Below are 72,089 nucleotides of genomic sequence, written 5' to 3' on the forward strand. Positions count from 1 at the left end.
TTTTGAATGGTAGACTTTTCAAACTTAGTTTTGAAATTTTAGTTTTGAAAACTCATGTTTGAAAAGTGTTTCAAAATTGAAACTTATTTTAAAAATTTAAACCTTGATCTTGAAACTTTGGTTTTGAAAACTCTTGTTTGTAATGTGTTTCAAAGTTGAAACTTCACTTGAAAATTTAAAAATTTTCAAGATATTATGTGTTAAAATTTAGTTATTTTACAAAAGTTAAGAAATAAAAGCTAAAATACTATGTGTTAAAATTTAACTCCCCCAAGTTAACTTAACATCATTTCTTCCAACTTTTACTTTGTTTGTATTCTATATTATTTGATTACTTGATTTATGTCTTGATTTGATGAATGCCAAAGGGGGAGGGATATGTGGTTAAGTTAGAGCAACAAAATGTCAAATTTAAGAACTAACTTAAACCTTAAAAAACCATGCTTGTTTTTACTTGCAAATTTTTTCACTAACTTAACCAAGTTATCATTTCATCAAAAAGGGGGAGATTGTTAGTGCGGTTAGCACTAACGGTCTAACTCAAGTTTTGATAAATAACAAATTAGGTTAAGTTAGGTTTGTTGTTGTCTAAATACTCTGATCGAGTGTGCAGGCAAAGTCTAGACAGGTCAACTGGCTGACCGGATGTCTGGCACGAAGCCCAGCTAGGTCAACGGGCCAACCGGATAACTAGCGAGAAGTCCAAGCAGGTCGACGGGCTGACCAGATGCTTGGCACGAAGTCCAGCTAGGTCGACGGGCTGACCGGATAGTTGGCGAGAAGTCCAGACGGGTCGAAGGGCTGACCGGACGTCTGGCAGGTGAGTAAAGGTAAGTCACTGGAAGGGAGTGACTGTGAGGACGCATTCCCGGGAAGGGAACTTAGGCGCCAATCTGACTTAGAACCATTTCGGAACTCTAAGTCGAGATCTTGACTAGATTCCGGTCTCGGAAAGACGGAATCTAAGTCATACTCTAAACTGTGCTAACACTTTATTTTAAAGGATATGCATTGTCTCAGACTAACCTTGTCTTGCAAGAAAAAGAGCTTCTGGAGAAAGGGGGTACTGGGGCCCGGAGGCAAAATTTATCCAAGACGCGGCGTCGACACGTGGAGCTCGCTGGTTGGGACTGCTTTGTCACACCAGGGCGCCCAGAAGGGATCCAGGCGCCCCGAGCATCCTAGAAAAGGAGGGTCAAAGGCGGAGCTCTACACACAACTCAGAACTCTCAGACTGCTCTCTTGTGCTCTTGCGACGCCGCGAGGCTACTCTGACAAAGCGCTATCTTTAGTTTATTTCCTTTCATTTTATCAGTATTTATTTTCTTATTAGCATTCCTGTAATTCATCATTATAACATTCTTCAAATTGCTAGTGGATTGCCTAACGAAAGCACCCTTGTGTGTGGGCCTTGGAGTAGGAGTCGCCAAAGGCTCCGAACCAAGTAAAATTGATTTGTGTTAGCTTTGTCTCATTTTTGTACTTTCCGCTGCGTACTCGTTCGAAATTTTAGATCGATATTCACCCCCCTATCGAAATTCACGATCTAATACTATGCCCCTGTAGCAAGACTTGAACCCATTAGGATGCTGCTGACCTATGCAGCACATAAGGGATTCAAGCTATTTCAAATGAGCGTAAAATCCACATTTTTAAATGGATTCATTAAAGAAGAAGTATATATAGGTCAACCCCCAGGATTTGAGGACTTAGAACAACCAAACCATGTCTTTAGACTAAAAAAGGCCCTATATGGACTAAAACAAGCACCTAGGGCTTGATATGAACGTCTGTCCAATTATCTAATATCAAAAGGGTTCAACCAAGGTCAAATAGATCCAACCCTTTTTGTAAAAAACCTTAGAAAAAGATATTTTTATAACCCAAATTTACGTAGACGATATTATTTTTAGATCAACCAACTCTAAATTTCTAAAAGAATTCACCAAACTAATGGAAAATGAATTTGAAATGAGTCTGGTAGGTGAACTTAATTTCTTCTTAGGTTTACAAATTAAGCAAATCAAAGATAGAATTTATATTTACCAAACTAAATATGCTAAGGAATTAATTAGAAAATTTGGAATGGAGAACTCAAAAATTATTAATACACCAATGGCTATTAATGCTAAAATTGACTCGAACTTAGAAGGTAAACCAGTAGACTTGAAGTACTATCGAAGTGCGATAGGAAGTCTACTGTACCTAACTATGAGCCGACCAGACATTATTTTTGCAGTAGGTATGTGTGCAAGATACCAATCTTGTGCAAAAGAGTCTCACTTAACCCTTGTCAAAAGAATCCTTAGGTATGTTAAGGGAACCCTAAATGTAAGACTATGGTACCCTAGATCTTGCACCCTTGACCTAACTGGCTATTCTGACTCAGACTATGCCGGGTGCAAGCTAGATAGAAAAAGCACAAGTGGTAGCTGTCAATTTCTAGGACAATGCCTAGTAAGTTGGTCAAGCAGAAAGCAACACTGTGTTGCTTTATCTACCATTAAAGCTGAATATATAGCCCTAGGTGAATGCGCATCTCAGTTGCTATGGATGATGCATACCCTTAAAGACTATCAACTAGAATATCAGAAAACAAAAATTTCAATTGATAATATAAGTTCAATAAATCTAACAAAAACTCAATTCATCACTCAAGGACTAAACATATAGAAGTAAAACACCATTTTGTAAGAGATCATGTAGCTAAGGGTGATATTATACTCAACTATGTTGAGTCAAAATCAAACCTAGCTGACATCTTCACAAAGCCCTTACCTGAACTTGAGTTTAGTTCACTTAGAAGACAAATAGGGATGTGCTCAGTAGAATAGGACTTATCTTTACTTGAAAATTTTGTCTTGAAATCATTTTGGCTTTAAAATCTTAGGAAAATTATTTTTCAAACTTCCAAATTTTGTTAGTTTTTCAAAAATCTAGTTTAGCATAGGATTTTACCCCCTAAAAATCATGTACCCCTAGTTTCAGCTAGAGCATCTCACAAGCACACTAGAACTAACTTGTATGTGTTTGAAAATACTTAGAACCGTGTGAGGTGCATAGGGTACTGCCTGGACTTAAGAATGCTTATGTCAGTGTATCGACATAAGTCTGGGCGTTAAATACCAAAAATATATTAATCAAGTTAAGTAATCCTGTCTTAGACAAATCTAACTATGTAAAATATCGAAAAATGGCGAATAATGATAAGGGAATTTTCTGAAATTTTTAGAAAATTTTTGGAAATTTTTCGGAGATCATATGGAGGAGTTTACGGGGATAAATATTGGGTCCGGGAAAGCCTGTTTAGGCTACCCATTTGAGTGAGGGAATGTTTATTTTCTTAATTCTTTTCATATTTCTATTCCTTTATTTCCTTTTTCTTTTTTTTCTTCCGTTTCCTCTTTTCCTCGCTGAACTCATGCCCGATCTTTGCCCTAACCGCGCCATGATGGTTTCTTTCTCCCACCTCGCGAACGAAACCCCTCGGCAAGGGTTTCGCTTCCTCTTCCTCGCCACTATCGATCTCCCTTCTCTTCATTTGTCGATCCCCTCTCCTCCTCATCCATTCCGAGCCGCGCGCTGCCGACGTCTTCTCCTCGCCGGCACTTGAGCGCCGCCTGAAATCTACTGGCGTCGCCCTTCCCCTCTTCGGATATGCGCGTCGACGCCGAATGGGCCACATGAACACAGAGCCGATCATCTTCTCTCAGGTCGCCGCTTCACTGCATCGTTGACCTTCCGTTGTGCCCTAGATCGTCAATCGACCAATTCCACCTAGCCGACGCTCGATGTTGTGCCCTAGTCCCGAATCACCGCCGTGCCCTAGCAGTGATCCTTAAGGTAGGCGATTTAACTAGCTGTGGAATTAAGGATCGTGTGTGATTGATTATTCTTGTTGTGATCTTCTTCTTGTTCTAGACTAGGAGGAAGTTCTCGGATCAGTTCTTACTATATTTCCATATCAGAACTTGGATCTTCTCCTCTTTTCTTGATCATCTCTTCCTTGCAGTGGATTTAGGTCACAGTTGAGGTAAGTTTGGGTTGTTGATTTTGGATCTTCTGTTCTTGGTCCGAACAGTGTAATTTTTTCCCAGCTATGAGTTGTTTCATTCTGTGATCTGGAATTTGTGTTTACTTGTTTCCTAACAGCAGAGCTTTGAACTCCAGCAGGAAGCATTCTTCTCTATGGGGTTTTCTTGGTCCAGCAATTTAATCCAGTAGTTGCTCACATTAGGTCCAGCAGCAACGATCCTTGTTGTTGAGCAACAACAACGGTGGTTGAGGTATAGTGTTGGAATTATGATCGTAAGGTGAATTAAGACTTGTTGTGAAGTTGCTTGTTCTAATTCCAGCAGCAAACAACCTTCCACCAGCAGTCACTTGGTTGTGAATTGAGGTAAGGAGTAGGTAATTGGTTTTGGTTGTAGATCATTATGAATTTGAATTATTTGATTAGTTGATATATGTGTTGAATTAGGACTAAATTGGGTAAGATGCTATGGTTGATTATGCTTATTTCAAGTCCTAATTCGAATAGATTAGTTTGAATCGATTAAGGAGTTAGATGATCCCATTAGAGTTTATAATTGGATCTGGATTTATGTTAGCTTCTCGAGGATTTGATTTAGCTAACTTATTTATATGTAATTAGCTAAATCTGTATATCATGTATTACAGGACTCTGATTCGAGACGAGCATCTCGACGTTGGATTTGACTGGATTGGACCTTCTATTTGAGGTGGGTACCTTGACTTATCTTTGATAATGTCATGTTGATATGTTTAGTAGGTTATAACCTTTAGTAATGATTATGTTCGCCTTTGCTTCGGTTGGTCACTACCCGTTACCTGTTACATGCTTGTTTTGTTTACTTATTATGCACTTCATATTAGTACCTACCTGATTATACATGCTTATAGGGGTAGTGACACAACCATGTGTTTATTATATTCAGGATCTAGGTTTTTTATACCTTATCTGATCTATGTACCTTTGATCTTCTTCTTGTTCTAGACTAGGAGGAAGTTCTCGGATCAGTTCTTACTATATTTCCATATCAGAACTTGGATCTTCTCCTCTGTTCTTGATCATCCCTTCCTTGCAGTGGATTTAGGTCACGGTTGAGGTAAGTTTGGGTTGTTGATTTTGGATCTTCTGTTCTTGGTCCGAACAGTGTAATTTTTTCCCAGCTATGAGTTGTTTCATTCTGTGATCTGGAATTTGTGTTTACTTGTTTCCTAACAGCAGAGCTTTGAACTCCAGCAGGAAGCATTCTTCTCTATGGGGTTTTCTTGGTCCAGCAATTTAATCCAGTAGTTGCTCACATTAGGTCCAGCAGCAACGATCCTTGTTGTTGAGCAACAACAACGGTGGTTGAGGTATAGTGTTGGAATTATGATCGTAAGGTGAATTAAGACTTGTTGTGAAGTTGCTTGTTCTAATTCCAGCAGCAAACAACCTTCCACCAGCAGTCACTTGGTTGTGAATTGAGGTAAGGAGTAGGTAATTGGTTTTGGTTGTAGATCATTATGAATTTGAATTATTTGATTAGTTGATATATGTGTTGAATTAGGACTAAATTGGGTAAGATGCTATGGTTGATTATGCTTATTTCAAGTCCTAATTCGAATAGATTAGTTTGAATCGATTAAGGAGTTAGATGATCCCATTAGAGTTTATAATTGGATCTGGATTTATGTTAGCTTCTCGAGGATTTGATTTAGCTAACTTATTTATATGTAATTAGCTAAATCTGTATATCATGTATTACAGGACTCTGATTCGAGACGAGCATCTCGACGTTGGATTTGACTGGATTGGACCTTCTATTTGAGGTGGGTACCTTGACTTATCTTTGATAATGTCATGTTGATATGTTTAGTAGGTTATAACCTTTAGTAATGATTATGTTCGCCTTTGCTTCGGTTGGTCACTACCCGTTACCTGTTACATGCTTGTTTTGTTTACTTATTATGCACTTCATATTAGTACCTACCTGATTATACATGCTTATAGGGGTAGTGACACAACCATGTGTTTATTATATTCAGGATCTAGGTTTTTATACCTTATCTGATCTGTGTACCTTTGATTTGGTTCATTGTCCTATGGTACACATTTTATATATATATGGATATTGCTATGCTGTTCAGGATTTTGCAATGCTTAGTGTCATGCATCATCTCGCATGATTGCATGCTGTGCGATAGTCTGCTCCATTATTGTCGAGCACATTGCCAGTTACATGGATATGCACACACCACCACTCATGGGTTAGTGGTATATCAGACAGGTGTGTGGCGGTTCTGTTGTTAGGCTCCGTTGGTCCGGTGACTTAGCGTGGTAGCCGGCAGACAGTTTTGCTCTGTTAGGCTCCGTTGGTTTAGAGACGCAGTGTGGTAGCCGACAGACAGTTTGCTCTGTTTTGCTCCGTTGGTCCGCTCATGGCTAGTGGACGCAGCGTGGTAGCCGGCAGGGATCCCTCCCCGTCATCGTGAACCGAGAGATGAGAGAATTGAGCTCCCCCCACCTATGTTTTTGGGTAGGAGGATAGGTGCACTCCGACAGCATCCCGTCCACCCGGTCACTCATCAGGAGTAGTGATGACAGAGTGCACGGTTGTCGCAGCCCTACCCACTCGGTCTCACCATCATGTGTGAGATGGTTGACTGGCGTCAGGGGTGACCATGTCATTGGCATCATATGCATTGATGCATTTACTGATTATATTTGTTGCACTTATATGCTGTATTTGGATGGATGCATATGTTTGACATGCATACAGGATTTATGATTCTCTCGGTCTGATGACCTGACTATTCTGATATGAGGCCCTGGTGAGTACAGTTCTCTTCAGCCCTTTTCTATTGTGCATTCCCAACTTTTGTCTAGGAGACTGTATTCCATTGTTATTACTATTTGTTATAGTTTACTATACATGTTAACTAGGTATCTGCTGAGTTGTTGAACTCACCCTCGTGGACACTATCTTTTTCATGTACCAGGTTGTTTATGGACTCGCTTGGAGTATCCTGCCTGTCGGTCCCCACATCACATCAGAAGACCTGTCTCCGTTTTTGTTTATTTTTATTTTGGTATATGAGATATGTGTATTTAGCTTTGTGTTCCAGTTTTGTTTCTGGAGTGTTGTTTTGTTGTGTGGTGTAATCCTAGCCGGCTAGCAGTCTTCGTTTTTAGTTTGTATGTGTTGTCCATTGTATTTCCGCTGTGTTTGATTTTGGTACAGCCGAGTGGGCTGTTAGATTTACATATAACTGCATGGTTGTATTTTTTATTATATCAACCGAGTAGGCTGCATATAAGCTGTGTGGTTGTGTGTATATTCCAGTCGCCTGTGGCTGAGGTATATTGTGTCTGTAGAAATGGTTCAGATTGTCAGCCATACAGGGGAGATGCTGCCGAAATTTCTTCGGACAAGGACTCCCCCGGGGCATGACAATTTATTTGGTTTCAGAGCGAGGTTGGTGATACTTGTTTGTATATCGTGTTACAGATTTCGAGATTTATCTGATACCAATTTATTGGTATCAGAGCACGGTTTACGAGTCATATATCCCGTGTTTCGGATTTCATGTTTTAGTTTTTTCGATGTGACTTTTCGGGTTTTGGGACCTGGCAGTGGCAGGACATCCCCAAGCTATAGGAGGTATGTTGATATACTGTTATCCTACCTTTTTGTTAGTATGCATTGTTGACTATGATAGTTATGACATGTATTAACACTTTTTATTTAGTACCTGTCTAGTTGTTTTAGCTCATATTACATGTGATGGGTTAGCCACTTATGATGATCGACCCTAATAGAAATCAAGGATTATAGTCTCTGATGATTTTTCATATCATACCACCAGTAGTTTTAGCTTTTGTTACTACTAGTTAGTTAGGAGATGAAGGCACATACCAGCCTCTATTATTATTAGCTGGGTAATGGATAGTATCTACATATTCATGTTGACTTAGCCAGTAGAATACCATTTTATCTTAGTTAATTTCATTAGTAGATAATTGATTTACTTTTGTTAGATCAGTCAGTATAAGTCTAATTTACACTTGTTGATTTGGGTAATCGTGGATTGATTTACCTTAGTTGCTTGTGGAGGATTAATGTATTTTTGATTAGTTAGTAGATGACCGATTTAGTTTTGTTGGTCCGATCAGTAGGGGATTGTCATATTCTATTTTTAGAGGTTCGAATCTTTGGATTATTTGTACTTAGTTAGGTATATAGAGCACATTTGAGTACATATTTTGTACTGACGTGGAAAAGACTGAATTAGTCGTATACCATTGTCGGTTTGGGTCAGTCTATAGAGGATAGATGTATCCTATTCCATGTGGACTTTAATTTTTGACTGTATGTACCTAGTTGGATAACATAGAAGGTAGCATAGGGAATGTCAGGTTGATTGTGTTAAATATGCTGATTATTCATATCTATATTATGTGTACATATGTTTGGTGTATTATGGGAGGTATCTTGTTGATTATATTTGTTTTGTGTGTACACTTGTGACTATTATGATTCGTTGAAAGTATTATGTTGATTATTCTCTTGGCATAGGTGTATATATGTTAAGGTAAGTATTGTTTGAGGTGTATTGTCGATTATACCTATGTTGATATATGCACACGGGTTCAAAATGTATTTTTGGAGGTATCACGCTGATTTATACCTGTGTTATGAGTATGTTTGGTGTGTACTAATTGGAGGATTATGTCGATCATACCTATGTTGTGTGGGCACATGTGCCACGTGTATTGTGGGTAGCATCATGATGATTCTACTTATGTGGAGTGTCTACATTATGTCATTTGTTGTATTGCTTTGTCAACTAATTCTCCTATTAGTGGGTGACCCACTACGATGTTGATAGAGTTGACGATGGATTTGATTTGCTTACTAGGTTGTTATACCCTTGGTTGCTCACAGTGATATGTGGTAGAGTGATTTTGTGCAATCACTAGTTGGATAGTTAGATGTCTTAGACACTTATGGGAGGTTTGTGGTGGAGCGTTGCTCCCACATATTTTAGATTGTCTATGGTGGAGCGTTGCTCCCACATATTTTTGGATGGTTGTGGTGGAGCGTTGCTCCCATATATTTTTTATTGTTGTGGTGGAGCATTGCTCCCACATATTATGGATTGTTCGTGGTGGAGCGTTGCTCCCATATATTTTGGATTATTGTGGTGGAGCGTTGCTCCCACATGTTATGGATTGTTTGTGGTGGAGCGTTGCTCCCACATATTTTGGATTGTTGTGTTGGAGTGTTGCTCCCATATAGGTTGCCTTGTTGGTGGTAGAGTGTTGCTCCCACATATGTAGTATTTCTTGTGACGGAGCGTTACTCTTATATTAGATGATCTATCTTTGGTGATTTGTAGTTAGTGATCAGATTTCAGACTTGTTATCGGGGATCTCAGGTTGAGAATGTTTGTTGTACAGACATTATGAGTTTTTGAGTAATGTCATTTAGTTTTATCAATGTTCCAGCGGTATTTATGGTTTTGATGAACCACATCTTTATGGAGTATCTAGATCAGTTCGTTGTCGTTTTCATCGACGACATATTGATCTACTCGCGTTCCGAGGAGGAACATGCACAGCATCTTCGCATAGTCTTGGAGACTCTTCGAAAACATCAGCTATACGCGAAGTTCAGCAAGTGTGCCTTCTGGCTATCTTTAGTTGGTTTTCTGGGACACGTGGTCTCTAGCCGAGGTATTTCGGTAGACCCTCGGAAGATCGAGGTTGTCACCAGTTGGAAGCAGCCGAAATCAGTGCAGGAGATCCGCAGTTCTTGGGGCTAGCAGGATATTACAGACGGTTCGTTGAGGGTTCTCCCGCATAGCTATGCCACTGACACGCCGGACCAGGAAAGACGTGAAGTTCACTTGGACTGAGGACTGCGAGACCAGCTTCCAGGAGCTGAAGCGGAGATTAGTGTCGACTCCGATTTTGGTTTTACCTTCCGGAGAGGACGGATTCGTACTTTACACCGATGCTTCTCTACAGGGTTTGGGGGTTGTTTTGATGCAGCACAGCAGGGTAGTCTCCAATGTTTCTCGGCAGTTGAAGGAGCATGAGAAGAACTACCCAGTACATGATCTAGAGCTAGCCGCCATCATCTTTGCTTTGAAGATTTGGCGACATCATCTGTACAGTATTACATTTGAGATTCTCACTGATCATAAGAGTCTCAAATACATTTTCACCCAGAAGGAACTTAATCTCCGACAGAGGAGATGGATGGAGTTCCTGAAGGATTATGATTGTACCATTAGCTACCACCCCGGAGAAAGCTAATGTGGTTGCTGATGCACTTAACAGGAAGTCCAGAGGGACTTTAGCATGCCACCGAGTTGTGGTTACGGATTTGATTCAGGGTTTCTCCGAGTTAGGCCTTAAGGAGCACGGACGGACAGAGCAGGGTATTCTAGTTACCATGGTTGCTCAATCGTCGATCAGGATGAGGATTCGGGAGGCCCAGGTCGGAGATTAACATTTACAGTCCATTGGTAGCCAGATAGCTTCCGGGAAACAGACCGAGTTCACACGAGATGAGGAGGGTATTGTATGCTTCCGAGGTAGATTATGCGTACCTCAGTCTCACCCGGTCTTGCAGGAGCTACTTCAGGAGGCTCATCGCTCTCGATTTGCGATCCACTCCGGTGGTACCCATATGTACCGAGATTTGAGGCGTTCTTATTGGTAGAACGACATGAAGAAAGACATCGCGGAATTCGTAGTTAGATGTCTTGTCTGTCAGCAGGTGAAGGCTGAGCACCAGAGACCTCTCGGATTTCTACAGAGGATTCCTATTCTTGAGTGGAAATGGGAACATATCACCATGGACTTTGTGGTGGGTTTGCTTAGGACACGACGAGGCTATGACGCGATTTGGGTAATCGTTGATCGATTAACCAAATCCGCGCATTTCTTAGCGATTCGGAGGACTGATTCCCTGGATCGATTGGCAGATCTGTATTGCCGGGAGATCATCAGATTACATGGTGTCCCTTTGACTATTATTTCGGATAGAGACCCCCAGTTCACGTCTCTTTTCTGGCATAGTCTGTAGCAGGCCTTGGACACCCAGTTTCATTTCAGTATAGCTTTCCATCCGCAGACAGATGGACAGTTAAAGTGGACCATTCAGACTCTAGAGGACTTGCTGAGGTCATGTGTATTGGATTTCGAAGGTAGTTGGGGGGACCATTTTCCATTGGTAGAGTTCGCCTATAACAACAGCTTTCATTCGGCTATCCAGATGGCACTGTTTGAAGAGTTGTATGGAAGGCCTTGCGGGACACCCACCCTCGGGGATGAGGTTGGGGGAGGCCTAGTTGTTGGGACCTCATAGAGCTCAGCAGGAGGCAGAGCTAGTCCGTATTATTAGACGGAGGATGTCATAGGCGCAGGACCGCCAGAAGAGTTATGCAGATCGGAGACGCATACCCTTGGAGTTCTCTACAAGCGACCATGTATTTCTGCGAGGTTCACCCACGAAAGGGGTGAAGAGATTTGGCCTCATAGGTAAGCTAGCTCCGCGATACATTGGCCCTTTCCAGATCCTAGAGAGGATTGGAGCAATAGCTTATCGGCTGGCACTACCACCGTCCCTAGCAGGCGTTCACGACATATTCCACGTATCTATGCTGAGGAGATACATACCCGACCCGACACATGTGCTGATAGATATCTCAGTTCCCGTTTAGCCTGACGTCACTTATGTGGAGGTTCCGGTATGGATTTTGGACCGGAAAGAGCGTTAGTTGCGGAACAAGACAATCCGACTAGTTAAAGTCGAATGGCAACATCACTTCAACGAGGAGGCTACCTGGGAGCTCGAGGATACGATCGTAGCTCGATATCGATGCCCCCACCTTTTCACTAGAGGTATGTGATTTAATTTACCGTTCAGCATTTATACTCTTTGCCTGTTGTTAGTATTTGCTGATGGTAGATAACGAAATTTGGGGATCAAATTTTTATTAGTGGGGGAGAATGTAAAATACCGAAAAATGGCGAATAATGATAAGGGAATTTTCCAGAATTTTTAGAAAATTTTTGGGAATTTTTCGGAGATCATATGGACGAGTTTACAGGGATAAATATTGGGCCCGGGAGAGCCTGTTTAGGCTACCCATTAGAGTGAGGGAATGTTTATTTTCTTAATTCTTTACATATTTCTATTTCTTTATTTCCTTTTTCTTTTCTTTCTTCCATTTCCTCTTTTCCCCGCCGAACTCATGCCCGATCTTTGCCCTAACCAGCGCCGTGACGATTTCTTTCTCCCACCTCGCGTACGAAACCCCTTGATAAGGGTTTTGCTTCCTCTTCCTCGCCACTGTCGATCTCCCTTCTCTTCATTTGCTGATCCCCTCTCCTCCTCATCCATTCCAAGCCGCGCGCTGCCGACGTCTTCTCCTCACCGGCACTTGAGCGCTGCCGGACATCTACTGGCGCTGCCCTTCCCCTCTTCGGAAATGCGCGTCGGCGCTGAATGGGCCACAGGAACACAGAGCCGATCGTCTTCTCTCAAGTCGTCGCTTCACTGCATCATCGACCTTCCGTTGTGCCCTAGATCGCCAATCGACCACTTCCCCCTAGCCGACGCTCGACATTGTGCCCTAGTCCCGAATCACCGCCGTGCCCTAGCAGTGATCCTTAAGGTAGGTGATTCAACTAGCTGTGGAATTAGGGATCGTGTGTGATTGATTGTCCTTGTTGTGATCTTCTTCTTTTTCTAAACTAGGAGGAAGTTCTCAGATCAGTTCTTACTGTATTTCCATATCAGAACTTGGATCTTCTCCTTTGTTCTTGATCATCCCTTCCTTGCAGTAGATTTAGGTCACGGTTGAGGTAAGTTTGGGTTGTTGGTTTTGGATCTTCTGTTCTTAGTCCGAACAGTGTAATTTGTTCCCAACTATGAGTTGTTTCGTTCTGTGATCTGGAATTTGTGTTTACTTGTTTCCTAACAACAGAGCTTTGAACTCCAGCAGGAAGCATTCTTCTCTGTGGGGTTTTCTTGGTCCAGCAATTTAATCCAGTAGCTGCTCACATTAGGTCCAGCAGCAACGATCCTTGTTGTTGAGCAATAGCAACGATGGTTGAGGTATAGTGTTGGAATTGTGATCGTGAGGTGAATTAAGACTTGTTGTGAAGTTGCTTGTTCTAATTCCAGCAACAAACAACCTTCCACCAGCAGCCACTTGGTTGTGAATTGAGGTAAGGAGTAGGTAATTGGTCTTGGTTGTAGATCATAATGAATTTGGATTATTTGATTAGTTGATATATGTGTTGAATTAGGACTAAATTGGGTAAGATGCTATGGTTGATTATGCTTATTTCAAGTCCTAATTTGAATGGATTAGTTAGAATCGATTGAGGAGTTAGATGATCCAATTAGAGTTTATAATTGGATCTAGATTTATGTTAGCTTCTCGAGAATTTGATTTAGCTAATTTATTTATATGTAATTAGCTAAATCTGTATATCATGTATTATAGGACTCTAATTCGAGACGAGCATCTCGACGTTGGATTTGACTAGAATAGACCTGCTATTTGAGGCGGGTACCTTGACTTATCTTTGATAATGTCATGTTGATATGTTTAGTTGGTTATAACCTTTAGTAATGATTATGTTCACCTTTACTTCGGTTGGTCACTACCCGATACCTGTTACATGCTTGTTTTGTTTACTTATTATGCGCTTCATGTTAGTACCTACCTGATTATACATACTTATACGGGTAGTGACACAACCATGTGTTTATTATATTCAGGATCTAGGGTTTTATACCTTATCTGATCTGTGTACCTTTGATTTGGTTCAGTGTCCTATGGTACACATTATATATATATATGGATATTGCTATGCTATTCAGGATTTTGCCATGCTTAGTGTCATGCATCATCTCGCATGATTGCATGCTGTGCGATAGTCTGCTCCATTATTGTCGAGCACATTGCCAGTTACATGGATATGCACACACCACCACTCATGGGTTAGTGGTATATCAGACAGGTGTGTGGCGGTTCTGCTGTTAGGCTCCGTTGGTCCGGTGACTTAGCGTGGTAGCCGGCAGACAGTTTTGCTCTGTTAGGCTCCGTTGGTTTAGAGACGCGGTGTGGTAGCCGACAGACAGTTTGCTCTGTTTGGCTCCGTTGGTCCGCTCATGGGTAGTGGACGCAGCGTGGTAGCCGGCAGGGATCCCTCCCCGTCATCGTGTACCGGGAGATGAGAGCATTGAGCTCCCCCACTTATGATTTGGGATAGGAAGATAGGTGTACTCCGACAGCATCCCGTCCACCCGGTCACTCATCAGGAGCAGTGATGCCAGAGTGCACGGTTGTCACAGCCCTACCCACTCGGTCTCACCATCATGTGTGAGATAGCTGACTGGCATCAGGGATGACCATGTCATTTACATCATATGCATTGATACATTTATTGATTGTGTTTGTTACACTTATATGCTGCATTTGGATGGATGCATATGTTTGACATGTATACAGGATTTATGATTCTCTCAGTCTGATGACCTGACTATTCTGATAGGAGACCCTGGTGAGTACAGTTCTCTTCAACCCTTTTCTATTGTGCATTCCCAGCTTTTGTCTAGGAAACTGTACTCCATAGTTATTACTATTTGTTATAGTTTACTATACATGTCAACTAGGTATCTGCTGAGTTGTTGAACTCACCCCCGTGGACACTATCTTTTTCAGGTACCAAGTTATTTATGGAGTCGCTTAGAGTATCATGCCTGTCGGTCCCCACATCACATCAGAAGACCTGTCTCCGTTTTTGTTTATTTTTATTTTGGTATATGAGATATGTGTATTTAGCTTTGTATTCCGGTTTTGTTTCTGGAGTGTTGTTTTGTTGTGTGGTGTAAGCCTAGCCGGCTAGTAGTCTTCATTTTTAGTTTGTATGTGTTGTCCATTGTATTTCCGCTGTGTTTGGTTTTGGTACAGCCGAGTGGACTATTAGATTTACATATAACTGTGTGGTTGTGTTTTTTATTGTATCAACTGAGTAGGCTGCATATAAACTGCGTGGTTGTGTGTATATTCCAGCCGCCTGTGGCTGAGGTATATTGTGTCTATTGAAATGGTTCAAATTGTCAGTCATACAGGGGAGATGCTGCCAAGTTTCTTCGGACATGGAGCTTTTTATTATAACGACCCGACCCCTTAGCCCCTTGGGCGGCCCAATTGGCGACCCATTTGGTGGCCCCTTGGCGGTCCCTTGGGCGGCCCAACTGGCGACCCCTTATGTCGTCAACCGACGACCCTTGGTCGTGTCGTTACTCACTAGGTCTTTCCACCCTTGGCCAATGGATTTTTGCATTCCTTAGAATTCGAACTCTAGACCTCCAAGCTAAGTACTTGAGTTTATGAATCCTGGTAGCCAAGTGAGCGGCGCTGACTTGGCTACCTGGATTCATAAGCTCTAGTACTTAGCATGGAGGTCTAGAGTTCGAATCCTGGGGAAGGCAAAAATCCATTGGCCAGGGGTGGGAAGACCTAGTGAGTAACGACACAACCGAGGGTCGTCGGTCGACTGTTGGAGTGTATACTAAAAGCCTTTCTTTTGTAAAAATTTATTTTTAAAATAAAAGAATCACATTGGTCAATATCTACATTTATTTGTTAAATGTAATTATTCAATTAATTTATATAGTAGAAAACATGGTGTGTGGTGTCACACACAGAAGATCATGTTGACGGTTCTTTATAAATTATAAACAGTTGCTCACGACTAAGATGGAAAGGAACAAATCATCGGAATAGTCGTAGTGTAACTAAGTATTAGTTTATCTTAATTAATAAATTACACTGGTACACTCTAAGTGTATTGAGTAGGACCATTTAAGTAAGTTCTTTTTGTACTGACTTAATAAAAGAACTAAACCTTAGTTATTATGGAAGTGTGTGCTCTTAATCCTAATATAATAACAAGCACATATATTTAATATTTATTTCTTTGACATATCAAAGGGTGAGGTTTAGCTCGATAAATCAATATGCCCGATAAGTTGGGAAATGATATTACTTATAGTGTGTGTTGTTGATTATAAAAGAAATCTGTGTCCTAGTTATCTAGGTTGAAAATGTCCCCAAGAGGAGCTCATAAGGATTGCCATGTTAAACCCTGCAGGTGGACTTAGTCTGACATGACAATGAAATTGAGTGGTACTACTTTTGGAGCTAGATATTAATTAAGTGAGTTGTCAGTAACCTACTTAATTAGTGGGCATTTGTTATCTTAAACATAGGGAGACTAACACACTCATGATAAGAAGAAGCCCATAATATAATTTGGGATTGGTGCGGTAGTGCGATAATAACTCTCTAGTGGAATGAGTTATTATCGATGAACTTGAGTTGTGTGTTCGGGACGAGCACGGGATACTCAAGCTCATCGGAAGGCCAAAACCAATTTCTCCTCTAGGTCCCTATCGTAGCCTCATTATAGCCTCAAGTCCATCCAAATATAAGCCCATCTTGGTGTCCAAGAAGGGGGCCGGTCTAATGCTTGGTGACCAAGCAAGGGCCAACCACATCCTCTTCCAAGGGGCTGACCCTATTGCTTGGTAATCAAGCTAGTAGGGGCCGGCCACAATAATTCAAACAAGGAGGGTTGTTTTGAATTTTTAAAATCTTCTCTTTGTAGAAAACTATAAGTTTTAAAAGAGAGATTTTAATTTTTAAAATTTTCCTTATTTGAATTAGGCCACATATTTTAATAGAGAGTTTTAAAAGTTTTAAAACTTCCCTTTTTTAACCATCCTCATGGTTTAAGAAAAAAAAGGAAGATAAGTTTTAAAATTTAAATTTTCTATCATCATGTTAAAAAAGGAAATTTTATAAGAGAAGTTTTAAATTTTAAAATATGGTTTTAATTTTTTAGAACTTTCCTTTTTTTAACTCCTACTTTAGGAAAGAGAGCTTGTAAAATTTTATAAGAGTTTTTCTTCTTGTAAAATTTTATAAAAAAAATAAATATTCCTTTCCTCTTATGGGGGTCGACCACCTTGCTTGGTAAAAATAAAATCATCAAATTTATTTTTGGTGATTGATTCAATCAAGAGGAACGAAAAGGAAAAATTAAAAGGGAAAAGGAAAAACTCTTGGAAGATTTTAATTTTTGTAAAAATTCTTCCCTTATTTGCCTTGGGCAAGTATTATAAAAGAATGGGTGAGGAGACTTCATGAAACACATTTCTTATTCTCTTGGAGGAGTCTCTCTTGGTGGTGGCCGGCCCTCTCTCTTCTCCTTTCCCCTTTGCTCTCTTCTCCTTGGTGGTGGTGGTGGCCGGATTTTAGAGGAGGAGGAGGAAGGAAGTTTTTGGGTGGTGTTCATCTTGGAGGATCGTCACCCACACGACGTCCAAGGCGAGACGAGGAATACGGCAGAAGATCTCGAGGTCATTAGTTTACAAAGAAAAGGTATAATTAGCAATTGTTTTCTGCATCATGCTAGTTATTTCTTTTTGTAAGAATTCCAAACACAAGAGGCATTAGATCTAGTTTTTCGAATTAGTTTTTCAAGTTTGTGTTTTCTTCTTTTTCGAATTTGTGATTCGATTGTTCCTTTTGGTTAACTTAGAGTTATTTAAGGAAATTAAATATTAGCTTTCCTTAAAAGGCTTTGTCTAGGCGGTGGTGGTTGCTCCCATATCCAAGAATGTCATGTGCCTCGCCATGCAGTCCTGGAAGCCAATTTTGGAAATTAATATTTAATGGAATTAATAACATAGGTAGATTTGAATCAATAGTGTTAGGTTCCGCTTACGATTCAAATCTAAACCATTAAGAACAGATAAGTTAAATTTGGAATCAATGATGTTAAGTTCCGTCTGCGATTCCTAATTTAACTTCTAAAGAACACAATAGGTTATTTAAGGAAAGGTTCGACACTTGTACAAAAAAATTTGTACAGTGGAACCGGTATGTTTTCCTAGGACTAACCAACATCGATGACATAAGGGGTCGCCAGTTGGGCCACCCAAGGGACCGCCAAGGGGCCACCAAATGGGCCGCCAGTTGGGCCGCCCAAGGGGCCAAGGGGTCGGATCATTACAAACTGGATCACCAACTTAACTTGACTAACCAAGTGAAAATTATTACCCTCTAGGTAAATAGTGAATAGCTAATGGTTAGACATGTGGCTAAGGAATTGAAATTACTCATGCTTGGACTTTTGGACCCCAGGGATTTATTTTGGCATTAATTAAGGGGGAGTGAGTGGAGTTAAGCCAAGTTTTTGATTAAACACTTAAACTCTTTAAAAAGTTAAAGCAAATCTAATTATCCTTATCCAGAAAAATAAGTCTTAAGCTTTAAACTGTTTATTATCTTAACTAAACTTTTATCAATATCTCTTTTTTTTTAAAAAAAAAAAACCAAGTTGTCTCTCAAATTTAACTAAGTATTTCAAAAAAAAAGGGGCTCGTTCAGAATTTAGCTAAGTAATTTTTCAAAAAGGGTTTTCCGAATTTAACTAAGTTTTCCTTTAAAAACTCTTTCAAAACTTAAAATTTTCAAAACTATTCAAAATCAGCTAAGTTACTCTGCAAAGTCAAAAATAGTTTTTTCTTAATCCCTCTTCAGCAATTTCACTTATCTAAAAAGTTATTCAAGAAAATCAAGTTCTAAGAAAAAAAAAACTAAGTATTTATCAAAGTTTATTTTCTAAACCTTTCTTCTACCTTGTTAAAGTTGTTACTTCGCAAAACAAACTAAGCCTTATACTCAACTTATCCTTTACTCCTTCGCTTATTTTTTGATATATGGCAAAGGGGGAGAGTATAGAAAATTCAAAGAAAGTCAAAAAGTCAAAGAAAATTCAAGATTTGAAATTTTTCTTCAAGTGGAGCCTTTATTAAGGGGGAGTTTTGTAAGCTTCTGTTAAAAGGGGAGCTTTTTACAAAATTCATGAATTTATGCTTAATAACATTTCTTTATGGTATCCTTCTTTTGCTTAACTTTGAATTTCGATTGTCATAATCAAAAAGGGGGAGATTGTTGGTGCAGGAAGCATCCGACGATCGAACCCGAGTTTTGATAATGGCAAAAGATTCAAAGTTAAGTTGTTTTGTTATCTGATATGTTGATTGAGATTGCAGGAAAGTCCTAAGGTCACTTAGGCAAAAGCCTTAGCTGCGGTTAAGTAAAGGAAAAACCCTACGGGGCGGTAACCCTAGGTCCTAGGGGATGGTAACCCAAGGCAGAAAGTCTTGGCGGGTCGGAGCTTCGGGCAAAAACCCTAGGGGGCGGTAACCCTAGGTGGAAATCCAGGTGTCGCGAACCAGGTGGAAGTCTGGACGAGTCGTGGAGCAGGCGTCCAGCATGAAGATCGAAAGATACAAGAGCCGAGCAAAAGTCCAGTCGGTTTGGAGGACCGAACTGGCAAAAGGTAACTTCTCTTGAGCAGTGTAGGTGAGGACGTGTTCCCCAGAAGAGGGAATAGTAGGCGTCGGTTCAACCTACGGTTTCCGAATGCAAATCCGAAGTCAGAACCGGACAGTCCAAATACTGTCAAACCTATTTTTCGTATATTATCTGTTGTGTTCTAACTCTGTTTTGTAGGTGACTAAAATTTTTATGCAGGGTTAAATCTGACCTGGATTGGTCAACCGAACCTTGGGATCGGTCGATCGAAACCCCAAAGCCAGCAGATCAGATTTCCAAAATTTGGACCAGGCTCGAGCAGAGGATCGGTCGACCGAACCTTATGATCGGTCGACCGAACCAAGGATCATTGACGACTGGATCAGGCCAGATTGATCGTGTCAGAGAAGCGGATCGGTCGACCGAACGGCGAGATCAGCCGACCGAACCCCGGATGAGACTTGACCAGATCGAAGCGGAACGAGCAGATCGGGCGGATCGGATAGGAGGAGATTGCCTGATCGGTCGACCGAACGCAGGGATCGGTCAACCGATCCGCCTCGGGTCAAGCCTGATCCCGAGACTTGGGGATCTGGATCAACATGACAGAGACTATAAAAAGGAGCCTCGGGAAGCAGCTAGACATCAATCTCGAACAGAACAATTGGTGCTTCTGAACGCTCTCTGAACGCTTCCAACACGCGCTGCTACTCCGACAACTGACGACCTCATAATTCTTGTGTATTGTCGGTACCATTTCTTTATTCAGCACTTGTAATCCTTGATTGTAAAAGTTTTTCGAACTGATAGTGATTGTCCACCGAAAGCGATCTTCGATCGCGGGCCTTGGAGTAGAAGTCGCCCTAGGCTCCGAACCAAGTAAACTCTTGGTGTCTCTCTGTGTTTGTGCTTATTCTGTTTATCATTTCCGTTGCTTTAACTCGAACATTTTCCGATTCCGAAATGAGTGAAAGCCACGAGCGCTATTCATCCCCCCTTTATTAAGGGGGAGTTTTGTAAGCTTCTGTTAAAAGGGGAGCTTTTTACAAAATTCATGAATTTATGCTTAATAACATTTCTTTATGGTATCATTCTTTTGCTTAACTTTGAATTTCAATTGTCATAATCAAAAAGGGGGAGATTGTTGGTGTAGGAAGCATCCGACGATCGAACCCGAGTTTTGATAATGGCAAAAGATTCAAAGTTAAGTTGTTTTGTTATCTGATATGTTGATTGAGATTGCAGGAAAGTCCTAAGGTCACTTAGGCAAAAGCCTTAGCTGCGGTTAGGTAAAGGAAAAACCCTACGGGGCGGTAACCCTAGGTCCTAGGGGATGGTAACCCTAGGTAGAAAGTCTTGGCGGGTCGGAGCTTCGGGCAAAAACCTTAGGGGGCGGTAACCCTAGGTGGAAATACAGGTGTCGCGAACCAGGTGGAAGTCTGGACGAGTCATGGAGCGGGCGTCCAGCATGAAGATCGAAAGATACAAGCGCCGAGCAAAAGTCCAGTCGGTTTTGAGGACCGAACTGGCAAAAGGTAACTTCTCTTGAGCAGTGTAAATGAGGACGCGTTCCCCAGAAGAGGGAATAGTAGGCGTCGGTTCAACCTAGGGTTTCCGAATGCAAATCCGAAGTCAGAACCGGACAGTCCAAATACTGTCAAACCTATTTTTCGTATATTATCTGTTGTGTTCTAACTCTGTTTTGTAGGTGACTAAAATTTTTATGCAGGGTTAAATCTGACCTGGATTGGTCAACCGAACCTTGGGATCGGTCGACCGAAACCCCAAAGCCAGCAGATCAGATTTCCAAAATTTGGACCAGGCTCGAGCAGAGGATCGGTCGACCGAACCTTATGATCGGTCGACCGAACCAAGGATCATTGACGACTGGATCATGCCAGATTGATCGTGTCAGAGAAGCGGATCGGTCGACCGAACGGCGAGATCAGTCGACCGAACCCCGGATGAGACTTGACCAGATCGAAGCGGAACGAGAAGATCGGGCGAATCGGATAGGAGGAGATTGCCTGATCGGTCGACCGAACGCAGGGATCGGTCAACCGATCCGCCTCGAGTCAAGCCTGATCCCGAGACTTGGGGATCTGGATCAACATGACAGAGCCTATAAAAAGGAGCCTCGGGAAGCAGCTAGACATCAATCTCGAACAGAACAATCGGTGCTTCCGAACGCTCTCCGAACGCTCTCCGAACGCTTCCAACACGCGCTGCTACTCCGACAACTGACGACCTCGTAATTCTTGTGTATTGTCGGTACCATTTCTTTATTCAGCACTTGTAATCCTTGATTGTAAAAGTTTTTCGAACTGATAGTGATTGTCCACCGAAAGCGATCTTCGATCGCGGGCCTTGGAGTAGGAGTCGCCCTAGGCTCCGAACCAAGTAAACTCTTGGTGTCTCTCTGTGTTTGTGCTTATTCTGTTTATCATTTCCGTTGCTTTAACTCGAACATTTTCCGATTCCGAAACGAGTGAAAGCCACGAGCGCTATTCATCCCCCCTTTATTAAGGGGGAGTTTTGTAAGCTTCTGTTAAAAGGGGAGCTTTTTACAAAATTCATGAATTTATGCTTAATAACATTTCTTTATGGTATCTTTATTTTGCTTAACTTTGAATTTCGATTGTCATAATCAAAAAGAGGGAGATTGTTGGTGCAGGAAGCATCCGACGATCGAACCCGAGTTTTGATCATGGCAAAAGATTCAAAGTTAAGTTGTTTTGTTATCTGATATGTTGATTGAGATTGCAAGAAAGTCCTAAGGTCACTTAGGCAAAAGCCTTAGCTGCGCTTAGGTAAAGGAAAAACCCTACGGGGCGGTAACCCTAGGTCCTAGGGGATGGTAACCCTAGGCAGAAAGTCTTGGCGGGTCGGAGCTTCGGGCAAAAACCCTGGGGGCAGTTACCCTAGGTGGAAATCCAGGTGTCACGAACCAGGTGGAAGTCTGGACGAGTCGTGGAGCGGGCGTCCAGCATGAAGATCGGAAGATTCAAGCGCCGAGCAAAAGTCCAGTCGGTTTGGAGGACCGAACTGGCAAAAGGTAACTTCTCTTGAGCAGTGTAGGTGAGGACGCGTTCCCCAGAAGAGGGAATAGTAGGCGTCGGTTCAACCTAGGGTTTCCGAATGCAAATCCGAAGTCAGAACCGGACAGTCCAAATACTGTCAAACCTATTTTTCGTATATTATCTGTTGTGTTCTAACTCTGTTTTGTAGGTGACTAAAATTTTTATGCAGGGTTAAATCTGACCTGGATTGGTCAACCGAACCTTGGGATCGGTCGACCGAAACCCCAAAGCCAGCAGATCAGATTTCCAAAATTTGGACCAGGCTCGAGCAGAGGATCGGTCGACCGAACCTTATGATCGGTCGACCGAACCAAGGATCATTGACGACTGGATCAGGACAGATTGATCGTGTCAAAGAAGCGGATCGGTCGACCGAACGGCGAGATCAGTCGACCGAACCCCGGATGAGACTTGACCAGATCGAAGCGGAACGAGCAGATCGGGCGGATCGGATAGGAGGAGATTGCCTGATCGGTCGACCGAACGCAAGGATCGGTCAACCGATCCGCCTCGGGTCAAGCCTGATCCCGAGACTTGGGGATTTGGATCAACATGACAGAGCCTATAAAAAGGAGCCTCGGGAAGCAGCCAGATATCAATCTCGAACAGAACAACCGGTGGTTCTGAACGCTCTCCGAACGCTTCCAACACGCGCTTCTACTTCGACAACTGACGACCTCGTAATTCTTGTGTATTGTCGGTACCATTTCTTTATTCAGCACTTGCAATCCTTGATTGTAAAAGTTTTTCGAACTGATAGTGATTGTCCACCGAAAGCGATATTCGATCACGGGCCTTGGAGTAGGAGTCGCCCTAGGCTCCGAACCAAGTAAACCCTTGGTGTCTCTCTGTGTTTGTGCTTATTCTGGTTATCATTTCCGTTGCTTTAACTTGAACATTTTCTGATTCCGAAACGAGTGAAAGCCACGACCGCTATTCACCCTCCCCCCACCCCTCTAGCACTTTCGATCCAACAAATCATGCCCCAGAACCTATATTCCACAATCTAAATTGAGAGATGCCGACTTTTGAAATCTTCACAACTTTGAGATAATTTGACAGACACATTAAAAGATTTAGATTTGTCATAATTATAATTTGCTAATACTATCAAAGGGTTATTAGCATTCTCCTCGTTCACCATGTGAATATCTTCAAATTTTAGACATTGTAAGGTGATCAACGAATTTTAACCATCGTCGAATTTTAGTTAAAACTCACTGATAACTTTAAGCACTTTAAAGACAATCCAAATCAAGTTTATTGTACTTATTATATCATCCAAAGTATAATTATGCCCTCACATGAGGATTTTATAACATAGATAGAGAGCTATAGTTTTTTAAAATTGGCGCATCTTTAAAATGTTACTCACGATGGTGGCGCATCTTTAAAATGTTGTTTAAAATTGGCGCATCTTTAAAATGTTTCTCACGAGCTCATTAGAAAGTTTGACATATAATGGATAAAAAATTAATTAGTAATTGACTCATGAATTATGACAGTTGATTGTTAATAAAGGAGAGGTATTATAGAAAACAACTATCTTGAAAGTTAAATACACATTATTTTGGACAGTTCAGTAAATTGTCAATAAACAACGTGAGGTCATATCAAGATTCATTTACGAGAACAACAATTAGTCGCTATAGTCCACTACAAATATAAATTGATAGTCTGAATTTAGTTACTATTTTTATTAATTATTTGTTTGATAATTGTGTTGAAAACTATAAGTAATGTGAGTCGTTCAATAATGTATGGTTTGACAAAAAAATCTCCACTTTCAACGTACTTTTATTAGCTACCATGCTTGTATAAATAAGATGAAGCAAAACTTTTTCTACATCCATTCATCATCCTTCAATCTTTAGCTGCCATCCTTTTGGTGGTAGCATTTTAGGATGGATCAATATTGATTTCTCATTTAACTAGTTACTAATTTCATTTATTTTTCTCATTTTTTTTCTTCGTCTACTACCTTATTAATTATTTGTACCTAAATATTGAATCATGACTCCACTTAGATCCCTCCCTATGTTTATTATAATAAAAAGATTGATAATCATGATTCTCCTCTTTTATCACCAAAATTCACAAGCGGTCATGCATGAAAGAGAAATGATGGAGACGGAACAATTGCAACAAAATGTCGAACAATTCAAGGGTCAAGCACGGCTCCCAAAATTTGCGATCCCTCATAACTATAATCTATCTATCAATGTTGACTTATCCAACTTTACTTTCTTGGGTGTGATAGAGATCACAATAGATATTGTTTCCCCTACGAAATACCTTGTACTTAATGTTGTTGACCTTGTAGTTGAGCAAAGCTCTATTTGGTTCAGTGGTGATCTTCTTGGAGGTAGGGGAGAGGTAAGGAAACATATATAGTGTTTCATGCTTAATTCAAAGTATCTTCCTTTACAATTTTATTAAATTGCAATGGACATATATGATAGGAGCTAAAGCATCCCTCGAGTATTGTGGAGGTCAAAGATGACGAGATCCTAATTCTAGGGTTCGATGGCATTCTTCCAATTGGGAAAGGCATTCTAAGCATTAAATATAGCGGTATCATAAATGATGAATCGAGGGGGTTTTATAGAAGGTACAAATTCTATTATTTCAATTTAGGAAATTAATTTTATTTCATTATTATATTACATGAAGCAAAGCAATTGTTTTATGTATTCTGTAGCACCTATGAGCAATATGGAGAAACACAAATTATGGCTTTGACCCAATTCGAGCCAACATATGCTAGACGTTGTTTTCCATGTTGGGATGAACCAGCATTCAAGGTCCTTCTTAACCTAAATTATTAGTTTTCATACTATTATTTTTATAATTTGTTGAATTATTTAGTAATCTTTAAAAAATATGTTTGATAAATTACTCAATTCATGTGTTGGTGGAACCTCTATGAAAAATGTATAGATTACTAAAGTTAAGAGTCATTAAAAAAATACCCATGAAATAGTAGCCTAAATGAGGCAAATATAAAATGGCAACATTAACAAGTTGCTACAATTAAGAAGAAATGCTTAATGACCGTAAGTCCCAAAACCAAAAGACCAAAATAAATAAATTAAAGGAGAACACTTTGTTCTCACTTCTATGTAATTATGTATAGAATTTAATATAATTTATTTTTTATTAAATAATGAAACTAACTAGATTTACAACTTGTGCATCCAAAGTTTCATTCTTCACTACCTTTTTTTTTTAACAACTTCTCCTTCTAGAGTTTCATTCTTCACTAATTAGAAAAAAAATTACTCTAAAAGAAATGACTCAATATTAGATATTAGATTTATTTATAACTCTAAATTTAGTGAATAACAAAAAAATAATCTTAGCTATTGTTGATTTACCACACTATCAAAAAATTTATCTATGCATTTGTGGTAGCAAATTTCATTTTTCTCTCATGAATTATTTTCATATAATGCAGCATAATATTCTATAAAATTTCATTTTTTTTATTTTTCAAGTAGCCCACTTCCCTTTTATCTTGTTTTTGGGCTCAAGCCATAAACTATTGAGCCAACTTGAGGTGCGCAACTTTATATTACAATATCTTATAAGATGTTGATGGAATTTTTAAGAAACATACAATATACAATATAGTCTAGCTATGATTTTTTTTTTTTTTTTTTTTTTTGGATTGAAAGCTTCTAAGAACTTTTCTAGATATATGACTTATATTAATTGTTTTCTTTAAACTAAATATAGGCTACATTCACAATAAAGTTGGAAGTTCCATCCAAGTTGGTTGCACTATCAAACATGCCTGTGATAAGTGAAAATGATAATGGTATTATCAAGACAGTTTATTTTCAAGAGTCTCCAATTATGTCCACCTACTTGGTTGCTTTTGTTGTCGGTTCATTGGACTACATAGAGACATATTCATCTGATGGTATATAATTTTTCTTATCCTTTTCAATTCTTTTATAATATTTTTTCTTCTACTTTGACAATTATGTGCCTTGTTACTTATTTAGGACTAAAAATCCGTGTTTATACACGGATTGGTAAAAGCAATCAGGGAAAATTTGCTTTAGATCTTACTACGAAGACATTGGATTTTTTGAAAGGGTATAATACTTACCACTTGATTTTTATCACATAATTGCCTTCTAGCTTCTTCAAATTAAAATACAAACTATTGAAGAGCTATATTTCATGTTTTAATTGCTAACTATTTTTTAGAATTGTTTCATTCAATCATAATGTTAGATTTTGTTTAGAATCTCTATAGATTCCTCTCTTAGGTCTTTAGATTGAATTATTTTATTAAGACTCAAAGTTTTTAAAACTGACAAAGAGCTATTTTTTTCTCTTAATATCTAGATATTTCTCTATTCCTTATGGCCTTCCCAAGTTGGATTTGGCGGCTGTTCCTAACTTTCAAGAGCAAGGGATGGAGAACTATGGATTGCTAATATTCAGTGAGGACTATTTATTCTACGATGAATTGAGCTCATCTGTCAAAGTTAAACAACAGGTTATCAATCTAGCTATAATGTTCTTATGCTATATTTAGAATTTTTATATATGCTTATTTCATGCCCAAAGGTAATCCAACTAGAAAGATTTCTTTTGTCAAATTTTAATTATAATTGTCTAATATGTTTCATTGTGTGTTCTTTTAGCAAACAAATTTAACTAATATTTTATTTACCTTATATGGATTTTTTTTAAAAAAAATCTAAGACAATAAATTTCTTTTAGGTGGCGGAAATAGTAGCACATGAGTTAGCCCATCAATGGTTTGGGAATCGGGTGACAATGGAATGGTGGACAGATCTATGGCTAAATGAAGGGTTTGCCGATTGGGTACTCTTCATCATTCCTCAATATTTGATGTGCATTTTACATTATTTACTTAAATATAAAATTGATGAATCTTCGTTATCTCATCTTAAAATAGATGAGTTATTTAGTAATAGATGATGTGTTTCCTGAATGGGAAAAGTGGAGTCAACTTCTTGACGATACTACTGCAACTCTAGAATTAGATGCATTATCTGATTCTCATCCTATTGAGGTATAATTCTCTTTATTTATTTTTCTTCGCAAATTATCATTATCTTTTAGCACTTATCAAATAACATCTTTCCAATATTAATGTGCATTCACAATGTTCTTAGGAATTATTTATAGTTTCTAATTCAATATTATGATAACTAAATCATTTGGTGGACACTTGGCTTTATTGGATGCATATCTATTAAAATATTGGATTATAGTGATAAACATAAGAACCAAGATGAGTTTATAGATTTATCATGTTAGTTTTAATTACTACCAAATAGTATTTAAAATCTTGTCACAATGGAAAGACGTAATAAAGTTTAAAAATATTTGGAAGTATACCATTTAGAAACACAATTTATAATTTTTTTTTTTTGTATTTATTCATCTTCATAGATTCTTTTGTCATGAAAAAGCCCCAACAATTAATAGGAAAGTGAGGAAAGTGTATCCTCTAGTAAAACTCAAATTCACCTAGTAAAAGTGATAAATGTATGCACCCTTAGCTTAATTGTTTTCAATTTGTATCATGCAAGGTTCTTTTCTAAAGGAGTTAATTGTGTTGAAAATATATATTAATATTCTTCTCTTTTTTCAATATTGTATATGACGGTTTATGTTTCACTTCATTGTTCAGGTACTGAATATCACATCTGGCATTGAAGCATTGGAAATGTTTGATTCAATAACCTACCAGAAGGGAGCCTTGGTTATTCGAATGCTTCAAAGTTACATTGGAGATGAATCTCTTCAGGTTAGAATTGCATATAATATTTACAATGCTAGCTCTATATTTAGTTATCATTTGATTATGACTTCTTTAAGTTGGTCTTCTACTAACTTTCTAAAATTTGTATCTAACATGATATAGGCATGGATTGGTTGCTTTTGTTTTAAGATATCACACCTCTTTGATACTTAATTTCTAATAACCAATTCCTACCACCTAAAGACCTAGCTTCTATGATATTGCTGTCTTAATTGAAGATCGTACAAAAAAAATAATGAAGGTTTCTTAATTTCCAAACTAAACTAAAAAAAACAAGATATGAAGAATTTACATTGCTTAGTTATTAATTAACTCATTTTGTTATGGCACAATATAATTTCATTTGGTTAAGAAATAAATTCTAATTTATTTTGGATTTTCTTTTTTATCTAGCTTCTTTTCTATTGCAAGAATTTCCAAGTGGTAAAGTATTTAAATATACCTAATCTATTTTTTAATACCATTTTCAGAAATCAATAGCTGCATATATTAAAAGATATTCATACCTCAATGCAAAAACGGAAGACCTTTGGAATGTTATTCAAGAGGAAATTAATGAACCTATTGGCGATATGATGTCTACTTGGACAAAGCAAGAAGGATATCCTGTCATAAATGTGATGCTTACAGGAAATGTCTTAGAAATTAATCAGGTTTGTTTTCTTCTAGCCTCATTTATATTGTGATGTATTTTTTTTTTTAAAATTTGATAATTTAGTAATGATTTCATATAAAATTTGTCATCAATGTGCAAGCTAATTATAAAGTCCTTGTGCTAATTTAGTTGTAAGTACTATAAGAGTTAATGAGCTTTACTTGAGATTCATGATTCAAAAGTAATGGATTCTGTCTATGATTTATACTTCAATAATGATGTATATGTAACAAGAATAACAACTAGATTTAAAGGAGTATGTAGTATCAAGATAATAAATGAAGAATCTAGTGTTAAGTATGGTGATTTTTTTATTCTTTGCCATAATTTCATATTTGTAGAAGATTAAAAGTTTTGCATGTTAATTTTATAACTCTTTTCTACATATAGCAACATGTTCTAGTTAATTTATTTGTTATTTTTTGTTTATAAATTTTGTGTTGTATCTTAACTAAAGTTTCATCGTACCATATTTTATAGCTAAGCTAAGAATTATACATGACTTATTTATTTTGAGTATGATAATTATTTCTATAGTTTAGAGTATTTTGAATTAAAGTGTTGACTTGGATGATAACCCCCAACTTCAGTACTACTATATTAAACCTTGTATTTGTTTAGTTAATTGATTATCTATCTCTTTTGCCTTGTAGTTAGTCAAAGTCAATTTCTTGATAATAGAATGTTATGTATTACATTGGACTAATAATGACTAGATGCATTAGCTTTAAATTAAATATGAAGTATTTGAGTATATATGGAATTTGTTTGAATTTCAGTTAAAATTTAACCCTTAAATTTATAAGTATATTTACTTTGATTCTTAGTATGAAATTTAAAAGTTACACACAATATGTATTTTTTTAATTGCAGTCTCGATTTTTACTGGATGGATCTTTCGATGACAGTCAATGGATAATTCCTATTACATTATCCTATGGTTCATATGACACCACTAAAACTTTTTTATTAAACTCAAAGTCTGCAAAGTTGAATTTGATTGATCAAGACAACCAAGGGAATTCTCAAAATGCTTGGATCAAATTGAATATCAAGCAAGGAGGATTGTACAAAGTGCATTATGATAATGAACTTGTAACCAGGCTAAGAAATGCAATAGAGGCGAATCAATTAAACCAAATGGATAGATATGGTACGTTAGTAGCACCATTATGAGCTTTTATAATATCCTTGATGTCTAAAGGGCTATACTTATCTCTAATGTAGGAGTTTTGGAGGATTATTTTTTGTTTTGCAAAGCTAGTAGGGAAACATTATCATCTTTCTTGTTATTATTAAATGCTTATCGAGAAGAGGCTAATCAACTCATTCTAAACCATATTATCACAGTAAGTTCATTTCCCAACTCTTTTATATTACATTTATATTATCTTGGTCATGATCCTCTTCCATTGCTTTGACAGATTGGTCTAACTATCGTAGACTTAATAGCTGATGCTAAACCTGAACTTTCAAATGATGTTAAATTACTCTTTATTAATCTTCTCCAATCGCATGCAGAGTAAGTCCATCGAATTTAAAATTATGTTCTTTTATAGCTTTTCCTTTCTTTTTAGTGGCATACGTATTTTAAATTATTTTATATTTACATAATTTAGTTATTTATCAATAAAGTACATTATGAAACAATAAGAGATGATACAAAAAAAAGGTGACATCAACTATATTTATTAATTGGTAATAGATATTGATTTTAATATTTCTGAATTCTCTTTGCTTTTAGTTTTTGAAATTTAGACAATAAATAGTTTCATCTACATATTTTTGTTAAGACTAATATGATGCGCATAGTTTGGCTTTTAATTTTTTAAATTATTAAAATTGATATGCAAACTACTTTTTTATTGGATATTAAATTCTTAATTTTGTTACTCATGAGTACTATTATAAGAAATTGTGATTTGCTACTGCCTTCATCTAATATGGTTATGGATCAAATTTAAGTGTGGGTTTATTTTTTATGGCTTCGATACCACTACAGTTGAAGTTGTTTAAGTTTGATTTGTCATATACTCTTTGTCACAATTCCATTTTTATTTATTTTTTAAAATCAACTGATTTTGAGATGCAAATTTCAAGCATAGGATAATATAGAACTATGATGGACTTATTTTATGTGGTTAAGAAATGCTATATTTACAAAGATTTTTTTTAAAAAAAAACAATTGAATTTCTTTCTCGTATATATTATTAATTTCTCTTTCTTAACTAACCATGTTCAACTTCTCAGCAAGTTGGGTTGGGATGCTAGAAAAAATGAAAGTCAATCGGATACCCTTTTAAGAAAGCAAATACAAAATACCTTTGTACTTCTTGGACATGAGAAAACTATAAATTATGCAATTGAGCATCTACAACCTTTCACGAGTAATACAAGTACAATTGCACTATCCCCAGATATTAAAAAGGTAAATTAAGATATTTTTAGCATTAGTCATTACATCCCTTTTTCTATTCATTCATTTTGAATGAATTTGTATAGGTTGTATATCTTTCTATAATGCAAACGGTCACCACCACCAATAGATCGGGTTATGAATTTCTCTTAAAGCTCTATAGAGAAGCAGATGATGCTAGTGAAAAAACACTCATTTTATGTATGTGAACTATCTAACTTTATCATACTCTAATTAGTTACCCCATAATTGTAACTAATAAGCTTTTGATTGGTCTTTAGCATGTTTTACAAGATGTCTGGATCCAAATATACTCCTTGAATCGCTTAACTTTTTATTATCGTCTGAGGTAACTTCTTTCATTATTACTGTTCCTTTTATGTTGTTCTTCCTCATGCTTAAACTTACTATTTTCAAATTTACTTTCAAGGTTCAACCTCTAGATGCATTAAAAAGTGGCTTGTATAACGTTAAGCAAGCAGGTAGGGATATTGCATGGAGATGGTTAAAGGTATGTTTTAAAGAAACCAAAATAGCCATTGTAGTTTTGCTTGAAATTATTTTTATGTTCAATGTCTACATATTATCTAGTTTAATTTATTTTAGTTATATGATTCATATAAAATACATATAGTACAAATCAAAAGGATCATTTAAAAATTTCTTAAAGTTTTATCTTTTGTGCACACTATTATTTCATTCTTTATAATGACTATTATTTAAATTATAGAGATTGACATTTATTTTATACTTGGAATAATTTAGTTTTATTGATATAGAATCTTCAATAGTCATTTTATAAACTATAAGCACTTTTTTTTAAAAAAAAATTCAACTTCATTTTTAGCACTATTAATATTTGAATTTTAATGCAATTAACTTATTCTAATTTATTATTTTTGATTAATAAGATAAAAATTGAACGTTATTAAAATAACATATGTTGATGCCTTATCACATATCATAATTTCCAAAAATCTCCTTAAAAAATGTTGTATGAAATTCTATTAAATCTATTGATACTTTGCCTACAACAGTAGGTTATGAGCTAAAATATAAAATTGACACAAAAGTGATATATCTAGATATAAGAATATTGCAAATTATAATTTTAAAATATGTTATCATTTTATAAAGATTTTTTAAATATTTTTATGTAATACCAAAAGCAAAATTTTTGATATGTTTAACTAAATTTATGACCTTGTACATATCAACATTAAGTAAGCATAGTAAACATTGTCAATAGAATTAAATAATTTACAAGTATTTAATAACAAATAATTACTTTTAAAAATTGTTATTTTAGTATTGTAGGTTTCATTCTCAATTAGCAAATATAATATCTTCATAAATTATTGGAGCTCATATAATTTCCATTTTCATAATGTTTTTATTTCTTTATGAAATAACTCAGTATATTACTTGACTAAGCTATAGTTACTAATTATCTTTTTACAGGAAAATTGGGATGATAAAATACAAAAGAAATGGTCAGAAGTGTTCTTACCTTATGTGGTCTCATATATTGTGAAATTGGTTTGTGACCTAATCATTTATTTTTTTTATTTAAAATGATATCGTGTATAATTTTGCTAATATTGTTTTTTTATTATTTTACTTTTAGTTTGGGACGAGTGAGAAAGAAACAGAAATATTAGACTTTTTTGCTAGCAGAAGCAATCCTGCAATTTCTAAAGCCTTGCGGCAAAGTTTTAACGAAGTCATGGTAAAAGAAAGATGGGCTCAAAGTGTGAAAAATGAGTCTACACTAGGCGACACATTGAAGGCTATAGTGGGGAAGGGATTTTAGCATGATCAGCTATTGTATTTCATGTAAGGATTTCCAATTCATCTCTAATGTATTCTTTGAAAAAGAAATTTTACTATATATAAAGATGTTATATTGTTTGGGTTCAATATGGGAATATGTTAGAAATTATAAATGGAAAAATAATTAAAAAGGTTTAAATGTCTTTTGGATGATTAAAGAGACATCTAATGAAGTAGTATGCCTTTTAAGAAAGGATGTGATCTACATCACCCATTTTGAAATGGATGGATAAGATCTAATTGAACCAAGAGGTTTTTATATCCTTTCATATGTATAAATAAAGTCCCTCACATACTCATTTATTCATTCACTCACTTCCTTCCAAGCAAAGCAAGCACTGCATTCTTGCATTGAAGAGTTCAAGAAGCTTCCTCGGTTTGGAGGTCTTGCGATTTGCAGTGCTACTATCGCAAGATAAAAATCGTTGTATCTTGGGAGACGATTGTCGTATTCCGTGAGCACCGTGTGCGGAGTAAATTCATCTTAAAGAGATAGAGTCTAACTCTAGCCTCGACTTAGCCGAAAACGGTGATATACCATCGTTCCGTCTAAAGGACCCAACATTTTTAAGACGAATTTTCTTCGTGTAAACTTATGGCTGGAATCAACGACGTTCCAACCGTCATTCCAATCAGAGAGAAGCCGGAAAATTTCAACGAAGTCGACTTCAAAAGATGGCAGCAGAAGATGATGTTCTACCTGACAACATTAAACCTCGTATGGTTTTTGCATGAAGACCCGCCAGCCACTACGGAAGGTAATTTCGATAGTAAAGCTGCAAGCGATGCGTGGTCGCACGGAGATTTCTTGTGTTGTAACTATGTTCTCAACGCATTGGATAACGCATTGTATAACGTGTATTGTTCAATAGAGATGGCAAAGTCTCTATGGGAGTCACTTGAAAGGAAATACAAAACCGAAAGTGTCGGGTTGAAGAAATTCATCGTCGATCGGTTTCTGGATTTCAAAATGCTGGATTCCAAGAGCGTAACATCTCAAGTCTAAGACATGCAACTGATAATGCATGATCTGGATGTTGAAGGCATGAAGCTGAATGAGTCGTTCAAAGTAGCTGCGGTAATCGAGAAACTCCCTCCGTCGTGGAAGAATTTCAAAAATTACCTAAAGCACAAGCAAAAGGAGATGAGACTTGAAGACCTAATCCTGAGGTTATGAATAGAGGAAGATAATCGAAAGATGTCCGACTCCAGAGGAACGAAGTGGGCAGTCGACGAGGTGTCCAACCTGGCTGAGCCAAAAGCTAAAAAGCTGAAGCAATCCAAAAAGAATGCTCAAGGCAAGAAATTTAAGGACACATGCTACAACTATGGAAAGCCAGGACACATGTCCAAGGATTGCAGACGCCCGAAGAAACCAACCAAGAGTCAGAAGGATGCTGCAAACCAAGTCGTAACTTCTGACGACATGGAATTGGATCTCACTGCGGTCATATTTGAAGCCTACACGGTGGTGGATAACCCGAAGCAGTGGTGGATCGATACTGGAGCAACCCGTCATATCTGTTCTAATAAGACGATGTTCTCCAAGTATACTCCGATAAGTGGAAGAAAGCTCTATATGGGCAATTCCATGACATCCTCGATTGTCGGACTCATGAAAGTTGTTCTGAAAATGACGTCTAGGAAAGAGCTAACGCTCATTAATGTGCTCCATGTTCCTGACATCAGGAAAAACCTAGTTTCTGGATCAGCACTTGTTAAGGCCGGTTTCAGACTAGTGTTCTAGTCAAACAACTTTGTACTTACAAAAAATGGTGTATTCGTAGGTAAAGGGTACTTAGAACAGAGTCTGTTCAAAATGGTTGTAATGACTGTACACCGCGAATTTGATGGTAATAAAATAAAAGCTTCCAGCTATGTTGTTGAGTGTTTTAATTTGTAGCATGATCGACTTGGGCATGTCAATAATAATACTCTGAAACGTCTCGTCAAGTTAAATTTATTATCAAACGTCAATGTTGACGAAACACACAAATGTGAAGTGTGCGTGGAAGCAAAAATAACGAGACTACCTTTTCATTCGGTGGAAAGGTCAACAACTCTTCTAGAGTTAATACATAGTGATCTATGTAACTTAAAATTTGTGCATACTAGAGGAGGTAAAAAGTATTTTATTACTTTTATCGATGACTGCACGAGGTTCTGTTATGTCTTTCTTTTAAGAAGTAAAGATGAAGCCTTAGAAGTTTTCAGAACCTATAAAACAGAAGTTAAAAATCAACTTGATAAACAAATTAAAATAATTCGTAGCGATAGAGGAGGAGAATATGGTGCACCGTTTGATGAGTTTTGTTCAAAATCTAGCATTATCCATCAAACAACGTCGCCTTACTCGCCTCAATCAAATGGTGTTGCCAAACATAAAAATCGGACACTAAAAAAAATGATGAATGCTTTGTTGATAAATTCAGGCTTACCCCAGAACTTGTGGGGGGAAGCTATACTATCAGCAAACCACATTCTCAACAAAATCCCTTACAAGAAAAACGATAAAACACCATATGAACTATGGAAAGGTCGCGAGCCATCGTACAAATACCTAAAGGTATCGGGGTGCTTAGCAAAGGTCGAACTACCTAAGCCAAAGCAAGTAAATATCGGACCTAAAACATTCGATGCGATATTTGTCGGATATGCCCATAACAGTAGTGCATATTGATTCATAGTTCACAAGTCATACATTTCTGATATTCATGTGGGAACAACCATAGAATCTTGGAATGCGATATTCTTTGAAAACATATTCCCAAATAAGAAGGGAAATGTTCAAAGTGATAACAATAGAAGTTCTAATGAAAATGACGTTTCTGAACTTAGTTGTCGTAAAAGGACTATTGACAATCAAAGCGAAGAGCCACATCGGAGCAAACGAGCTAGAGTTGAGAAATCGTTTGGGCCAGACTTCATGACTTTTATGTCAGAAATGGACCCAAGAACATTAAGCGAAGCTCTCTCTAGTCTTAACGCCCCAATGTGGAAAGAAGTCGTCAATAGTGAAATCGAGTCCATCATGAATAACCATACTTGAGAACTAGTAGACCTTCCTTCTGGTACCAAGCCATTAGGTTGTAAGTGGATACTAAAATGCAAATATAAAGCTGATGGATCAATTGACAAGTATAAGGCCAGACTTGTAGCCAAAGGGTACAAGCAAAGGGAAGGCCTTGACTACTTTGATACCTACTCACCGGTGACAAGGATTACATCCATACGAGTTCTCATAGCCATCACAGCACTGTATGACCTTAAAATACACCAAATGGATGTTAAGACTGCGTTCTTAAATGGTGAGTTGGAAGAAGAAATCTATATGGAGCAACTCGAGGGGTTTGTAGCTCCAGGAAAAGAGGAAAAGGTGTGTTGACTTGTTAAGTCGTTGTACGGACTTAAACAAGAACCTAAATAATGGCACGAAAAATTTGACAAAATAATGTTGTCAAACGAATTAAAAATAAATGAATGTAACAAATACATTTATGTCAAAAACACCCCTGAAGGTCATGTAATGATCTGTCTATACGTAGACGACATGCTTATAATGGGCAGTAATCATGAGGTAATCATGAGTACAAAGAAAATATTGACCAAGAATTTCGATATGGAAGATATGGGGCTAGCAGATGTTATATTGGGAATTAAAATTCTCAGGACATCTGATGGGATAGTTTTGACACAATCCCATTATGTAGAGTCAGTATTGAAAAGGTTCAATGCGAACGATCTCTCTATAATAAACACACCTATGGATCTAATTCAACACTTAGCGAAAAACCATGGTGAGCCCATATCACAATTAGAATATTCTCAGATAATAGGCAGCTTGATGTATCTCACAAAGTGCACATGTTCGGATATTGCCTGTACGGTCAACAAGCTGAGTCATTTTACGAGTAATCCAAACGACACCCATTGGAAAGCATTGATGCGAGTTCTTAGATATTTGAAATATACTATGAACTATGGATTACATTACGAAAAACAGACAATATCCCACTGTCTTAGAGGGATATTGTGATGCTAATTGGATATCAGATACAAAATATTCCAAATCCACTAGTGGGTATGTATTATCGGTGGAAGAGCGGTATCTTGGAAATCCACAAAGCAGACATGCATAGCTCGGTCAACTATGGAATCCGAGTTTATAGCATTAGACAAAGCAGCTGAAGAAGCTGAATGATATTTACTACTTGGATCATCACTTGTCAGCTGATTTAGTAGAAAATAACACTGTGTTACTTTATCTACTACTGAAGCAGAATATATAACAATAGGTGAGTATGTAGTACAATTATTATGGATGCACATATTAAAAGATTTTAACTTAGAATATAAAAAATGTAAAAATCTTTATTGATAATATTAGCTCAATTAACTTAACCAAAAATCCAGTGCATCATTTACGAACAAAATACATTGAAATCAAACATCATTTTTTAAGATACCATGTAGCCAGAGGAGACATTGAACTCAACTATATTGAGTCCAAGTCAAATCTGGCTGATATTTTTACTAAACCACACCCAGAATCCAAATTTAGGAATATAAGGTGATAATTAGGAATGTGTATAATAGACTAGGACTTATCAATTTTCTTTATTTCAAATACCTTTTAAATAAATTTCAAATTCTAGGCTACTTCCTTAATTATATTTTCTTAAAATCCTATTTTTCCTAGTGTTATTTGTTTTGGACTTAGCCTAGGTATTCCCCTTAGTCAGCATGTACCTATAGTTTTTAGGTAGCCAACATCTCATAAGAACATTAGGTCTACCTTGCTTGTGTATTCAAAAATATAGAATGGTGTAAAATGTATAGGGTCAAATCTGGACTTCATATGCTTATATCTATGCATCAATATAAATTTGGAAGAAAAATACCACAACATATTGATCAAGTTAAGCAATCCTTCTTAATAAATAATTAGTTGGATTATTTTTGCTTAACTGGACAACCTAGTGAACGCTACTATCTTCTGATAGTTAGTGAGTAACTCAAGGTTAGACATTTAAGGATATTTTTTTAATAATTATTTTTAAAGTAATATTAGGTTAAGAGAGAGGATCTAGTTTGAAAAATTGAAAACCTTTTTGAAAGATATTTTCAAAAATCTTTTGAAAGATACTTTTAAAAATATTTTGAAAATCCTTTCAAAATTAGTTTTTACAATTATGAAAACTTGTTTGGAAATTTTGCAAAACCCTTAAAAAAATTTTGAAAAATGTTTTGCAAAATATCTTGAACTTACTTTGAAAATTATTTGGAAAATGTTTTGAACATTACTTTAAATGTCTTGAAAATTATTTGAAAAATGGTTTAAAAAATACCTTGAAAAACTTCTTAAAAATATCTTTTAAAAATTGTTTTGAAAATTAATTTCAAAATTATTCTAAAAATTACTTTGAAAATTCTTGTGAAATTATTTTGAAAATCTTCTTGAAAATATCTTTTGAAAGTTGTTTTAAAAATTACTTTACATTTTCCTTACTCAAAATTACTGACTTTAAAGATGAATTTTTTTTTTTGAAAATTACTTTGCAAAATATTTAAAAAATTCTTTGAAAATTGTCTGAAAAATAATTTTTTATTTTTTTTTAAAAAATAAACTATTATCCAATTACTTTGAAAGTATTAGAAATTGACTTTGAAAATTCTTGACATTTACTTTAAAACATTATATGTGACAATTATCTTTGAAATTTTTTAACCCCTCCCAGAAATAGACTTGAAATCTATATACTTAATTTATTTGCATGTCTTATATTTTTGGTATAACTTATTTGCATGCCCAATTTTAATGAATGTCAAAGGGGAGGGTAAGAGTTTAAGATAAGAAAAAACATCATAACCTAAAAACAATGTTAAGAGAACAACATAATAACATATATGCTACTATTATTTTTGTTCTTGTAAATTTTTCTAACTTTAACCAGGTTGTCATTGTATCAAAAAGGGAGAGATTGTTGGTATAGTGATGTGCATAGATTATATACACTTTTATGCATATTTTGGCGCATATCTACTTGTATTTCATTAGCATAATCTATGTTTATTGCACCTTATTTCATTATAATATCATACTTTCATCATATTCTATTCGAAGATATGCTCTTTGCATATTTTGATTGACAGGATGCATATTGGAGCGAAAATAGAGTAAAAATGCACACGGGAGCAACTCTGGAAGAAAATAAGCTCAGGTCATGTGACCGACACGGTCGTGTCCCCACCAGAGGCAAATCAAGTCACGGTCGTGTGACCCACACGACCGTGTGAATCTCCCAGTGCCAACATTCCAGAGGAGAAGAAGGCCATGGTCGTGTGAACCACACAATCGTGTAATATTTCCAGAAAGTAAGCAGTGGTGTGCCGTGTGAGCCACACGGTCGTGCATCATTTCCAGAGGTCAAAAAGAGCATAACTGTGTGAGCCACACGACCATGTAGCCTATCTAGAACTAAAGAATAATATGGTCGTGTGAGCCACACGACTGTATCACCTTGGCCGAAAATAAGATGTATGAGGTCGTGTGGATCCACACAACCGTGTCACGGTTCGTGTGGTGCCCATGTCTTGCTCTATAGAAGGGGTTTTTCTCCCCTTTTCACTTATCTTTGGCTTGGGGCTCACCCCCATTCCTTGGGGAAGGGTTCTCCCTTTTGAGGAGGCCCTAGATCTCCTTCATCACCATCGATCCGTTCTCCTCCGGAGCAAGGGAGCACTTCCAAAGACACTACGCTACAAAGATAAGCATTCTTTTCTCTCTATCTCCATGTATTGAGTCATGGTTTGCTTTACTTATCGTCTTTGGTTGTAATTCCCTTGTAGATCTCTAGATCTAGGATGTAGGAAGTAGTTGTAATGTGTTGTGATGTATGAACTATGTATTTGGACATTTTCTTATGCAATGAAGTGCTTATATCATTATCTATGTGTGTTATGCCATATATGCGTTTGACGAAATGTGTGTGAGGTAAATCCATGTATATGTACGGTTAGATCACCATGTAGAGGAAGAGCCTTGGAATGTAAGATCATGGGACCTTGTGACAGAAGGTATCCCTTACTTTCTATGGTAGTTCCTTGAAACAGGGATCGACTCTCTACTAGGAAAACTAATTAGAGTTTAAAGAATTCTCCCAAATTAATGTTAGGAAGTGACTTGTGTAATCTAGGAATGTGGACCATGGGCCCTTGTGTGAGAAGGATGTTCCCTATAATTGGACTTCATAAATTACCTCTTCTACTTAATTGCATTAATCTACCATTAGGAAGTGATATATGTAATCTAGGAACATGGACCGTGGGCCCTGGTGACAAAAGGATGTTCCCTATAATCGGAGTTCTTAAATTACCTCTTCTACTTAATGGCGGTAGAACTTGGATAAACTCTTCGGTGCGATCTTCGTGGGATAGTACCAGACTTTAGTTAGAACTCCTACACGAGTGTAAGCATGGAGTTAGGTAGATGAACAATACATAGGGACATTAACTAGCATCGCAACGAAATCCAAATCCTATTATCTATTCCCCTTCATTCACTTACGCTCTTTTCTCTCTCTCATTTCTCTTTTCTTTCTCTCTAGCGCTTGTGAACCATTTTAGATTGTCTAGATAATTCGCCGTATGAAGTTGACTAGTGGTTAATCAACAGTCCCTGTGGGATCAATAATCTTTTGTTTTACTGATGACGTAACCGTGCACTTGTGATGACGTAATAAGTTTTTGGTGCAGTTGCCGGGGACTATTTTCGATTAACATTAGTTGATTAGCATATGAGTTATTTTAGATATTTTTCTTTTCCTTTTTGCATTTTCTTTCTAGTTTTTATTATGCATTTTATTTCTTATCTTTAATTCTATATTTTTGTTTTTTTCTTATAATTTTTTTATATATCTTGAGCACTAACATGTCAAGCAGACCCTTAAGAGAATTTTTCACACCCATGAATACAAGAGTAAGATCTCCCATCGATAATGTAACAACTCGAATTTCCTCATTTTAAGTCCTAAAAGTAATTTAAAAATATTTAGAAATGTTTTAGAAATATTCTAGAGATTTTTAGAAATTTTTAGAGTAGTTTTATGCAATTTTGGAGGTCGTTTGGTATTTTTACTTGTTGGTCCCTTTGGAGGCCGGCAAGAGGGGAGGGGTGAATTGCCCTACAAAATAAAACTCGAACCTTTCTCGGATTTCAACTATATCATAAACACTTGTAATAAAAAGTAGAGACTAAGTAAAGAAATCATACACCAGAGATTTACTTGGTTTGCAATCAGAGGATTGCTAATCCAAGGAAAGTAAGCGCACTATGATCTCCTCTGGGCGAAGAAGCCTCTTTACAACGTTGACAGCACAAATGAAAAGAACACAACTGAAAGCACAGAAAGAATTGATTACAAGTGAGTTGTTTGATCTGTGCAAACCAGTGCTATATTTATAGCACTGGTCGGGGTGCCCCGAAGGGGTTCCGGGCGGCCTGGGGGGATAAAACTTTATCCCCCAACGTTCAGATCGAGTTTGACTCGATCTGGTCAAAAACTTAGGTCCGGGCGCCCCGGACCCCAAAAGTCAACTCTGGTTGACTTTTTCCGTCCGGTCGCTCAACTTCGGTTCAGCTCATCTCGGTCTGGGTTTTCTGTTCCGGCTCCACTAGCTTGGGTGATCTCGGCCATCCGGAATAGGGCTCACCCGAACCCATGTTCGACCTTCTCCTCGAGCAGCCTTCCTTCCCGGTTTCTCGTCCCTCGAACGCCGCGCACGTTCTTCTCGTCTATCGGTGTACTCTTCCGCGGTCACCTCGTCCCTCGGACACACCGAGCCCGTTGGCTCTCTCTCGTGCCGTCCTTCTCGCTAGCCGCGTCTTCCGCTCGACTTCCTGTATTCCTAAGCTCCTGCACACTTAGACATAAGGGTAAAACAAACGCAGGACTTAACTTAGCTTGTTTGATCACATCAAAACACCTTGGGGTTCCAACAATCTCCCCCTTTTTGATGTGAGCAGCCCAAGTTAAGTTAGGGTAAACATATGCAATAAAAACAATTTATATTCAAATAAGTCCAAGTATTTTTCAAATGAAAAATTATATTACCTCCCATTACCTCCCCCTAGACTTAACATACTTCTCCCCCTTTGATCACATAAAAATTGGGGTTATAAATAAGTCTAAGGTAAATTCAAACAAAACTTTGAGTGTAAAAAAAAATATCTAAGTAAAGACACTCTTCAGAATTTTTCTTTCGAGAAAAATTTAAGTAAAATATTTTTCAGATAAAAACAGTCATAAGTGTTAAAAAAAATTTTAAGTTTGAAACTTAACATTCCCAAAAAAAATTCTAAGTTAATATTCATAAGAAACAATTCTAAGTCAATTTTAAGAAAAATTATAAGGCAATATTATCATAAAAAAAATTCTAAGTTAACTTTTATATAAAAAAAATCTAAGTCAATTTTCATAAAAATTTCTAAGTCAAGTTAAAAATTTTTAAATGTTTTCTAACACAAATTGAATAACTCTTTTAAAGCATTAAGTAACTTAAATTAATGCTTTTTCAGTTAGTCAATTAAACTTTTCATTTCGATACTTGGCTTCCAGGTCGTGGCGAGGCACTGGGTCTTCTTGGTTATTGGAGCAACAACCACTTCCTTAGACAAAGCCTCATAAAGAAATTAGTTGTTTAATTTTCTTGCTGAAAATGCTAAGTCTAATTTTAATTTTAAATTAAATAGGTTTTTAGAACCCAATAGAGGTTCCTACCTACAGGATTAACCAAGTATTTCCTAGGTATATAGATTTTTGATATATTTCTAATTTGACTTTGATGAAATCTATAATACCAATTTAAACCTCTATAATTCCTAAAAGTAGAAATATTTGAACCATTAGATTTTTTCAATCTTTCTATTTCTTCTTTTAGTTTTTCATTTTCAATTTTCAATTTTTCAAAATCCTCTATAAGACATGATTTTGCCAAAATTCTCTTTGTTTCTAAAATTTTATTTTCTAATTTGGCATTTTTATTTTCTAATTTATACATGGATTTAGTCATAGCTTTGATACCAAAGTAAAGTTCATCAGGGGGTAAGAGGCATACCTCACTTACCATATCAGACTTGAAGCCTGAATCTCCCCCTGCCTCGCTACTTCCATCTGAGGTCGCTCCCCCTTCATCGATGCTGGGTTCTGATGTACTTTGTCCTTCGTAGCTTGCCATCAGTGTTATCCCGGCATATTCTTGAGCTTCTGATTCGGATGAAGAAGTGTCGTCCCAAGTTGCTTTTAGGTTGTGTTTCTTGGGTGTCTTCATTTTGACCTTCTTGAGTTCTGGGCAGTCTTCCCTTAGGTGTCCCTCCTTCTGACACTGGTAGCACCGTACCTTTCTTCTACCTTTTTGATTCTTTTTATTCTGCATTTTAAATTTATTAGATCTAAAAAACTTTTTAAAGTTTCTTACCATGTACGCTTCTTGATCGTCTTCGGAGTCTGACTCGGGTTCATCCTTGTTGGTTGCGTTCAGCGCCATAGTCTGGGTTGTGTCCTTTGATATCTCTGTATATCTAGTTTCGTGTAATTCAAGGGTAGAAAACAACTCTTCTAAAGTACTTACCTCCAGGTCTTTTGAGATGTAGTAAGCATCGACGATTGATGTCCACTCCGGAGTTCTTGGAAATGCGTTGAGCGCGTAGCGTATAGTGTCCCGGTTTGTTACCGTTTCACCAAGGTTTTCGAGACCAGTAACTAGTTCTTTTACCTTTGCATGTAGAACGACTACTTTCTCACCTTTCTCCAGACGGATGTTCATCAGTTTGTTGCGGAGGATGTCCCTTCTAGCGAGCTTCGCTTCGGACGTGCCTTCGTGGAGTTCCAAGAACTTCTCCCAAAGTTCTTTAGCAGATAAATAGTTTCCGATGCAGTTGACCTCTTGAGGCGGTAACACGCTCAGCAGGTGATGTTCTGCACGGCTGTTTGCTACCGACTCATTCTGCTCCTTCTTTGTCCAATCGCTCTCTTCTTTTTCTTTTCCATCTTTATCTATTGGAGCTACAAAACCATATTTCATAATAAACTGAATTTCAAAATATGTTTTTAGGAATACCTCCATACGACGCTTCCAGTCTGCGAAGTTCCCCTCAAATTTTGGTGGAACAATGCTTGGTCCGGCCATCTTTGTTGCTTCAATCGGCGGTTAGTCCTCCTGAAACGCCTTGCTCTGATACCACTTGTTGGTCCCTTTGGAGGTCGGCAAGAGGGGAGGGGTGAATTGCCCTACAAAATAAAACTCAAACCTTTCTCGGATTTCAACTATATCATAAACACTTGTAATAAAAAGTAGAGACTAAGTAAAGAAATCATACACCAGAGATTTACTTGGTTTGCAATCAGAGGATTGCTAATCCAAGGAAAGTAAGTGCACTATGATCTCCTCTAGGCGGAGAAGCCTCTTTACAACGTTGACAGCACAAATGAAAAGAACACAACTGAAAGCACAGAAAGAATTGATTACAAGTGAGTTGTTTAATCTGTGCAAACCAGTGCTATATTTATAGCACTGGTCGGGGCGCCCCGAAGGGGTTCCGAGCGCCCTGGGGGGATAAAACTTTATCCCCCAACGTTCAGATCGAGTTTGACTCGATTTGGTCAAAAACTTCGGTCCGGGCGCCCCGGAGGGTTCCGGGTGCCCCGGACCCCAAAAGTCAACTCTGGTTGACTTTTTCTGTCCGGTCGCTCCGCTTCGGTTCAGCTTGTCTCTGTCCGGGTTTTCTGTTCCGGCTCCACTAGCTTGGGTGATCTCGGCTATCCGGAATAGGGCTCACCCGAACCCATGTTCCGGCCTTCTCCTCGAGCAGCCTTCCTTCCCGGTTTCTCGTCCCTCGAACGCCGCGCACGTTCTTCTCGTCCATCGGTGTACTCTTCCGCGGTCACCTCGTCTCTCGGACGCTCCGAGCCCGTCGACTCTCTCCCGTGCCGTCCTTCTCGTTAGCCGCGTCTTCCGCTCGACTTCCTGTGTTCCTAAGCTCCTGCACACTTAGACACAAGGGTAAAACAAACGCAGGACATAACTTAGCTTGTTTGATCACATCAAAACACCTTGGGGTTCCAACATTACTAAATGAAGGAAGTTTCGACAAAAAATGTTTAAGCCGAGATTCGAACCCGAGACCTCCGGCCGAACCCAACTTTAAGTGAATCCGGCTAACCAAGTGTGCCAGCGTTCATTACTAATCAAATAGAGGATGAATTACATTTAAGTAGTAGTTGGCTAATAGAACCCTAGTTATAAGAAAAGAATTAGGTTTTCTTTTTACCGAAAAAAAAACTTTCTCTCCTCCCTCCTCACGTGGCGTCGGCGCGACTTTGCTGTTTGGGCGAAAACGAAGACAACAAGCCTAGGGCTTTGTCTCCGGTGACCGGTGAGCACTTTTCTGGCGAGATCTTCACACCTTCGTGATCCCCTCGTCGAGAAGAACAAGTAGGTACAAAGAGATCGCTGAGGAAACAACTTCTCCACAAACCCTAGAAGCTTCCCGTCGGCTGTGAGTCCAAGGAATCGAGGTAAGTCGCTTACTCACCTGCGGTAAGAGTGGTTCCGGATTCGATTGATGTTTCCTTGTGTCTTTTGATTTTTGAAGCATGTGGTGAACTTGCTGCCATGTTACTATCGTGAGTTAAGGTTTCATATCTGGGTTTTCTTCCTTATCTAGTATGCTGTAACATGTTTAAGATTTTGTTTACTGCCGTGAGTTAAGGTTTCATATCTAGGTTTTGTTCCTTATCTAGTATGCTGTAACATGTTTAAGATTTTGTTTACTGCCGTGAGTTAAGGTTTCATATCTGGGTTTTCTTCCTTATCTAGTATGCTGTAACATGTTTAAGATTTTGTTTACTGTCGTGAGTTAAGGTTTCATATCTGGGTTTTCTTCTTTATCTAGTATGCTGTTAAGAATGTCGTATGAAGCTCACTGCCAAGGACCTCAAAGGAATGAAATAAATTGTATAAACTAGGCATGTAGTTTAGATTGTCCAGCCCATATGTTGTGCATTGAGACTCTAGACTTTCTAGCGTTAATGAAAACGAACAACCCTGTTTTCCTTGAGTGTGCAGAGGAGTTTTGCTTCCTTAATAGGCAAGAACAACCCTTTATAATAAGCTTGCACAACCTTGAATTTGAGCCTACAGATTTAGTTCCCTTATTCTGAGTTATGTAGGCACTTCCTGAACATGTTGTTTAGCTTCGGTTTTGAGTTTCTGTTCGAGTTTTGAAGCATGCTTGAAAAATTCTATTGCTTAATGTTGTGAACATGTTTGCAAGGATTTTAGTTTCAGCAGGTTTTTAGTTTGAACAGCTAGTGTGCTTTGTTTCCTTGCTTTCGGATTTTCTTCCTGTACAGCATTAGGATGGTTTGGAATTAATGAGTATAAATAGCTTTAGGTCAGCATTTCAGTTTAGTTCTTTTGCAAAGATTATTAAGCATGGACAACCGGCCTTCTCTTTTAGCTTTGCAGTTTTATTTCCCTTGCAAATCAGTGAGCTTGAAAGGTCTATTTTAAAGTATGCAAATCTTAGATTTCTTTGTTATTGGACAGCATGTACAGTTAGATGCAATTCCTTATTTTCACAGCAAGTCTTAACGAATTGAACTCGTTCTATGTAACTATAGAATTTATATGTACATATAGTGTTCTATTAAATCCTTTTAGGGATTTATGAGAAGTTATAAGTAAGAAAAGACCAAGGTCTTGATAGGATCCCTAAATTTTAAGTATTGGGATCAGTAGCACACCAAGTGCTCAAAGAAATGCCAAAGCATTATATTATAAGAACATAAAAAGATAATAAGTATTTTATTTTAAAGAAAGGCTAGTACCCGACTTCCAAGGTTGTCGTTAAACAAATCCAGGTGACCAATTCCAAGGTCTTGGCCCTGGTAAGACCAAGGTCTTTACCCTCGTAGGACTGATGACTAGCTACCACAGTCCCTATTAGGGAGCGCGTATTGGTACTAAGTCTGGGCCCCAAGAGAAGTTGATTATTATTTTAAAGTAATAAAGTATAAGTTTTGAAACAAATGAAATAAGCTCCATTTATGCTTAGAGTCAGCAAGTTTAGCTTCTTTTAATTTGAAACATGCAATATTAGTTTTATTTGTTTCATGATTAGTTATTTAGCATGATTAGCTTTATCTTCCAGCATGCAGTTTTATCCTTGTATAGCATGATTAGCTATTAGAATTACATAAGTAGATTCCTTAGCTTTTCTTTGCTTTTAGATTAACATGAGCATCTATGTTTATGCTTTATTTTCTTTCAGAGCATACAGTTTCTAGTTTCTTCTTGTATACATGCATATCCGTGTTTTTTGTGAGTTAGATAGCGCTTACTAAGCAAATTTTGCTTATAGATTGCATTTCCTCTTACTGCAGATAAAGGAAAGAAAAAGATTTAGCAAGGAAGGCGACAAGGTGGTGCGGATGGTGTGTGATGCCAGGACTGTGGGAGAGATCTGGGGAATGGAGTCGTACTTTATGATTTATGTCATTTGAGATTGTTAAAGAGTTGTTTCTTTTTTTTCTTATGTTGCTAATTGAGTCTATTCCGCATTGTTAGTTTGGTTGTTTCCACTGTTGGAGCTTTATTCATTTATTATTGCTAGAATAGTTTTTTTTTAAGTTGTTGTGTCTTATTACTGCGTGGTTGTGAAGTATATATACCAGCCGCATGTGGCTGATGGTTTATTTTGCATGTATTGATGATTATGGTCACCGGTACAGGAGAGACTCTGCAAAAATTTTTTGGTAAGGACTCCTCGTGGTTTCGATCATACCGGTTAAGTAGAGTCAGTAGTTAAGTAACGGTCACCCTTAGAGAGTAGTAGTAGTAGTAGTAGTAAGAAGGGTGGTCGTTACAGATAAAAATCATGAATCCGAAGATGATCAATTTGAGTTCTTTTGTGGAGTGTGTGGAAGCACGTCTCATCCAGCTGCTATTTGCCATTTTTTCCAAAAGATTGCTATTATTCTGGAACTTCAGTATTTGATTGAACCTTAACATCAAGATACATATGAGCAAGTTCCTGATACTTATGGCTATGATTGGGCAGATTATCAAATTTAGAACCTTCAACCCCAGCCAATTCTAGAGCAGACTGAGCAGTCACTATCCCAGCAGTAGATCTCTGATCCACCTCAACATTATAATCAATTTTGGATGGATCATCAAAATTTGGACTACAACTGTATACAAAATGTTGAGCATACTTCCTAAGTAAATCAAAGTTCGTCAGAGTTTCAGGATGATTCATCATTGGATAGACCACATCATTCACAATTAGATAAGCCAGTTGTCTGGGAGGACTCTCAAAACTTAAATACTCCTACTCCTAGTCAGATGAAGACCACAACATAAGATTCTGAAGAGATAATGGTGCAACGGGGGATCCTAGCTCTACGGTTATTGAAACAAATTTCTAATAATGTTGTTCCTTCTATTGATAATTTTGATGTTAGTAGACTCTTCACTACTTATGATGATGATGTGGTGGAAAAAAGTGTAGGGACATGTACTATGGAGGAAATGTCTCAAGGATCACCTCCTTTGGTCGCATAACCAGTTGATACAATGAAATTTATAAGAATGGAATTGGTTGATGATAAATGTGTAGGGACTTGTGCAATGGAAGCAAAGCCCCAAGAATCACCATTTTTAGAGGAACTTCCACCTGAGCCAGAGCTAGAACCAGTACTTAATTCTGAAGAAGTCACATCCACATGTTTAGAACTTTCAAGTATATCTCAATAATTCAAGGTTAGTATTGTTGGTGCAGGAAGCATCCGACGATCGAACCTAAGTTTTGATAATGGCAAAGGGGATTCAAAGTTAAGATTCTCTGTTATCTAACATGTTGAATGAGTGTTTCAGGAAAGTCCTAACTGCGGTTAGGCAGGGGAAAATCCTAAGGGGGGGTAACCTTAGGTCCTAGGGGGTGGTAACCCTAGGTGAAGGAAAATCCTAAGGGGAGGTAACCTTAGGTCCTAGGTGTTGGTGCAACCTTAGGTCAAGGTTGACCTGGTTGACCCGACTCGAGGTGACTTGACTCGAGTTGTATTTTGATATTTGACTTGGGAAGATTGTCGGTGCAACCTTAGGTCAGGGTTGACCTAGTTGAGTTGCATGTTGATGTTTGACACTCGTGAGAGAGTTCTATTCTTGATGTGAGACAAGAATAGATGGTTGGGAGATTATTGGTGCAACCCTAGGTCAAGGATTGACCTGGTTGACCTGAAAAGTCCAAGTATGGAGACTTGGCACTGGAAAAGTCCAAGCAGGGAGCTTGGCACGCGAAAAGTCCAAGTATGGAGACTTGGCACTGGAGAAGTCCAAGCAGGGAGCTTGGCAAGTGGGAAAGTCCTAACTGGGATGTTAGGCAGTGTGGAAAGCCCTAGTGAGTGAAGCCAGGCAGTGGGAAAGTCCTAACTGGGATGTTAGACAGGTGGAAAGTCCTGGTGAGTGAAGCCGGACTGGGAAAGTCCTAACGGGATGTTAGGCATGGAAAGTCACGTGAGTGAAGCTGGGCGGTGGGAAGTCCTAACTGGGATGTTAGGCGGTTGGAAAGTCCCGTGAGTGAAGCCGGGCGGTGAGAAAGTCCTAACTGGGATGTTAGGCGGTGTGAAAACCCTAGTGAGTGAAGCTAGGTGAAAGTCACAGTGAGTGAAGCCGGGCAAGGGAAAATCCAGATGGATCAAGGGTGATCGGACATCCGGTGATGGGAAGTCCAAGTAGGTCATAGGGATTGACTGTTGCACGAAGAGGAAAGTCCAAGTGGGTCAAAGGGATTGACCGGACACTGGTGGGGAGTCTTAGCAGGTCAAGGGTGGACCGGATGCTAAGCATGATGTACCAATAGGTCAAGGTTGACCGGATATTGGTTTGGAAGGTTTGGGACTTGGTTTGGGCAAAAACCACTGATCGATCTGAAGACCGATCCGATGATACGTTGTGTATCTCGATCGATCGGTGACCGATCGGATGACAAAAAGGTGATCATCGGTTACGTGAGCTATCGACGGTCGGGGACCGATCGGCATGAAGCTGATCGGTCTCCACGACCGATCGAGACAGCGAGAGAGGTGGGATCGTGCGTGGACCGATCCGGGTTTGATCGGTCCACGGACGATCAGAATGCGTAAAGTTGGGCAACTTTACGTGAAGCATTCTGATCGGTCAGGGACCGATCAGCCCAGAGCCTGATCGGTCCCCGGACCGATCGGATCTGGACCGATCGAGGTGAGCTGATCGGTCCACAGACCGCTGAGTCCATCTCTCGTGCCTTCTCCGGCTTCATCTTGTTGGTGTTCGCAGGTTATAAAAGGAGATCAAGGCTTTGGTGCAACTTCTTCTTCTTCTTCCTCACTACTGCGATTAGAGCTTTGCTGAGCTCTCATTGTGCTGAAGCTCTGCGTGAGTTTCCTGCTGGTTTTCTAGCTGAGTTTGGATCCTAGAAGCTGCTGTTTCATCTGGGTTCCAATCGACAACAAGAGACAAGCAAGTGTTTTTACATTCCTGTTGTTCTTGTGTTCTTGTTCTTCTTGTACTCCTTATTGCTGTTGCAAAGATTATGGTGAGGTTTCTCCACCCCGAAGGAGTTTATATTAGCCGGTTCTCCGGGGACTCATCCACCGACGGATTGATAGGGCTCGTCCACCTTATGGACACGCCGAGGAGTAGGAGTATCATCTCCGAACCTCGTTACATCCTTGCGTTAAGGTTTGATTTCTTCTCCTGTTTTCTTTCAGCATTTAGTTTCCGCTGCGCTAACCCTAGTTTGTGGAAAGAAACGCGAGCAATTGGGGTCGGCTATTCACACCCCCCCCTCTCTAGCCGTACGAAGAGATCCTAACACTAGGGGGTGGTAACCCTAGGTGAAGGAAAATCCTAAGGGGAGGTAACCTTAGGTCCTAGGGGGCGGTAACCCTAGGAGGAGGAAAATCCTAAGGGGCGGCAACCTTAGGTCCTAGGGGGCGGTAACCCTAGGTGGAGGAAAACCCTAAGGGGCGGCAACCTTAGGTCCTAGGGGGTGGTAACCCTAGGTGGAGAAAAACCCTAGGGGGCGGTAACCCTAGGTCCTAGGGGGTGGTAACCCTAGGCGGAAAGTCTAGTCGATCTGGAGGACCAGACTGGCAACAGGTAAATCTCCTGAGTGGAGTAGGTGAGGACGCGTTCCCCGTAGAGGGAACAGTAGGCGTCGGGTCGACCTAGGGTTTCCGGTTAGAAACCCGAAGTCAGACTCGGACAGTCCGATGACTGTCAAACTTTATATTTATCATATTTCTATTATGTTTTATCTTCTAACTTTGTGCTGCAGGGTATATTTGGGATTAATGTATCTTGCAGGGACCAAAGTGCAAAGATTAACCTCGGATGAACAGTACCGAGGCGCCTCCATGGAGCTTGGAGGCGCCTCGGGTGCAAAACCTGAAGTTGGCTGCGAAGTGGGGCTGGAAGCGCCTTCATAGGGATTGAAGGCGCCTTGGAGCCTTGATGAAGGCGCCTTCGGGTTGGGATAAGCAAACAGTCAACGGAGGTTATCACAGCGCAGGAACAGGGATAAGTTTTGGGGTTCAAGGCGCCTTGACTGGCACTGGAGGCGCCTTGAACGTCCAATAAAAGGACATCTCGACCAGCATCTTGATATATCGACTTCCAAGTGAACTGTTTGCTACAAGCTGCCTACGAGACGATCCCGAAGTGCTGCAACGACACCTCGACACCCCGGAGCTTCAGATTTAGTCTTTTGGTGTCGGTATAATCTTTTTACTGCTTGTAATAATCGTGCTTATAGTTGTTGCTCACGAAAGCGATCAAGGATCGCGGGCCTTGAGTAGGAGTCGATCAAGGCTCCGAACGAAGTAAATTCTCTGTCTTTGTGTGCTTTCTTTTATTCCGTTGCGTTTTAACTCTATAATCGATTCGAAAATGAAATAGCCACGAGCGCTATTCACCCCCCCCTCTAGCGCGTCTCGATCCAACAATTGGTATCAGAGCGGGGTCGCTTTGAACTGGTGCAACCACCATTCAAACATTTTTTTTCGTGGCTTTGTCGTTTGTATAGGTTAAAAATAAAACCTTACGCCTTTCGTTTTTTCCCTCCAAAACTGATTTTGAAAAATTAATTTTCATCTTTTCACCATTGGTTGGAATTAGCGAAATATTGCATTTTCAAAAACTTGTGGTAATATTTTTTTTAATATTATTTTAATAATATTTTATGATTTTTTTCGAAATTCCTGAATTACTATCTTTATTTCTCTCCCGCACTACTAATCCAAGACTAAGTCTTGAAACAAGTTTTATTGTGTTTATTTTGCAAGATTCCTTCTAATGGCCTACGAAGATGGGTACAACTCCACATGTCTACCACTGCTGTCTGACGAGAACTTCAGATACTGGAAAGACCAGGTGGAGCATCAATTAAAGACCGAAGCAGAAATATGGACCATAGTCCATATTGGATTCACTCTCCCCACCAAAGAAGGTGTACTCATCACCTGTGACAAGTGGGATGCACAAACAATAAGGACATTCGAGGCAAATGCAAAAGCAACTTACATTCTCCTATGCGGATTAACAAATTCAGATCTTGATCGAGTTGGAAAGTTCAACAATGCTAAGGAGCTTTGGGAGAAAGTGCTCAAGCTTTATGAGATCCCTTCAGAGTTAGAAAATCAAATAGAACCTGAATCCGAATTTGAAATTGAATCCTCAGAGTCAACCTTCGAACCAGACTCAGAAGAATCAGAGCAAACCGATATCATAGCAGTGATGGCCAAAGACGAGATATCTGAATCTGAGTCAGAATTTGAAATGGCAACAGTCAAGGGGGAGGATCCTATCACGGATCTAAAAGGTAAAATTGTAAATTCAAATTGTAAATCTCTCATAATTTGTTTTAAGTGTAGGGAAAGAGGGCACTATAGAAACGACTGCCCCACTCGTAAGACTCGACCAGCACAATCGGAGGAGAAGGAGAAAATGATCAGGAGAAGGAAGAAATACATCAAATGCTCCAAATGCAAACTAATGGGTCACTGCAAAAGACAATGCCCAGAAAGAAGACCCAAGAATCCAGAGGAAGAAATCAAGGTTAGTACATTTACATTATATGAAAATCCAGTTTTTGCAACACATGATCGCACTAGCTTAACTAATCCTGCTTGCTCTAGTATAGATTTCTCCTCAAAATTAGATATGTATGCTAATAATGTAATGAACAAAATTAATTCAAATAAGAAATTAACTCTTAGAAAAGTAGAAATATAAAATAATATTTTAAAAGATAAAATTGATAAATTAGAGAAGATTGTTAATAATTTAGTCAAATCACAAAATCTAGACTTGGGTTATAAATCTAAAGTAAAACTTAAACAGTACAAACCAAGTTATAATCAAGTACCTTTTATTTACTTAACTTAATAAAACGTAAATCAATAACATAGGAGGAGGCTCCAGAATAGCTGGCACCTCCGAAATTAATCCACCCGATAAGGGTAAACAAGAGTAGATTACCCGGTAGGGTAATTAAGGTTAGATTAAAACGGACTAAGTTTAACTTGAACCACAGTACTGGTGAAGTTTTTGGATGATAGTACGTTAGGGAAGCTTGGGCATCGCATGTCAAGATTCGACCTGGTGCATTTGACCAAGTGGAACTGACCGAAGCTACCCTTAAATGGATCCTGACTAGTTAGACCAAGGATTGGTATTAAGTTCAATGGGTAGGACTATTTGGAAAACCTCGAAGGCATGGTTACTTTAATGAGCTCCTTGTGACTCACCATAGCCCAGAAGTTTATCCAAAGAATGCTTACTTGTTGAACCCAAAGCTAAACCTGAATCTAACACAAGGTTAAACCAAACCCTTAAATTGAACCTCAATTCATCTCACAAAAATTATAGGATTCCCTGATTGAAATCTAGATCGGGTGAGATGACTAAGTAAAATCAAACTGATAATTAATTCAAATTCAAATCAATTTCAAATTATTAAAAAAAACAAAATAAAATAAAAATTCTTTTCAAAATAATTTAAAAAATCTTTTCAAAATTATTTAAAAAATCTTTTCAAAATTAATTTCAAAATTATTTTAAAAAATATCTTCAAAATTAATTTCAAAATTATTTAAAAAATCTTTTCATCAAAATTATTTTAAAAAATATTTTCAAAATTAATTTCAAAATTATTTAAAAAATCTTTTCAAAATCAATTTCAAAATTATTTTAAAAAATATCTTCAAAATTAATTTCAAAATTATTTAAAAAATCTTTTCAAAATTATTTAAAAAATCTTTTCAAAATAATTTAAAAAATCTTTTCAAAATTAATTTCAAAATTATTTAAAAAATATTTTCAAAATCAATTTCAAAATTATTTTAAAACTCAATTTCAAAACTCAATTTCAAAATTATTTTAAAACTCAATTTCAAAACTCAATTTCAAAATTATTTTAAAACTCAATTTCAAAATTATTTTAAAAAATATTTTCAAAATTAATTTCAAAATTATTTAAAAAATCTTTTCAAAATCAATTTCAAAATTATTTTAAAAAAATATTTTCAAAATAAATTTCAAAATAATTTTAAAAATCTTTTCAAAATAATTTAAAAAATCTTTTCAAAATTAATTTTAAAATTATTTTAAAAAATATTTACAAAATTAATTTCAAAATAATTTAAAAAATCTTTTCAAAATTATTTGAAAAATCCTTAAAAATCATTTTAAACTTTTTAAAAAATTATTTTAAACTTCATTTGAAAAATCTTTCAAAAATCATTTTAAACTTCATTTGAAAAATCTTTCAAAATCATTTTAAAAATCCTTTTAAACTTCATTTCAAAATTATTTGAAAAATCCTTCAAAATCATTTTAAACTTAATTTAAAAAATCTTTTCAAAATAATTTAAAAAATCTTTTCAAAATAATTTAAAAAATCTTTTCAAAATTAATTTCAAAATTATTTGAAAAATCCTTAAATATCATTTTAAACTTTTTAAAAAATCATTTAAAAGTTCATTTGAAAAATCTTTCAAAATCATTTTTAAAATCATTTTAAACTTCATTTGAAAAATCTTTCAAAATCATTTTAAAAATCCTTTTAAACTTCATTTCAAAATTATTTGAAAAATCCTTCAAAATAATTTTAAACTTCATATGAAAAATCTTTCAAAATCATTTTAAAAATCATTTTAAACTTCATTTGAAAAATCTTTCAAAATCATTTTAAAAATCATCTTAAAAATCCTTTTAAACTTCATTTCAAAATTATTTGAAAAATCTTTCAAAATCATCTTAAAAATCCTTTTAAACTTCATTTCAAAATTATTTGAAAAATCTTTCAAAATCATTTAAAAAAAAAATCCTTTGAAAAATATTTGGAAAACTTATTCAAAATCCTTTGAAAAATACTTGAAAAACTAGTTTCAAAATCCTTTGAAAAATACTTGAAAAACTAGTTTCAATATCCTTTGAAAAATACTTGAAAAACTAGTTTCAAAATCCTTTGAAAAATACTTGAAAAACTAATTTCAAAATCCTTTGAAAAATACTTGAAAAACTAGTTTCAAAATCCTTTGAAAAATACTTGAAAAACTAACTTGAAAATCTTGCTCCCCTAAATTTACGAGACTTACAAGAATATGGAGTTAGCCTTGAAGGAAATGGAGATTTGAAGTTTGAGCATGCTCATACTTTAGGGCTCTGATACCTGAACAAAACAATCTGGATAACTTAAAATCTATTTAACCTCATGCTTGGACTTAAAGACCAACTAAAATAAATAACCTAAATTAAACATTTAGCTATTCCTCTTCATCCTAAAAATTAACAAGATCTTACTCCTATTTTTCAAAATTAAGCCTTTAAGCTAAGTACCTTTTTAAACTGAACCTACATTCTCAAAATTCATTGTTTGCAAAAGGCTTAGCTAAAGTGACTCATATAGCAATCTTCAAACTTTCTCAAACTTAGCCACCTTATAAATTTTAAACTCTAAATGCCAAAATAGTTTTCTAAGTTAAAAGTATTAAAAAGCATATTTCTTTAATTGCAAAATTTAACTCATGGCTTTCAAAAGACTTTTGCTAAGTAAATTGAGACTTTAAATTTCTTGGCTCCAAAATTAAAAAAAAAAATCTCTAGCTAAGTTTTTCTAACTTTAGTTAGGTATGTCTTTCTAAAAAAAAAAACAACTAAGTCTCAAAAGTGGCTAAAGACATCAGTCGAAATAATCCATATATTAGTTTTTTAAACTTAGGTGAAAAATATTCCGTTTAACTAAGTGTCACAAGCCTTCTTCTTCCGTCTCTCAAAAAGATTGTTTTCTTAAAATCTTAAAACTTGCTTTCAACTGATTTTTGATATATGGCAAAGGGGGAGAGTAGAAGAAAATTCAAAGAATTAAAGAAAATTGAAAGAAATTGGAATTTTAAAAAGTGAGCTTTTATTAAGGGGGAGTCTTTATATTAAGGGGGAGTTCTGCACTTAATTTAGCTCTGCACTTAACTATCATTATGCTTGTATTTTCATGCTTATCTTTTAATGGCATTATTTTCTTAACTTTGAATTTTTGTTGCCATAATCAAAAAGGGGGAGATTGTTGGTGCAGGAAGCATCCGACGATCGAACCTAAGTTTTGATAATGGCAAAGGGGATTCAAAGTTAAGATTCTCTGTTATCTAACATGTTGAATGAGTGTTTCAGTAAGGTCCTAGGGGGTGGTAACCTTAGGTCCTAGGGGGTGGTAACCCTAGGTGAAGGAAAATCCTAAGGGGAGGTAACCTTAGGTCCTAGGGGGCGGTAACCCTAGGTGAAGGAAAATCCTAAGGGGAGGTAACCTTAGGTCCTAGGGGGCGGTAACCCTAGGAGGAGGAAAATCCTAAGGGGCGGCAACCTTAGGTCCTAGGGGGCGGTAACCCTAGGTGGAGGAAAACCCTAAGGGGCGGCAACCTTAGGTCCTAGGGGGTGGTAACCCTAGGCGGAAAGTCTAGTCGATCTGGAGGACCAGACTGGCAACAGGTAAATCTCCTGAGTGGAGTAGGTGAGGACGCGTTCCCCGTAGAGGGAACAGTAGGCGTCGGGTCGACCTAGGGTTTCCGGTTGGAAACCCGAAGTCAGACTCGGACAGTCCGATGACTGTCAAACTTCATATTTATCATATTTCTATTACATTTTATCTTCTAACTTTGTGCTGCAGGGTATATTTGGGATTAATGTATCTTGCAGGGACCAAAGTGCAAAGATTAACCTCGGATGAACAGTACCGAGGCGCCTCCATGGAGCTTGGAGGCGCCTTCAGGTTGGGATAAGCAAACAGTCAACGGAGGTTATCACAGCGCAGGAACAGGGATACGTTTTGGGGTTCAAGGCGCCTTGACTGGCACTGGAGGCGCCTTGAACGTCCAATAAAAGGACATCTCGACCAGCATCTTGATATATCGACTTCCAAGTGAACTGTTTGCTACAAGCTGCCTACGAGACGATCCCGAAGTGCTGCAACGACACCTCGACACCCCGGAGCTTCAGATTTAGTCTTTTGGTGTCGGTATAATCTTTTTACTGCTTTGAATTGTAATTAGTTTGTAATAGTTTTTGCGAGCTTATAGTTGTTGCCCACGGAAAGCGATCAAGGATCGCGGGCCTTCGAGTAGGAGTCGATCAAGGCTCCGAACGAAGTAAATTCTCCTGTCTTTGTGTTCTTGTTTTCTTTATTCCGCTGCGTTTTAACTCTTACGATTCCGATAATCGTTGAAAATAGCCACGAGCACTATTCACCCCCCCTCTAGCGCGTCTCGATCCAACAAGTATTTCTAGTGATCTCTTAGAAAATTGCATAGAGGTACCTATGATTGATTTTGTTGGTTGTGATTCCATTTTTGATAATTGCCTAACTAAACTTGATATGGTTCTAGTTTTTACTAATCTAACATGCTTGTGAGAGATTTGTTTTTCTTTTGGGTGTGCAGATTTTCATGGGGCGTATAATTGGAAGCTCAATCTGAACCGTCTTCGACCACCTCAAAGAACTTCAAAGAAGAAGAAGATGGAGAGAGTGATACTTCACTTTTTAACTCCTATATTGAAAGCTACCTCCATAATAAGAGCCCTTGGTAAGAGGGTGTTGAAATATCTTACCCCTCCAAGAGTGAGATTTCGATGAGCCTAATAAGGGGTCAAGCTTTTGACCTTAAACAAGCGCTTCTTGGGAGACAACCCAAGTTCAATCTTATTTTCATTCATGTTTTTAGTTCCTTTCTCTTTTCATTTCCTTCCTCATAATATGCTCATATCCTCTACTTAATTTTTCTTGTCTATCTTCTTTTTATAGAATTCAATGTTGTGGAAGAGTGCAACTCATAGATAGAGAAGTATCTTCAGAACATGAATGTCTCAACCATTTGGAGTTTATCACTTGGTAACCTCTCTAACTTCAAAAATCTCCTCCATATTTCATTTCTATTTTCATTGGGACAATAAAAAGTTTAAGTCTGGGGGGATGTTTGGGTTTAGGTTAGTGTTTGTCATATATTCTTAATTTTGCACATTTCTTTTTGAATTTTTTTCTAATTGCATCATTCATCACATCATGATTGTTTGTTCCTTAATACAAAATACTAGCATGTTTCATCTAGATATTTATGTTGTGTGATTTGGTATCGTAGTATGTCTATTGATCTATGTTTTTCTATCCATAGTAGCATGAAGTGAGCATTGTTATTACCAGAAGAATTTGAATATTGGCCTAGTTGTAGGATCTCTTCACATTATGCTTGACTTTGATGGTAGATATTTTTGAAAATAGTCATGATTCATAGAACTGGACAAGTACTCTTGCTTCTATGGTGACCTATCAACTACATTTTAGTTACTGGATAAACTCAAATCATGTAAGCTCATCTGCAAAAATAAATCCCTAAAAAAATGATGAATGAAGGTTTGTTCAAGTTTAATACTTTGCAAACATTCAAAGAAATAAAATAATAAGGGATAAACAAAATAGTTATCATGAGTGGAAACTAGTAATTCACCCTTTTGAGACTGAGTTAGGTTATTGGGGAAATGAATGTTATGTTTCTCTTGATACTGAGTATTTCTTTGAACTGTTGTGTAGACGATGCATAACATTTTTATGGGGGATGAACCTTGCGTGTGGCAAGTAAGTGCTTATCGTCGGAAGTATGAGAAACATGGTTAAATAAAAAATTGACTAGGCTTAGAGATTGACACATGAGAAAGTTAAGCCACTTAGTACACTGAGCATGGAAAACTTCTACTTAGGCCACTCTTAAATAATTTTTGTATCATGCTCATCAATGAAACTATATGATAGGTTTATATTGAGTCATTAGGGATTATTACATGTCATCTACGCACATAAATCTAGATTACAGATTTTGCTTGAGGACAAGCAAAGGTTTAAGTCTGGGGTGTGATGTGCATAGATTATATACACTTTTATGCATGTTTTGACGCACATCTACTTGTATTTCATTAGCATAATTTATGTTTATTGCATCCTATTTCATTGTAATATCATACTTCCATTATATTCTGTTTGGAGATTTGCGCTTTGTATATTTTGATTGACAGGATGCATATTAGAGTGAAAATGGAGTAAAAATGTACACGGGAGCAACTCCGGAAGAAAACAAGCTCAGGTCATGTGACCCACACGGTCGTGTCCCCACCAGAGGCAAATCAAGCCACGGCCGTGTGATCCACACGGCCGTGTGATCCACACGATCGTGTGAATCTCCCCGTGCCAACATTCCAGAGGAGAAGAAGACCATGGTCGTGTGAGCCACAAGGTGGTGCAATATTTTCAGAGAGTAAGCAGTGGTGGGTCGTGTGAGCCACACGACCGTGCAGCATTTCCAGAGGTCAAAAAGAGCCTGGCTGTGTGAGCCACATGACCGTGTAGCCTATCCAGAACTAAAGTAGAACATGGTCATGTAAGCCACACGACCATGTCACCTTGGCCAAAAGCAAGATGTATGAGGTCGTGTGGATCCACACAGCCATGTCATGGGTCGTGTGGTGCCCATGCCCTGCTCTATAAAAGGATTTTTTTTTTCTCTCCTTTTCACTTTTCTTTGGCTTGGGGCTCACCCCCATTCCTTAGGAAAGGGTTCTCCCTTTGGGGAGGCCCTAGATCTCCTTCATCTTCACCGATCCATCCTCCTCTGGAGTAAGGGAGTGCTTCCAAGGACGCTACGCTTCAAAGATAAACATTCTCTTCTTTCTATTTCCATATATTGAGTCGTGGTTTGCTATACTTATCATCTTTGGTTGTAATTCCCTTGTAATGGAGTAGATCTCTAGATCTAGTATGTAAGAAGTAGTTGTGATGTGTTGTGATGTATGTACTATGTATTTAGACATTTTCCTATGCAATGAAGTACTTATATCATCATCTATGTGTGTTGTTCCTTGTATGCGTTTGACGAAATGTGTGTGAGATAAATCCATGTAGATGTAGGGTTAGATCACCATGTAGAGGAAGATCCTTGGAATGTAAGATCATGGGACCTTGTGACAGAAGGTATCTCTTACTTTCTACGACGGTTCGACTAGAAATTCATGCCGTGGGATGTAGCATGGAACGAGCGACCGGTCCTGAAATAAGTTTTGGGCCCAGAGATCTCGAGGGGATAGAAATACCCCATGATGATGCCTTGATTATCAAAGCTGTGATAGCCAACTACGCCATTGCTCGTACCTTCATAGACATGGGCAGTTCTGTCAATATTATATTCAAGAAGACTTTCGATCAACTGCAAATCGATCCGAATGAGCTTCAATAGATCGTTACTCCTCTATATGGATTCACAGGCAACGAAGTACAACCGTTGGGCCAAATAAAGTTGGTCATATCTCTGGGAGAAGAGCCTCTGATGAGAACAAGAAGATCTTATTTCATGGTAGTAGATGCTTCATCCTCTTATAACGTGATACTGGGTCGACCCGCCTTAAATGAGTTTAGGGCGGTCGTTTCTACTTTTTTGTCAGAAGATTAAATTTCCTGTGGATGACCAAGTCAGGGAAGTGCGAGGTGATCAGAAGACAGCCCGAAAGTGTTATGTGGAAATAATTCGGAATGAAGCTAACACCACCCGGAAGATTCAAAGAATGGAAGTTAATGTTATTCGGGAGAAGCAGCCCGTCCTGGTTTATAAAGAGAAGGAAGAAGTTCAGATCCAGGCCGGTCGGCCTGAAGCTACTACATATATTACGGCTGATCTCGATCCTACTCTGAAAGCTGAACTGGTGCACTGCTTGAAGAAGAATAATGATGTATTTGCCTGGACACCCAAAGAAGTCTCGGGCGTTTCTCCTACAGTCATGGAGCATTCCTTGCATGTCTTCCCAGATGCCTGCCCGGTCATGCAAAGAAAAAGGAGTTTTAGCGCGGAACAAAACCAGATCATCAAAGAAGAAATAACTAAACTTATGAAAGTCGGTTACATTAGGGAAGTACAATTTCCAAGCTGGCTAGCTAATGTGGTGTTAGTCTCTAAGCCTGGAAACAAATGGCGAGTATGCATTGATTTTCGGGATCTCAACAGAGCTTGCCCAAAAGACTATTATCCATTACCCAGGATTGATCAATTGGTAGACTCCACTGCGGGATGCGAATACATCTCTATGTTAGATGCTTATCAAGGCTATCATCAGGTTCCCTTAGCTAAAGAAGATCAAGAAAAGGTCAGTTTTATAACATCTGATGGTACTTATTGTTATAATGTTATGCCTTTCGGACTAAAAAATGCAGGAGCAACCTATCAAAGGCTTATGAATAAGGTCTTCCAGAAGCAGATTGGTAGAAATATGGAAGTATATGTTGATGACATCTTGATTAAGTCTCTTCAAGCTGCTGATCTATGCAGGGACGTAAAGGAGACTTGCAAGACATTGAGGCAATATGGGATCAAATTAAATCTGAACAAATGTTTATTCGGCGCGAAAGGGGGAAAATTCCTAGGATATATGGTGTCCGAACGAGGGATAGAGGCCAACCCAAGCAAGGTCAAGGCGCTGCAGAACATTGAGCCACCGCGCAACATGAGAGAAGATTACAGCCTTGTCTAGATTCATTTCTAGGTCGGCCGATCGTAGCTTCCATTTCTTTAAAATACTTAGAAAGGACAATAAATTTTAGTGGAATGAAGAATGTGATAAGGCTTTCCAAGAATTGAAAGATTATTTGTCCACTCTCCATGTATTGACTAAACCGATAGTAGGAGAGACTCTTTGGGTATATTTGTCGGCTAATGAAAACGCTGTAGGTTTTGTATTAGTCAGACAAGAAGGAAAGGAACAACAACCTGTATATTTTGTAGCCATTTATTGAAAGGAGCTGAGTATAGATACACTACACTAGAAAAATTAGCTTATGCCCTAGTATTGACTGCTCGGAGGTTGCGCCCATATTTCTTAGCACATGAGATCATTGTATTAACCAACAGTACTCTTGGACGGGTGTTACTCAACCCAGAGGCATTAGGTCGACTGATTAAATGGACAACTGAACTTGGGGAATATGACATTCAATATCAACCTCGCTCGGCCATCAAGGCACAAGCTCTAGCAGACTTCATCATAGAAGTTCAAGGCCCTGAGGAAGAAAACATTTGGAAAGTTTATGTAGATGGCTCTTCAACTAGACAAGGCAGCAAAATTGGTGTTCTTATTATATCTCCAAGGAAAGACAGACTTCAACTCTCCATCAGACTAAATTATAGAGCTACCAACAATGAAGCAAAATATGAAGCCCTGATAGCAGGATTGCAAGCCGCTCGGCATATAGGGGCGGCTCAAGTCCTTACCTATTCTGATTCTCAATTAGCAGCTCAACAACTATCAGGTAATTTTGAAATCAATAATGACAGGCTTAAGTTATATGCTGAAGCATTCGATAAGTTGAAGTCCCAGTTTCAAGAAGTGAATATACAAAAAATTCCTCGATCTGAAAATCAGGTAGCAGATGAATTGGCTAAGTTGGCCTCTGCTATAGTGCCATAGAGTCTAGATCGGCCCGTAGAACAAACTCTGTTAATATCTTGTATTGAAAGACAGGCTAAAGCAGAAATTCAAGGTGATTGGAGGGCTCAAATCATATTGTATTTGCAGCAAGGTATTCTTCCCAGTAATACAGAACAGGCAAGGGTATTTAAGAAGAGAGCTGCTCAATACACTATGGTAGGAGAACAGTTATATAAAAGAGCTTTTTCCAGACCTTTTCTCAAGTGTATTGGCACAGAAGATATACAGTTTATTTTACGAGAAGTCCATCAAGGTTCATGTGGTAGTCATATAGGGGGGAGATCTTTGGCTCGCAAAATTCTGCTAGCAGGATATTTCTGGCCTACTCTACATGAAGATGCCAACAAGTTGGTAAGAACTTGTATTTCTTGTTAAAAACATCAAAATATCTTACATCATCCTACATAGTTATTGAGAACCTCTATAGTTGCATGTCCCTTTGATCAATGGGGGCATGGACATAGTAGGTCCATTCCCTATGGCAGCTGCACAGAGAAGGTTCTTGTTGGTAGCGGTGGATTATTTTTCTAAATGGGTCGAGACAGAACCACTTGCTCGAATTACTGAAGATGCAGTTATTAAATTTTTATGGAAAAATATAATCTGCAGATTTGACATTCCTCATAAATTAGTCTCTGATAATGGAAGACAATTCCAAGGGGATAGGATCTTAGACTGGTGCAACAGTTACGACATTACTCAGGCCTTCACCTTTGTAGCTTATCCGCAAAGTAATGGTCAAGCAGAAGTAACCAATAGGGAAATCATAAGAGGTTTAAAGACCAAACTGGATCATGTCGGAGGTAGCTGGGTAGATGAATTACCCAGCGTTCTTTGGGCATATCGTACTATGCCTCGAGAGGCTACAGGAATCACTCCCTTTCAATTAGTTTATGGAGGAGAAGCAATAATTCCCATCGAGGTGGGAGTAGAATCTGACAGAAGACAATTATATGATGGGGACAATGAAGGTCGACGACTCATGGAGCTAGACTTGATAGAGGAGATTAGAGATAAAGCTGCTACTCGTCTGGCATCATATCGACAACGGATGAGACAAAACTATAACAAAAGAGTCATCCCCAGATTTTTCCAAGTAGGAGATTTGGTATGGAAGTGAATTAAACCTGTCGGAGATGTCAGTAAGTTGGCACCACAATGGGGAGGACCTTACAAAGTGATAGAAAAACTCACATCAGGTTCATATTATCTCCAAGATACTGAAGGAAGAATTTTAGAGCGTCCCTGGAGTGCAAATCACTTACAGCCTTATCGAACCTAACTACATCATACTATTCAAGAATGTGTCTGGAGAAACAAATCACAATTATTTGAGGTCCTCGGTGACTGAGGACAAGTATACCTACAGCTTATGTACTCTATTTCTTTTAATAAAAGCCAAGCGAGACAAATATCGCCACGGAAATAAGTAGGGTTCATACAGATTGATAAATATCAAGAGGACTTTCATTATCTATTTCGAACAATATACAGGGGAGAACCCTACAGGCCTATTCAGCTCTCCTCAAGAACCTAGAAACTTTAAAAACTATCACAAGGTTAGTACAAACCTCATATTTTTTACATAAAATGCAGTCGATCGGGAAATCCCGTGAAGTAACTCGGATGGGTCTTCATGGGAGGAACCGGAGACTCTAAACCATCACGGAACATAAGTCGATCGGGAAACCCATGAAGTAACTCGGACGGGTCTTCATGGGAGGAACCGGAGACTCTAAACCATCACAGAACATAATTCGATCGGGAAATCCCATGAAGTAACTCGGACGGGTCTTCATGGGAGGAACCGGAGACTCTAAACCATCACAGAACATAAGTCGATCGAGAAATCCCATGAAGTAACTCGGACGGGTCTTCATGGGAGGAACCGGAGACTCTAAACCATCACAGGACACAATTGATCGAGAAATCTCATAATTTCAAAAGCCTAATCGACCGGGGTTATACGGACAAGAAGCCAGGATTCAAAAGGGGATTCTATGCATATGATACATTATTCATTTGGAAGCCCATCCATCTGGAAGTCTTTACTTAAAAATCGCCTGGAGTAGTATACTCAGCTCGGAACTCAGGAGTTTTATACAGATTCCTTATCTAAGATCACTTGGGATTATTTATTCTTTTGGGGATATGGAGCACACTGGATGTTATCTGCGGAAGGATTCATCAAGACAAGGCTTAACTTCAAAAGATGAACAATGAGTTCTAGAATAAAACTTATATTTAATGTTCAGGAGCATTTCAAGAGAGGCATTCTCAAATCAGCACAATAGAAAAACAGGTAAGTATTAAAAATTTCCTATTCATCACGATCACTTAATTGCCAAACTTTGGTTATACTTCTTTACTAATTCTGCATTTACAAGCCTTTTCTGAATAATCTCTTTAAACATCTAGAAAAGGACATTTTATATCTGCGGGTAGTTCTTCGTTAAGCCTACGACGATTTATGAAAGAAAGGGGGGGGGGGTTCCTTGGGTAAATAGTCACCCTCTCGTAACTGTTGAAGAACTCCCGATACAGAATGATTTAGAGCACCTACTATCCTATGAACGAATTCTCGGGCAAACGATGGAGACTTTAAGTAAACCAGTCACCACTCCTCCCATCGACCCTTCTCTTGCTCCTTATAACTTTGTAAATCAGCTTGTAGTTTTGTGTTTTGTTCCTTTAAAGCATCTTTTTCTGATTTAAGCTGTTCCAATTCCTTCTGGAGCAGTGACAATTCAACATCTTGAGCTTTCCTTTGTTCTTGTTCCTGTAGGATAGTGAAATCATGAGAGGCTAGGTCTTGAGCTTGGTCATAAAGACATGCATTATGAAGATTCTCTACTTTCTCTAAAAGGAGACTTTTATGAGAAGCATTTGAGAGAGCTTTCTCTTTTAAAGCAATCTCTAGTCGAAGATCAGAATGTAGCCGATCCACCTGTAATTCTAAAGTTCTTCTGGTGAGCTCTTTATCTTTTAATAATTGCTGACACTCCTCCAATTCTTGTTTCAAGGTCCCCAACTGTTGATTTTTTGAGGCCACTTTCTCTTGCAACTGGGCCAAGTCGTCATCAAGAGAAGGTAAGGTAGTCTCCAATGTCTCCAGTTGGGTTTTCAATTTGTTGTTCTCCTGGTCCTTAGCCACAAGTAGCTGGTCGATATGCAAACTTGAGGCAAGAAACTAAACAAAAGGATGATATAGTTAAAAATGAGGATACTAAGGTGACAACATATAACTAGAAGTACTTACAGCCACTGCCTGACGACTATGGCGATCAGCCCGATGTGGAAGGCTAAGGCCTCTTAGTTGGTCGTAACCTTGTAGCCAAGATTCGGCTAATAGACCTTGTAGTTGCAAAGAACCATAGCTAGGTGGATCAGAGGATTGCCCCAATTGAGAAGGTAAACCCGCAGCCTGTTTAAATAAAGGTCAGGGAATGGAGGAAACAGGAGGTAGAGAAGAAGAAGAAGACACAATGGGAGGAAAAGAAATAGTAGAAACAAAAGGAGCAGAAGAAGAAGAAGATGAAATAGGTGGCAGTACAGGGGAAGTTGATTCAGTCATGGGAACACTAATGGCTGGAAGAATAGCACTTGGAGAAGATCTCCTGCAAGGGGTTCATTTTGCTCGACGCCTAGAAGCCAAGGGAGGCAGGGCTAATGTGAAAGATGCGGAAGACACAGAAGGGATAACGGCCACCTCAGAAGTAGAAGCAGAAGGAGCTGAAATAATAGAAGAAGAGGGGATGAGTAGACCGGGTCTCATCATCCTAAGAAAAGGATTAGAGATAATATGGGTAGGAGTTATCAGTGCCTTACTCTCTCGAGAGAAAGGGGCGCTGGGACAAGAGGAGCTTGCACAAAAGTACCAAAGAAATCGCCAAAGGGAGAATCCTCAGTAAGATTGGGCTTTTTAACTAAGGCAACAAAAGGCTCTTCTTCTTCCTCTTCCATGGCCGCGACAACCCTCGCTTGTCATTCTTCTTCAGACAGTAAACCCAAGGTGGAGGAATTAGGATGGGATCGGCGGGCACACAACCATTCTTCCCCAAGATTATTGACAAAGGACTTAGTCATAACGGGATTCTTGTACATAAAGGCTGGAAGAAGCGCATCAGCTGAAATACAGGAAATAAACACCGTTATAAAAGAGACATACTAATCAGTAAATGTGAAATGAAAGGGTCATGCATACCAAAAGAGCTACCCAAAGGAGTGTCAATGTTGCCTATCCCAAAGGGAAACATCAAACCCTCCACAATCAGATGCGGCAAGCTGAATTTTGCTCCCCTCAGTTTAGATAGGGCAAGAGCAATAGAAGGATCGTTAAGAAGATTTTGAGTGCTAGGAAGTGGAGGTAGATCATATATCCATTGAATAGGAAACGGAGGAGGAGAAGGGAGACGCATATAGAAAAACTTGTGATACCATTCCCCCTGAGGAGGAATTCGGTTGAACAAAATGGCCTTGGGACGAGATTGGAATTTGAAAACACCAACATCTACCCGACGAGGGACAAAAAAGTGATGAAAAAGACGGGGAGACAAGGGAAAATCCAACAGTTTGGATACCTCGATAAAGCCCATAAGGATAGAAAAGGATTGAGGGACGAACTGATTTAGTGGAATATTAAAATAGAGACTAACATCACAGAAGAAAGAGTGAAGAGGAAATCGAAAACCTTGTAGAACTTGATCTCGGAAGATAGATACACACCCTAAAAGAGGAAGATGTGGACCCTCATGGGGAGCAGGACGAGTTATATAAGAAGGAAAACCATAGGTCGCCCGCAAATTCACTTCTTCTGTATCTATGAGGTTGGAAGAGCATGAGAGAAACCATGCAGGAGGAGAAGCCGCCATAGAGAGACGATCAAAGAAAGAAGAATCAAGGAAGAGGGCGAGAGATGGAGGAAAGCGGAAGAAAACTTCGTAAAACCCGTGTTTTTCTTTCGGCCCTACGCTAAAACCCCCAAATAGAAATAGCAGGAGAGAAGAAGAAAAGAAAAAAATATTTAGAAATTCCAACCGTCATAAATGAGTGATAAAATCAAAAGAAAGAGGTAAGGTTAAGTAATCTTCCTCGAAAAATGTGTAAAGTTTCCCTAAAACAATTCTTGAGAAAGCTTGGAGGATATAAAGAAAAATTAATCCAGTAATTATAGGTTCAGGTTATAGGTGTAATAAAATAAGGAGAAGATAAGCATGAGGTAGCAGGCAGGACTTAGTTAGAGATTACTGGATACGGTCCGTAAATACGAAGCGGGTGGTTCTGATGGATCGACCGAGACAAAGAGCACCCTAGTATGTCGACCAAAAGGCTTATCATAATGAATCAGATAATATGCAATATGATAAAACCATATGAGACTCGATTAATACATGAAAAGGACATATGAAGACATAGGGGTAAACCGATCAAGTAAAATAAATCGGCCAATATTAGGGACATCATGATAGAACTGTGTCAAATCAGGCGAGACATAACTAAGCTATGAAATATCGGACGATATTTATCAATCTTGATATATACCGTCCGATCAAGAGGAAACAATCTAAGACATGACAATCTGTTGGGAAAGGTTGTATGGTGACAAACCAAGCAACACTGGACACATTTATGTAAAACAGATAACTATCATGAGAAAGAGTAAGATTAACAACAAAAAGGGAATAATCAGCGTTACGTGAGATCGTCATTACAGAGTTTCAGCCCTCCTCTTTACAAGAATTTGAATTTAAGTCAAAGTCAGCTTAGGGTACAGATCAGGGGGTTTGTTCTCAATAAGTCTGCGACGGTTTAGGAAATTAGGAGGAGGGACACGAGATAAATAGCTCTCCTCTTCTAATTGGTGAATCGCCTCTTTCGCTCCCGCAGTAAAGGCTGACAAGATGGACTTCACGATCGGCCTGTTGAATTTGGGAGATTCAATCATGGCAGTGGCCCGCTCCCTGTAACGAGTATCTTCGTTATCCTTGTAAACCACTAAAGCCATTTGGGAAGTCTTCAATTCAGCTTCTTTGGCAGAAACCTTGGTCTTAACTGAGATAAGGGAGGTGTTCAAGGAAGTTATTTCATCTTCCTTCAGCTGCAGGGCTTTGACTTTTTCAGTCAATTCTGCCTCATAATTATCCTTTAGTTCGTCAAGTTTGGAAGTTAATTTTTGGTTGAGGTTTGTAACCGATTTAAATTGTGCTTGAAGACTTTTAATTTGTGCTTCGAGTTGTTTCTTGGTAGCAGCAGAAAATGCAGCAGAAGATAACTCAGCAACCTCTTGTCTTAGCTTATCATTTTCAGATCTCAACCTCTTGTTCTCAGTGTATAAGTTGTGCAGCAATCGAGAAAAACCCATATTTTCTATCCATCGCTGGAAGTATAATAAAAAGTCATAAGATAATAGTTGAGAAATAGAAAGCAGGCGTTAGTAAGCACACCTGATTCTCCTTATGAGAGAAGCGATCAACTGCCTCAAGAATAGTGAGCTCTTCAAAAAGGGGACGAACTTCATCCCAAGCGCCAGCAAAGGAACCTCCTAGAAGTATGGGGAGAACAGGAATAGTAGAAGAACCAGTAGAAAAGGAGGAAGTAGGAATAGATGGAGGAGCAAAGACTAAATAAGAAGAAGGTGAGGAAGGTAAAGACTCAGAAGTCGGAATAGATAGGGGAAAAGTGAAAGATATATCACCAGAAGCACTGACATTAGAGAAGGGTGAGGCAGGAAAACTAAGGGAAGGATAGAGTTCCACCAACGTCGGCTCATCAGAAGGAAGGTCAGCAGAAGCAAAACCTTCTGAAACTAGCTCTTCAGCAGGGAGGATGAGCCTCCTTTTTGACGGAGGAGCTCTGGCAAGTTTGCGCCCTGGGCGTTTACCCTTAGAAAGTTCAGTTATCGATTTACCGGAGCTATCGGGAGAAGTGAGCTCAATGAGGGGAAGAGGGGCAGATGAGGAGACAGCAGCAGCCGCTGGTGAAGTAACAGCGGGTAAAGAACTGGCAAGGATCTCCGTAGAAGGACCTTTAGAAGCCTCAAGAGCTTCAAGAACCCCTAAAGAACTGGGTGCCTCCGCTAAAGGAGTCGGGTCCTCGATTGAAGGAGGAGGAATAATAGCAGCCAGAAGTTTGGCTTCTTTTGCACGAATGGCATCCTCTTCCAGACGTAATTCTTCGTTAATCAAAACATCATAGAAGCTATCCACTACATAGAAAAGAAAAATAGTTTAGTTAGTTAAAAATAAGAAGAAAGAAATAAGGCGTTACCTAAAGGAACTCGAGTATTAGGTTTGATGGGGCTTAAGCCAAACAGGTATAGGAGATCAACCCATAGCCACTTAAGGATAGAAAGTTGATGACTTAATAATTTCTCACAATAAATAGGGAAAGAAGGATGAAGATGAAACTCCTTGACGTCGGGCAAGGGAGGTAAGAAAGATTTCCAAGCATGAGACCAAGGAATGGGTCCTGGAAACTTTAAGAAGAAAAAACGGGATTTCCAGACTTTGAGAGACGAGGGCATATCCTCAAAAAGAACCATTTTAGTCCGTGAATGAAACAAGAAAACACCCGGTTCTGAACATTTGGGATAAAAAAACATGAAGAAATTTTGAGGAGTAGGAGGAATATCCCGTAAACGAAACAGCATGTAAGTACCGCATAGGTAATGAAATACGTTGGGGGCAAATTGTTGTAAAGGAATATCAAAATACTGACTTATTTCTATCAAGAAAGGAGGAATAGGAAACCTTAAACCTCCTATCAATTGATCCTTAAAAAAGGATACACAATTATTAGGGGGACGATGAGGACGATCAGTTGATTTTGGGATTATGATGCCGTATTCCCGGGGAATTTCATACTGGCGACAGATAGCTAGCCTCACATTTTTATCAAAGGAAGAAGACATATGGACATACCAAGGAGCAATTGCTTCCTCAGCCATGGACAAAAGTATAGGCTAGTGAAGTAATAGATTACTTACTGAAGACAAGAAAGGAGATCATCGAGAAACGGTGAGCACGGGGTTTGGTTGAAGACAGCAACAAGAAAAGAACTCTAGAGAAGAAAAAAGAAGGGACAAAGTTTAAAAGGAGACGAAGGGTTTAGGGTTTGAAAAGCACACAACTGTCGTCAGATCAAAACACTTTTATCTCAACAGATGCTGAGAATCACAAGAGAAAGGCAAGAGGCCTACGTGACGTGGCGGTCAAAAAAAGTATGTGTCATACCATCATAAAAAACATTTATATTGGATGTGACGGATCGGATCGCGCCGGGGTTGGTAACACCTCGGGGTACGCTTCTAACATTCTCCCACCCAAAGTAGAGCCAATCACCGCTAAAAAGCTTCGAAAGAAGACGTGATTAACTGGACATGATAAAGTGAAAAGGACTGATTTTTTGACTAAGTCCAAGATAAGAACAAAAACATTTAAGGATGAAGATTTAGGCGAATGACAGATTTTGAATTAACGTCCTTATAAAATGCAAACTAATATTGATCAAAATAATTGTATATTGGCCGACATAACTTTGGTTATGCTAGGTAGATATAATATTGATTTCAATCAACGAAACAATATTGGCTGGCATAATATTAGCTATAATATATAAGTATTCCAATAGTTAAGATAGCCTCAGTCAGGATAAATGACACGTGGGATATAGAGGGGTAATGAATACAACATCACATTTATTCTTGTAAATTATAGAAGGATTCAATAGAACCACTTAATTCAATACAAAGG

At 38.2% G+C, this 72,089-nt stretch overlaps 1 protein-coding gene across 1 annotated transcript; it reads left to right on the forward strand.

Moving 5' to 3' along the window:
* Positions 1-24,617: 24,617 nt before the first annotated feature.
* On the forward strand, positions 24,618-33,208 carry LOC122023224 (aminopeptidase M1-C-like). Its single transcript, XM_042581299.1, has 13 exons — positions 24,618-24,887; positions 24,983-25,122; positions 25,213-25,315; positions 26,250-26,436; positions 26,522-26,615; positions 26,871-27,024; positions 27,252-27,356; positions 27,451-27,567; positions 28,192-28,308; positions 28,794-28,976; positions 31,826-31,906; positions 32,857-32,934; positions 33,023-33,208. Exons 1-13 carry the CDS (start codon positions 24,618-24,620, stop codon positions 33,206-33,208), a joined length of 1,815 nt encoding a protein of 604 aa, XP_042437233.1.
* The last annotated feature ends 38,881 nt before the right edge of the window (positions 33,209-72,089 follow it).

This window comes from Zingiber officinale, chromosome 9B (genome assembly GCF_018446385.1).
Source record: "Zingiber officinale cultivar Zhangliang chromosome 9B, Zo_v1.1, whole genome shotgun sequence".
Taxonomy (NCBI): Eukaryota; Viridiplantae; Streptophyta; class Magnoliopsida; order Zingiberales; family Zingiberaceae; genus Zingiber; species Zingiber officinale.

Coding starts and splice junctions, on each gene's coding strand:
- LOC122023224 (XM_042581299.1), top strand. CDS start 24,618: ATGCATGAAAGAGAAATGATGGAGACGGAACAATTGCAACAAAATGTC. Junction 26,437..26,521: donor AGAGACATATTCATCTGATG/GTATATAATTTT, acceptor TTACTTATTTAG/GACTAAAAATCCGTGTTTAT. Junction 28,977..31,825: donor ATGTCTTAGAAATTAATCAG/GTTTGTTTTCTT, acceptor TTTACTTTCAAG/GTTCAACCTCTAGATGCATT.